Source organism: Ruditapes philippinarum, unplaced genomic scaffold, assembly GCF_026571515.1.
Source record: "Ruditapes philippinarum isolate M1 unplaced genomic scaffold, ASM2657151v2 ctg8789_1_1_1_1, whole genome shotgun sequence".
NCBI classification, from domain to species: Eukaryota; Metazoa; Mollusca; class Bivalvia; order Venerida; family Veneridae; genus Ruditapes; species Ruditapes philippinarum.
Window position 1 is genome coordinate 1 of NW_026855382.1, and position 55,453 is coordinate 55,453.

At 32.3% G+C, this 55,453-nt stretch overlaps 4 protein-coding genes and 1 long non-coding RNA gene across 5 annotated transcripts; 1 reads left to right on the plus strand and 4 right to left on the minus strand.

Annotated features, from left to right (window-relative positions):
• Positions 1 to 11,630: 11,630 nt before the first annotated feature.
• On the minus strand, positions 11,631 to 17,030 carry LOC132743138 (uncharacterized). Its single transcript, XR_009627529.1, has 2 exons — positions 16,300 to 17,030; positions 11,631 to 12,073 (listed from the first exon to the last, which is right to left on the minus strand). It is a non-coding gene; the product is annotated as an uncharacterized LOC132743138 (long non-coding RNA).
• Positions 17,031 to 18,704: 1,674 nt separating this feature from the next.
• On the minus strand, positions 18,705 to 22,464 carry LOC132743139 (uncharacterized). Its single transcript, XM_060731666.1, has 4 exons — positions 22,444 to 22,464; positions 21,926 to 22,096; positions 19,224 to 19,380; positions 18,705 to 19,056 (listed from the first exon to the last, which is right to left on the minus strand). The coding sequence occupies exons 1-4, from the start codon at positions 22,462 to 22,464 to the stop codon at positions 18,875 to 18,877; spliced, it is 531 nt and encodes a 176-aa protein (XP_060587649.1). The 3' UTR covers positions 18,705 to 18,874.
• LOC132743136 (uncharacterized) lies at positions 21,948 to 26,557 on the minus strand. Its single transcript, XM_060731664.1, has 3 exons — positions 26,485 to 26,557; positions 22,412 to 23,236; positions 21,948 to 22,096 (listed from the first exon to the last, which is right to left on the minus strand). The coding sequence occupies exons 1-2, from the start codon at positions 26,555 to 26,557 to the stop codon at positions 22,680 to 22,682; spliced, it is 630 nt and encodes a 209-aa protein (XP_060587647.1). The 3' UTR covers positions 21,948 to 22,096; positions 22,412 to 22,679.
• A 1,992-nt stretch (positions 26,558 to 28,549) lies between these two features.
• Positions 28,550 to 31,338, plus strand: LOC132743135 (uncharacterized). Its single transcript, XM_060731663.1, has 2 exons — positions 28,550 to 29,670; positions 30,416 to 31,338. Exon 2 carries the CDS (start codon positions 30,521 to 30,523, stop codon positions 31,265 to 31,267), a length of 747 nt encoding a protein of 248 aa, XP_060587646.1. The 5' UTR covers positions 28,550 to 29,670; positions 30,416 to 30,520; the 3' UTR covers positions 31,268 to 31,338.
• A 1,750-nt stretch (positions 31,339 to 33,088) lies between these two features.
• On the minus strand, positions 33,089 to 41,831 carry LOC132743137 (uncharacterized). The gene is made up of 3 exons (XM_060731665.1): positions 41,577 to 41,831; positions 37,942 to 38,261; positions 33,089 to 34,802 (listed from the first exon to the last, which is right to left on the minus strand). Exons 1-3 carry the CDS (start codon positions 41,829 to 41,831, stop codon positions 34,373 to 34,375), a joined length of 1,005 nt encoding a protein of 334 aa, XP_060587648.1. The 3' UTR covers positions 33,089 to 34,372.
• Positions 41,832 to 55,453: the final 13,622 nt, after the last annotated feature.

Genomic DNA, 55,453 nt, shown 5'->3' on the forward strand with positions numbered 1-55,453 from the left:
CGACGGAATACTATTGAAATTCCGCCCGGAATTTTTTTTAAAATACAATTTTTGATAAGAAAAAAATTAAAAATAGCTTTAAATGAGTCAATATTAATAATTACATTAAATCTATCGGATGAAAGATAGTGTGTAGCGGCAAGTATAAATGGTAGTTGAAGTTTGCCACTATCCCCCGGTGGTGCAAAGCATTTTCCTCTCGGTGGCTGTTTTTACTTGATGCATCATGACATATCAATATTACAAATACATATATTTGAGATGTAACTCAACTTTCAATTCGCATCTTTATGTATCATCTTCGTCACTGAGATGGACTGCACTTGTATAATTAACATTGCTAGTTGCAACTTTATATAATCAGAGGATACATTATTCTTAGATTAAAGTTAGGAAAGAAAAAATAATTACAAAACATAGATCTTTACTTAAAAAATCATTTAAAGTTGCCGTGAAAACGCCCCCACGTCTTTTGATTATTTACACTTTTTTCCAGACGCATGCCGCTGACGTTAATCAGCGTATCCATTGGCGCTTTTATTAAATGGTGTCCGATGTCTTTTGCAATATATATCATATTAAATTTTTAAATAATTACCTTTAAACTGCGTATGACGACCATATAAAGGTTTTTATGGTAATATAACTTTAGCCAATCTACTGAAGCACAGGTTACTATTACGATTTCAGAATAATTAGAAGACGCTGCAATTATTTATTGTCGACCACATGGCTTGTGAAAAATCAATACATAGAATCATGCTCTATTTTATTAGTACTACCTCTGATGTTCCTGATTTCCATAGCTAAGCGATTCACTGATTAGAGTGTGAGAGAAATTTTTGTTTTGCACCATTTATTGTCAATCTTGTTTAGTCCAAATACTGAAATGCAGGACGGAGAATTAATGTAAACAATGTTTATTGTAACACGAGCCTGGTTAAGGTTACAGTATGCAGGAAGTCTAAAGTTCGAAGAACAGTAGATACTTAGTTTCTTAAAGCCACATATTTCGTTTCCATAGCCTTACTATGCTGTTACGAAAACTTAAATTATAACGATTACTTAAATGCCTTTATAATGTTAAATGGGAAATGCTTTGAAGTGTATCAATTGTGAAAATACCTTAGGATTTGTACACGGATCAATACATAACAAACCAGAACAACAGTCAGTAACATATGAACTTTCGTTATTTTAATTTGTCTATCAAAACTTTTATTCAGTAGTTGTATCCAAATGTATTTATCTTACACTTTTTTGTATTCGTCTTTTAATTTTCTACCTTAATTGATCAATCAAAAGAGATATCAAACACAGCTTACCTTTTAAAGCCTTAATGTTTTTCTTTATATTAGTGCATTTATATGTTACTTGAGACTTTATAAACATTCTTACAAAATGTACATTTACCATGAAAGCGGTACTTGTTTAAAATAAAGTTTTCTTGTGGGGTTGAAATACCTTGTGTTAACTGGATATTTGCGTGTCTATATGCATTACTGCTTTCTTATTACATATTATATATGTTGTTTACAAGTATTGTAAATAGTGCATGTGATCTTTCTTTTAAATTTGTCCAAATAAATCTTATGTTTTTTTTTCATTCACACTTTTATACATGAACCATGAACCTTGTAATAATAGAAACGAACGTACTAATTAGATGACAACTTATTTTGCCGAATGTGACTGTTTTCAATATTGATCTAATTTTTAAATAATGTTCTTTTCTTGATAGTGTCATGGGGGTTAGCCGTCTTCATTAATCCCACATCGGACTTCTGGGTTTATATGATTCATTTCATTGTGTTTCTAAGAGCAATTTACGTTGACAGTAAGACAGTCTAACGAACTTTACTAGGCAATTTACTTCGAATATTATATTGTAAAACAGTTTCACATAATGGGATTCAACACTTTGAGCCCAATAAGCGCTACTCACAATTTTTGAAATGTATCTAAAATATAATATAAGCCAAAATGTAAGTTACTAATGCAATGCGTTTAGATTTTATTAAAATATAGCAATTTGATAACGTTCAATTTCTGTAACGGTTTAAGTGTAGCGTATTTACAGAGTTAAATGGTATTTGTTCGATATTTAGGGCAAACTTACCCGTAGTTTTCGCCTGTCAATACTCTAGGAGCATGTAAGTATGTTAAATACGGGTATTTATCCTTAATATATAAAGTATATCTTTGAACGCCACGGGCCTAATTATAAAAATAACAAATAATGCTTCAAACAGTACATATTGACCTAAACAAAGTTGTATATAGAAAATTAACATTCCTGATTGAGAACGGTGTTTTATTTTAGGAAACAAAAATAAACGTCTCACTTGCTTACTTTCGATTTCAATTTTCGACAACCTACAAGAATAAAAATTGCTCATATTTTATTTAAACCGAAATCAATAAACTTAGACTCCTTTTGAAACGTGTATAATTTGGGTTTTGGTTCTAAGAATATCAATTAAAATATCTAAATAGAACACAATTATTAACATTACCACGATATCAATTAGATGAAGAGTAACGTACCGTTCGAACTTACATTCCAATATTTACCAAAATTCAATCAGGGTACTTCTCTTCTATATAACTATGTTAGAAGTGACTGGTTAGAAATATATACAGATCGATATTTTTCAATTATTAATCTTCTATATAATGCATGCATTAATCACTAGACAAATAAGATAGATAAGAAGATAAGCAATACACAAAATGTAAGTATTTTCATTCATCAATTTCTATCAGTTTACTGCATTACACAGATATTGTTTACCATATGGAAATTCACAAAGCTATTGAAGGATAATAATTAAATACCAGAACTATTTCTGTTCAAAGCTAAACCTGTTATTCTTTTTTTTTGTATTTTGCAGCAAATGTCATTAATTATAATATGTGTAAATCATGTTGTTTACTCTGACATAAATACTTAAATATTTCTTCACTACCATGGTGTACTGACTTAACAGTATATAAAAAACTCAATGTTACGCGTGCGTTGACAACATCTGCTACTTACTCTTTGTTTAAAAGCTTGAATCCATTTTCATGTTGACAAAAGTATAACCTTTCCTTTTATTTGTTGTTTAAAAAAGTCTTTCTATTTGAGCCCCACTTTGGCTATAACATTAATGTGCAATGTACGTGTCTGCTACCTTAACACCAGTTGACCTTACAAATGTTCTAAACAAAACTTATAAAACTGATCTATACCAAGTCTATTTATATATAGTATTGTGTATACGACAGGAACCGCCCATCCCCCCCGCCCCCCCCCCCCCCCCCCCCCCCCCCCCATATTCAACCGTTCAGCTGGAGATCGATGATCACATATTGAATTTTATTATATGAATCTAAACTATATCTCTGCAAGTCTCCATTTGGCCATCAGACAGTTAGTCACTCAGAACTTTCTTTATAAAAATCCATATATCATCTTACTGGGTGTAGGTATCATATCACTGGGCTGATTTGGATTTCCCAGTCTAAAAATAGATTGAGACTTCATATTCAATGATCCAAACACCGGTAGCCTGTAAAATACGCGTGTTTCTTAAAATATAGTTTTGTTGCTTTGTTCTTTTATGACATTTATTTCTCGATTAAAATATCAATAACTCATTTACCATTTTTACTTAAAGGCTACACCGCAATGTTTGAGTTATAAACTTGAATTACTTTGTATGCGCAGCGTTTCGCGAAGTCGTTTGCACGCCAAAACACGTGCGTCTTTTTTCCCGCGCTTCAACGAGGGCAAAATGTGTACATGTTGTAAGGTTGTGCTTTTTTTTTTATTTTTCTTAGCCTATTCATATAATAAAACAATTATGACTAGTGAGCCATTGAATTATGATGTTATATTGACCGGCAGAAAGTCATATTGACCTTGGCTATCGCCTCGGTCAATATGTCATCTGCCGGTGAATATCACATCATATTCAATGGCTCACTAGTCAATAATTGTATAGTATATTCTAAATGTTTATCTGTTAATAAATTTTCCTTTCCTTTATAAATTATTCATCTATTCTTAAATTAAAGTCAGATTAATTCCATCTGTCATCTTGTTTGATTTATATTGTACAATGTTCTTATTAGAAGATAATGTATTCTTTGCTTATGCAATGACACTTGTTTTCTTTTCGTACTAACATGTTATTTTTTGTTGTTCTTCTTGCAGAAAAAACAAAGAATAAAGATCAACAAGGTAAAGGCAGCCGTTCACAGGACGTAGCCTCGACATATCCAAGTAGGGCACCTAGAAGACTAAGGTTTTTTTTCTAAAACGAAAATCATAGTAGCATGCTATCTTGATTACTTACATACGTATTAATTTAAATAATTTTTGGCGATAACACATTGAAATGGCCTTACGAGAAAGAAGATGACAATTTCTCTTTGATTTAAACAGCTGATAAAGACTGAACAGTTTTAAACGAACGACAATATGCTTAATAATTGCAATAATTTCATGAAAACGTATTAACATCACTTATCAAGCTAATCTGGTAAGGTTGTTCTTGGATTTACAAGACAGATCCCGGTGTAAATTATGCAGTGGTTTTTACAAGAAGAATAGTATTTCTGATACGCATGAATGTCAGTACGCGAGTGGAAAACTATTATGTTGTATACAAGACTTTGTAGATAGTTCATTGAAAATGTACAAATATGTTCTCCATCTGGAATATCCAATGATTGTACTCTTAAAGTTTAATTTGGTGTAGAGTTTCGTGTTTACGTCTTTTGGTAGATCCTGCGGAAAAGCAAATGCAAACTATATGACATTGTTTTATGTTTACAATTAAACTTTTCATGCAATAGCGACTAAAATTGCTTACGAGTAAAAAGTACGTATATATACATGTATATACTTATTGTTTGTTTCATCTTTGAACATAATATAGATCCCTGTGTAACACTGCATTCATCTATATTTCCTGGTAGCGTTTAAGAATTAAATAGTCTATGTAACTGTAAACATGATTAAAAAACATTACTTACATTTTACAACACATAAACTTGAGAGCTTTTTTCAAAATGCTATTTCTTCCGATATTTCAATGTGTCTTTTTCACCTTTTTTCAACGCACTACTAACGGTGTATAGCTTCCTTTATATTTTTACACGCACATTCTGTAGAAAGTAAGTGCCTTAGGTAAAGTTGTGTAAGTTAGTAAGAAATAATTATGATATTTTCTTGAACATAAACACACATCTAGAAGCGTTGCTTAAAATGACCTTATGCAATAAAATACCCTCCTGTTTCCTTTCCTTAACAACATTCGAGTGCAGTGCATCTGTTACGTGCGTGTAGCATGACAAACTTTGTATAAATTATTTAATAGTGGTAAAAGATTTATAGCCATTCTGAAAAGGATATACATACATCTTTTGGAAATAATATTAGTGCACCGGAGTGGTTTTTATTTGTTTGGGTCGTCAGACCAAACAAATAATGGTAGCGAAATTTCAGAGTCTAATGTTGCTAATTGCAAATGCCGAAAGTAGTCCAATTTTTTGGAGCGGTTACTTCCCTTTTGTATGTACACTAAAGCCGAAAAATTCAGGGGAGATCACTGCGTAAAGATGGTCAAAGACAGGCGCATCAATTTTCAAGCAAAGTAATTCCCGAATGGTCAAAGATTTCTAATATTGTTTTATTGTATTTTCTGATCGAAAATAAACTAAATACAAAGCGGACATTCAATCTCTGACACAGAAGTTTACTACAAACCTAACAACAAGTAGTTCTCAAAACAGCTAAAAACTAGCGATTTAAAAGAAAGAAATATTTTTATTTTGTTACAAGTATCCAACAAATTACAACGCATTTAAAGTTAAAAACAATAGCGTTGGCTTATAGAATTGTCAATAAATGCACAATCACAAATTACGCGGATGAATATTGATTTTATCAATGAAAATACTATTTTTAGCCATGTTGATTACCGAATACTACACAAACCGAGTAGTGGAATATATAGATTCTAACATGCCGGACCGTTTGGGCGAGAGGATTTTTGCTAAAATATCTACTTCAATTATTAAACAACAGGTTTAGCCTAAACAAAATACCTCGAAATTAATAAGGATTACAAACCCGAACTGCAATGGAAAGTTCCAAATTTAGAATGATTTGAATATTATTCAGACACACTGTGTATAACTTTTCCGTGGTACAAGGGTAACGCGCTCGCCTCGTGAGTGAGAGTCTCGAGTTCGTATCCCAGTCGAGAAAACTTTTTTTTTTGTTAAATTTCTTTTTTTAAGTGTTTTTTGTTAAGGAAGTAGCCATGATATACAAAGATAAAGTGTGGCTGTCGTAAAAAAAAGGACATAAATGATTTTTTGATGCAACTCTAGTTATGCAGAATTACGGATGTATCAAACTCTGGTGCCTTACAAAAGGAATTATAATACATAAAAATAAACTTATACAGGAAAATGCATACAGATATACAGTACGATTGCAAAGATCAGAAAATACCACAGAACTTGCAGCCGTTTGATTCTTTATAAATATACATGCTTATAGTAAGCTCCAGGATTATTTACATCTGTGTTAAACAACAGTTAAAGTCGTTACAAGCCCTAATTTAGAATAATATGGTTTTCTTCAGGCCGTTCACATATAAATTCACCGTGGCTGAAGGGTTTTCGGGCTCGCTTAGGAAGCGAGAGGTCTGGGGCCGTATTCATAAAGGATCTTAAGTTTTAAGGGAAACATTTCCTTATCTTCAAGAAAACTCCCTAAGGTAAAATTTTCCCTTAACTTAGAGGTCAAAAATCCCTTAAGTGAATTCCTTAGGCAAGAAATTCCTTAACTTAAATTTTATCCTAAGGCGAAAATTTCGTTTAATAGCAGTTTTTCTATTTGTAACTACCGACTGGAGAGCACTGACTATGCTAAAAATAGTAACAAAAACAAGATGGCTGACCTAGAGCAGGAAATGCGCGACGTTTCAGACCTTTCATGGATATTTGTTGTATTTCATGGAATTATTCGGACAATCATCATAGGACGAAGGCAGAGGAAAACGATTGTGGGTTTAACACTAGTGACATGGTTTGAGACTGACGTTTTTAAACAATATCAGTTTCATTCGCATGTCGTTCTTGTTTACCTAACTCGCTTCGAAATTTTCCGAAATTACAAAGTGAAAGTAGGGTAAGTGTTTACTATTTTACTGATAAATTAGGCCGATATGATTAAACATACGTAATAGCATGTTTATACAAGAACCATTGTTTCACTCCTAATTGATTTCTTGACGATACATTTGACTATTTTCTGAATTTCGAGTCAATAACTCAAATTATTCGTCCCCTGGTTACTTCGTGCACATTTTGCCTTTTTGGTAAATTGTTGGAAGTTGATATTTTTTTCTGAAAAAAAAAACCCATCTTTGTAACAAATTAAAAAGCCGTGTTGCAAGGGGGTTATTGGACAATTGCCAAATTTTATTAATTTTAAACACTATCAAGTCCAAGGTATATACATCATACATGTACATGTAGCCCTCCATGTTTAATATTATCTTGTTTCTTAATTTTGTTTACAATAATTTACTTATTTTTATTTGCATAGTTCATATTTACAAGATCAAAAAGTTAAATATACATACCGTATATAGAAAAATAAGTAAATAGTGTTTTAACAAATACAATATCATTAATTAATGTTTTTATCATTCATGCAATTATAATACTAATAGATACTGATATGGACTTCAGTATGTTAGCTTATTTTATTTAAACATTTAAGACATAGGTTACTATCATTTATTGCATGGTTTACTGCCCTAGAGAATAAAAACTCAAACAAAAAAGAAATTCCTTAAAATCATAGACTCATAACCTCTGATCCCCTTTCGAAATTCCATTTTATTTAGTTCCTCCCATTGTTTTCTCGTTTGGGGCACACGCATTTTTTTACTTGGGGATCATATGCCGCTTTTCATGGAATGGCACTTACGTGTCACATTGAAGGTTCCATGATGACGGCCATATGAACACATCTGCGGATGTTTCAAAATTCAAAGTTGTACCAGTTCATGTTAAATGTTGAATTCTGCTTAAGCCAAGGGGGCGTGGACAGTGGTTTGCACTTGACAGTACCGTCCATGAACAGGCACAATCAAACCAAGCATGCAACATTTTCAATTGTGCCATGTTGGGCTTTCTTTAGGGATTCTTATTTTCTCTATTTTGTTGCTGTTATGTCTGCTTTTAATTTATTATATATGACATAAACAAGCTCATATCAGCTTTGTCTGATAAAATTGATATCAAAAATACAATAGTATGTTATTCTCTATTGCAAATTTAAGTAATTGATGTTCTTTCATTTGGTATTTGATTAAATGAAGATCATTGACACAAGGGAATAAAATAAATGATAAAGAACAATTGTTTCAGTATGACTGGTCTTAGTTAAATTAACTGAAGGAAAAGGACATGAACATTTTAAAAAATAATTGACAAGAACAATGACAATGTTTGAACTCATAATATAAGGCCTTCAATTATTTTGAATTTATCAAAGAGTAACTTCATTGTAAGAGTATATTTACAAGAAAATAATATATATTAAAATAAAGGTTCATTAAAGTTGTTTTGACATGTTAACATATTCACTATGTGTTATGTAATTTTGGTAAAAAAGTGGTTGTTTTCATGTGTTTTTATTCAAGAAAGGCTTTTTAATTATATTTTTCCTCTACATAATCAACTAATCAGTAATGAAATTTACAATGGAAAAAAATAAAAGGATTTCATCAACAGTTTGTAAATGATTGTGAAAAAAATTCTTGTCGAATATTTTTATTCAACTATGGCAAATCATTATTACTATGTGGTGTATCCTTACATTACATGCATTATTAACCAGCATGAATCTGAAGGATCAAAACAATTTTATTTATTTGTTTGCAAGCAACATAACTGTAGTAATGTACTATGATAAATTAAACAGTATAATTACAACAAACAGTTTTGTCTCATTGATAGAACACAATCTTTATGAAATATCTTAAATACATATAATATGTATTTAAGTATATAAATATGCCATTGGCACTATGACATGGCTTATGGACACATAAAATTTGTAGTTTTCATGTGTAAATTGAACTGAATATTACATTGCAGATTTTTTCTCAAAGCTTCATTTGTAGTTTTGGGCTAAAGTAGATACTACTTTACAGTAATCTATAATTTATTTAGCTTTCATTTTATATTGAGAGCACCTGAATTACTGTGCATACCAGCCTTTACACATGATACTGTATAAACCTGTCACTTTAGTAGTCAGTAAGGGAACTGAGCAAAAATAACCACCATAGTAAAATGATTAAAAGAATAATTGTGGCTTGCATATGGTTATTATAATCAGATTCCTGTGCTATAACTTTCTTATTTGATTCAATAACAAATATCTTTGAAGCCATGAAAACAAATCTGTCAATGTATCACAGTGATTTTTTTTTCCAATTTTAAAAACAACCTGTGGCTTTCTGAAGGGGAAAATATAGTGTGATTTACCAGAAAACAGGGAAATCTAGTGACATCAAATTCACATTTGATAAAATTTTCACTTTTCAATTCAATTTAACATGCATGGTACATAGCAGAGGCTATTTATAGGGAGAGGTTATTGATATAAGTCAGCCAGGCTATCTATAGGGACAGCTGTCAGATATAAGTGAGATGCTGTTAAGTCATGGTTTTGGTAAAAAAGTGCACAGGGCATTTAAGGGGAAAATATTATTAACACTTTTAGGGGAAAATATACTTATTTTGGGCTAGGGGAAACAGCCTTTTTGGCTGTAAAATGTAGGGGGGAAAATCATTGTATTAGCAATCCTTATGTTTAATTTATGTCAAAGTAATGACTTCAGCTGTGTTCACACAATATATTTTTAATAATTTTTTAATAGCTGTCATTCAAGTATGCCAGATTCCTTTCACTAAGAACAAATTGACAAAAAGTAGTAAATTAAGTATGCAAGTAAGCCAAGTACATAGACTCTTATAAGGATCTTACACCGGATACCTATAGTATACTGACTGGAAATTCTTGCATAGCAGACTGGAATTTTTGTTCATTTTACCCATGCCGGACTACTTCTCAAAAACTACTGGTGCAATTTCTTTCTAAATTTACAGGAATGATCAGTACCAAGTCTTGTGTGCATATCATCAGCTTTTATGGTTCAATAAATTTTGTTGGATTTATGGCCCTTAAATTATATATTTTTTTAAAGTTTGTCCGGACAGTATTTGAGAAGTGTTTCTAATTTCTTTTCTGGTTTGTAAAGTTTCTAAGCTTATAATTCTCCAGACGATGACGCCTTATATGTCTCCCAACTTCTCCCTAAAGTCTCCTCACTTCTCCCTAAATCAGCTGGAGGGAGAAGTCACTTCTCCCTAAAAATTTGACCTAGCTCAAGCCCTGGGACTACTCCTATTATACCACTAATGCAATTTCCAAGAAACTTTCAGGATTGATTGATAGGTCAAGTACTTGCACAAGCACAAATTACTCGAGTTTCCCGCTTGAATGATTTTTGGCCATGTTATGGCCCTTGAATGAAAAGGATGTTAATAAAGTTTGTCAGGACTACTCCTCTTATACAATTACTGCAATTTCAATGAAACTTTACAGGATTGATTGGTAGGTCAAGTACTTGTGCATAAATTGATAATACACAAACTTTTCACTTGAATGATTTTCAGCTGAGTTATTGCCCTTGAATAAAAAAGTGTTTTGCCCAGTTAATGATTTTTGGGTCTCTTGGTAGCTGCAACATGTGACTGGCAATCATGAGGCGACACATGTTATCACTGTCAGATGGCCCTTGTTATTAGCTTAGGAATATTCCACATAAAAAAAACGACCAAAGTGGCTACTGCTTTAGTGTTAATGAATGAATTTCATATATGGAATAACATTCTCTGGATTGTTCTTTTAAGATGACCAGACTAACCCTGACCTTGAGTCACAAATGACCTTGAGCTTTAAGGTCAAATAACTGAATTTTGCTCTCTTTTTTTCTGTAACTGACTACAAATTTTGTATTAATGAATTGTCTCATAATTAGACTGAATAACCTTTAGGACAAGACATTCATGAAGATCAAATTATCTTTGACCTTGACTTTTAAATGACCTTGGCCTTCAAGATGCAATTACTGAATTTGTTAATTGTTTTTGCTTGGAATGGCGATTAAACTTTGCAATGAGTATATGGAAATTATTAAAATTACAATGCATCTTTATCTGTGTGTCAAGTTTCATAACTCTGACTATTTGTCTTTTTTAACTTAGAAAATATCACAAAAATGTACCAAAGTGGCTAAAGCTTAATCATTCATGAATGAATTGTCCTTGTGGATACATTGTAGACCTTCAAGATGATGAAACTTACATTGATCTTAAGTCATAAATGACCTTGACTTTCAAGGTCAAATAATTGATTTTTTTGTGATGTAACAGACCGTCCCCATCTCAGGAACCAGTAGCAATATTTAATTGAACTTGAAATATCCTTGCAATATCACAAAGAAACCTTTATCTTTAATGGTGGATAACAATATAAATCAGTGTGAGAGTTTATAACTTTATTTTACAAAAAATATTGAATTCAGGATGAAAGTTTATTTCATGAAGAATGAGTTCATGTACAATAAGTCATAAAAACATCATAAAGAGTCTTCCAAGATTATCACTGATGTAATAAGTAATCACACTTCCAAAGATTATTACTTAGTTATGTTGTCACCTACATTGTAGTTTTTACACTTTTCAAGATCTTCAATAGATCACTTTTGTCAGTAATTGCAATCACACTTTTTCAATATTGCAAGGATATCAATACCATATGTTAGTATATTGTATTTTTTTTCAAATTGTCAACAAAAGTCATTGATTTCACATTTATAATGAGTATGACATTTCATTTACTTAGTCACTGGCCAATAAAAAATTCTGTTTTGTTGTTTATTCCTTCTGTAGGGTTTCCAAACCAATCTTCAATATCTTGAGTATGCTGGAAAAAAAAACAAATGTATTTTAATACTTAATTAATATTAATTTAAACAAAGAAGCTTAAAAACAGAAACTGAAACAAGACTGAAGTTGTGACATAAAATGCAAATGACTTGTTTTGTGCTGAATCTAAATAAAAACAAAAGTAGTTTTATTTAAATTATCATTTGCAAGTACATACCACCTGACAATGATCAACCAAAGGCAAATATTTCAGAATAAGAAACAGAACACAATTATCACTTATAAATGTTAGAATATATAGGTATTAGTGTAAATATCTAGGTGGCTCAAAATCAACCAAGTCTCTTTCCTATCCTAATCAGTTCCCCTCTAGCTAAATATTTCTGTCTGAACTAGGGCTGTCATTGATGGAAAATTTTGTATTGATATATCAAGAGACAAATATCGACTTTGAAAGTAGATAAATGAAAACATTAAAATATGCATTATGAATTGGAATCATGGTGTTATGCATGCTTGTATTAGACACTACAAATACTACAAACTAACAGAAAGTTTTTTCTGTTATTTTTGTCACTGACATTTGAAAAAATAGTTTAAAGTTCATTATAAGACAAAGTTAGCCAAGAAAACTTGAAAAAAGTGACTTCTCTTATTAGGCAAAATAGAGAGGTATATACCGGTAAATAAATTTTAGCTTTTATTGATATTTGAAAGTGTGTATCGATATTGTATTGGATGATATAGCGATATTAAATGACAGCCGTAGTCTGTACTGGTAGCCCATGAAAGATTTTTATATTAAAAAGGGGCTACTTTTATACATGTACATTTACACCATGAATAGCTGTGATAAATTCTACATTTAATCATTCACTTAAATTTAAATAGAACAGAGAATTTGGATACACTTACACTGTACTTTTCTGTCTTGATTAAAAATATTAAAGATTTTTGACAAGTATTTTACTCATACAATTTACAGATGCTTCACCCCCGACACTTCACCCTAGACCCTTTTTTGCAGACACTTCAGCCCTCGGACAGTTCACCCCTCATTTTAAGAAATTTGATTGAGACACTTCAGTCCCCATTTTTTTTCTTTTGTGTTTAACAATTATTTCTGTAGAAAATGTTAAATGTATTCAATAGTGATTGAGTATCTTTATTGTTTTAACCAAGACGTTAAGATATATATGTCATAACATATTTTATTATTATTCTATCATGTAATTGACCAAAGACATAGAGGATATTCAAGTTTTTTCTATAGATACATGATTGATTTTCATCGAGTGGTATGAAAATAAAATTTATTTTCATACCACTCGATGAAAATAAATCATGTATCTATAGAAAAAACTTGAATATCCTCTATGTCTTTGGTCAGTTACATAAATATTTCATCAGTGGCGGTAGCCACGAGTGAAATATGGTAATTTTCATGCCACAAGATGAAATAAATCATGTATTTATAGAAAAAACATGAATTTTTTGTTTATTAATATTATATACATTTTACTCTTTTTTTGCGATAAAAATGAAGGACTTTCCCTTAAAATTTGTGTACTGGCAGAATTTTAAAAGAAAGTAGTCCGGCAAGACACCAGTGAAAATACGGAAAATATGTTTCACTGCAGTGAAAAATAAATTTTTACAGTGAAAATACGGAAAATGAAAATACGCATTTTATTTCATCAATATTTCTCAATATTTCATTTATAAGACGTATATAATAAAATGGATATATTGTTGCTTTTGCCCTACAAAAAAGGCTCATATCACAGTTAATGGAAAATTTTTTAGCTCACCTGTCACAAAGTGACATGGTGTGCTTTTGTGATCGCTTTTCGTCCGTCCGTCATCCGTCCGTAAACTTTAACTTTAAATGACATCTCCTCATAAACCACTAAGCCAATTTCATCCAAACTTCACAGAAATGTTCCTTTGGTAGTCAACTTTAAAAATTATTCAAAGAATTAAATTCCAAGCAGAACTCTGGTAACCATGGCAACAAAAAGAAAAAACTTAAAATATCTTCTTTTAGAAAACCGTAAGAGCTAGAGCTTAAATATTTGGCATGAAACATCATCTAGTCAGTGTCTACCAAGTTTGTTCAAATAAATGCCCTGGGGTCAAAATTGGCCCCGCCAGGGGGGGGGGTGTCATTGATTTTCCTTATTTGTATATAGTAAAAACTTAAAAAATCTACTTTTAAAAAACCCAAATAGCTAGAGCTTAGCTATTAAGCATGAAACATCTTCTAGTGGGTGTCTACAAAGTTTGTTCAAATAAAAGCCCTGGGGTCAAAATTGGCCCCACCCCAGGGGGTCGTTCTTTTTCCCTTTATGTTTATAGCAAAAACTTAAAAAATCTTCTTTTAAAAAACCTTTAGAGCTAGAGCTAAGATATTTAGCATCAACATCTTCTAATAGGTGTCTACCATTTTTGTTCAAATAAGGGCCCTTGGGTTAAAATTGGCCCCACCCCAGGGATCATTGATTTTCCTTAAATGTATATATACCATAAAGCAATGTTAACCTTTTCCCTCATATAAGCGTGTTTCGACGGCTTTTCGCCCCCCCCCCCCTCCCTTTTTAAGGCCTCAAACATTGAAAAAATGCTCTATTTAGGCCCCAAACACTGGTTTTCGTTTGAGAAATGTTGTTAAAAAAAGTGACCACTTTTTCGGCGCGGTCCCCCATCCAAATGTTACATCAGGGGGTTGCCAGAAGGGGGATATGTCCCCTTCTGGTTGGGGGGTTTGAAGGAGGGCAGAGTCCCCCTCATCGCCAAGAAAATTTTGGACATGTGACCAGCTTAAAATGGCCTCAGGTCGATCTTAGGGTAACTAGTAACCGACGCTGAAAAGCCTTTTACTCTATCTCTATTCATTGAGAAGTTGCAGCACTTTGAAATCAGTTTTGATGGAAAAAAACAATGCAAAATAGTGATTTTTGGCAATTTGAGACGTCCCCCCCTTGCCATGGTAACAGGAAATTTACGATTGAGCATGCTGTTAAAGAGGCTATGGTGTAGTCAACATTTGTGCCAAGTTTCATCAGTATTGAAGCATTTTTCATAGTTTCATAGCAGTTTGAACTTGTTACAGGAGGCTTTTCAATGAAAACGGCCATTTTTCGCAATATGCTCATGGGGTAAAAGGTTAAGATGGTTTTATCAGACAAACAGAACTTCCCAACCTTTTCCGTGTCGTCTGCAAAAATATTTTCCGAAGTATTGATTTACCTAAAATGGGGTTAAGTTATTGCGCATGGATATTCAAACTAGAATTCCCCATGTGTTGCTTATTTTAGAAAGTCGCAAGTTCTCTTATGTAACTTTAAATAACAGGAAAAACTTCAAAACAAATAAATCATTGTACTATTTTAAATGCTGTTTAGCATAGAAAACAAATATCTCACTGATTGATGAAGTAATGTGGATGCCTTACTGGTAAAAATAGACTGTACTGGACGAAAATGATAAACGGCCAGAAAACTGCTAGGGGACGGAAATTGATAGTAAACCAGTATATTTTTATCTTTCATACAATATTATTTATTTTACATTCAATATTATTTAGTCCTTTAATTAAAAAGTTATTAATCAAATAATATTAAGAATAATTTAAATAAATAAAAAATTTGATGAGGGGTGAAGTGTCTTGACGGGTGAAGTGTCTGCCGTCTGGGGGTGAAGTGTCTTCCTACCATTCAGACAATAAAGCTCTATATAAAACAGTTGTTTAAGAAATAATATATCCCAAACAGTGATTCTATCGCTCAATAACATCACTGTTTGGAGTTCGGATGCGAGGAATTATATCACGAGGGCTTAGCCCGAGTGATATAATGATGCGCATCCGAACGACAAACAGTGATGTTATCAAGCGATAAAATCACTGATTTGGATATATTATTTCGATTCTAACACAACATCAACAAATAAATGTTGCCGTACTTGATAGTTAAGCAAATTTGCGCCTGATTTGTTTCCGTACTTATTTTCAGCGCGTCGGATTTTTGGTGGTTACGTCACGTGTATAATGATTACGTCACATGCATAATAACAAACACTTTCTGTTCTTCTATGTTCAATAGGAAAAAAATGCGGGTCTTGTTAGAATTGGAAATTTAACCCTAGTCTCTAGTTGCATGTCACATTTCTACTTTTAAATTAAAATTTTTATAATATTATGCTTAAAGTTCCTTTTATCTGAGTGTAAGCTAAAGAAATACATATCAACGTACATCTACTTACCAAAAGTTTTTAGCAAATTAAGTCCTGAATCCAGGTCGGCAGGTGAATGATTTGTACATCTTTTTCTCGAGTGTATATTTGTAAAATGGAGGTTTTTTTTAACATTTTTGAAACCTCATCAAGAGTGTATTGAATATAAATCTTCAATTTTCTTCCATATTCTCTTATTATAACTTGATTGCATTCATTATAATGTTGACTTTTGTAGATGTCAAACCGTATCCGAAATATCAGTCCGAACACTATTATACTTATAGCTCTCCGATTTATCGCACGTTCCCAACATCATGTAAGGATTTGGCTATCCAGGAAACATACTGTTTCTTTTTTTAAGACAATAAAAAGTCAGTTCTGCATTCGTAAAATACGTTCTTCATACAATAAAACATTCATTTAAAATGTTAAAATATTCAGAAAATTGCCTCCGCTGGAACGGAGATTTCCGGTTAGCTGCGTTGTTTGGCTAATATACGAACGAATTATTTTCATCGGATATTATTATGATCAAATCTCCGTCGATTCCAAAATGGATAGTAGCTGGATTTGTTATTTGAGAAAGGGAATGAACAAATCGTCTGCTAATCGGCCATTTTTTTTTTCTTCATTTTTATCCCTTAACTTTTTTCCTTAAAAGATAAGGGAGCATATGGGCTACCTTAATATTTAAGGGAAAAATCGGCCAAAATTAAGGAATTTTTGTCTCTAAGGAGTTTTATGAATAGCAACTAAGGAAATTCTTAAAAAGTAAGGGAAATTCTTAAAAAGTAAGGGAAATCTTACGTTTTTTAAGGGAAATCTTAGAATCTAAGGGAATTTTTTCCCTTAGGAGCTTTATGCAATTAGTCTAATAGCCAATTTACTACAATTAAAACTCTGGAAAGCATTGGTGGCATATAAACATATAATCTCACAACCTGCACCTTTCTTACATTCTGAGACCCAAACAAATTCAGCGCCTTCTGTGCTTTGATTGGTTGTGTTGTGACATTTTGTTTCGAACCGTAACTTAACCAAAACCGATATCACAAACTAAAATTTTTGTTGTCAAGAATAATGAAATGACAATCTACTGTAAAGATTTATGAATGAAAATTTAGTCAATACCCTGGAGCATGTTGGCACGTTATTTGTTTCAATACATATCAAAGGCTGTTAACACTGAATCATGCAGATTTGTGTTTGAGTTTGTTTCAAATGTATCATAAATTTTATTATAAACAAATAAAATGATACGTTTACCAATATCTTCTTCTGTTCACAATGCATGCAAATATCCATTGAAAGAAATATTTGAGAAAACTGGTTGATAAAAATAACTAATATCGAGTGAATATGTGCGAATAAAAATTGTTTTTGAAAACAATTTTTCTCACGCACTATTTGAAATCAATATAAATTGATGTATTCACATCACTATATAAATGTGTTTCTTTACAAAATTGAAAGCAATAAATTTTAATAAAGCTGGAATTGTTTTACACTTAATCACTTAAGAAATTGCAGTTTCAGCCATGTTTCAGAAGTGAATGAATGTGTATTCTCGTGAGTTTGAATGGTTAAAATTCTAGTGAAAGAAAAACATGTATAAACAACAATGTTCTACAGAATGTTTAAAATGAAGACAGCATGGTTGTTTACTTTACTAAAAAGTTGTTTATCATATTTTAGACATGATGAAGAACAGACAAACAAGTAATTCATACACAAACTTACTCTAAACAATAATTCTTGAACTGAACTCGGAGAATATTATTTATATTTTATGCTAACATATTAATATGATTTATCGAGACGATTTTAAAAATATTTGAAATTGATTAATTCGAGATATCACCATTTGGTATGCTATTCTGTTTGAATGATGATAATGTTAAACATCCTTTACTCTGTTTGTATAATAAAATGATAATGTCCTTTACAAAATACATGTAAAGACTTGTATGATTCAATAAGAAAATCAACACTTACAAAAAAACATGTCTGAAATGCAATCGAATTAAAAAAAAATATGTTATGTGCTGATGAATTCATGTGGCCGAAACGTTTGTATTATATAATTGCTAAATATTCACGTTTGTGGGCTTTGTTTATGAATACTCTATTTTCTCAATATTACATCAGACATGTTTGGGAAGGACCGTTTATGAAGACATTTTCAAAAGATATAAGTTCCATTGTAATTGGAATGTAACATGTAACTGTTGCACATATGTAAACGAATTCCGTTTTTAATTAAACATATGCAACATGTGGCCTTGGTACTAGCAAAGAACACTTGATCTAATAAAAAAGTAACAAGATTTGCTAAATCAGGGCCTTCCCCAGAAATTTCTGTAAGCGAAACTTGGAGGGGGTGGGTGTGGGAGGGTGGTATACCCCCCTCCCGCATGTCGAAAAAATTTTGAAACCTTACAAAGGAATGGTGTATTTTGGTGCATATCTAATGAGAGTTAAGTCAAGCAAAAGGTGTTCAGTATTAACATATTTTATTGTCTTTTCAAATAACTTTAACAGAAAAATATATATCGCACAAAAAATTTAAAACAATAATATTATATCAATTAATTATGACTGCCTAGAGCTGGCTACGCCTTGGTTTCTCCTTGTGCCAAATTTTCACCATGGAGTTGATATCGACCTTTTCTATTTGTGCTCCTAACATCCCAACAGGAAGGATGGGGTTGAGAACAGGTGGGCTCAAAGATGCCCTGTGTGTTGTTTTTACCCTCTTGAGGGTGGAAAATCCACGCTCACAGTCTGTAAAAAAATTCTTTCATGAATCAAAATAAAAACAAAAAAAGTAATGTTGTTTACATTGCAAAAAGTAAGTAATTGTTTTAATTTTGTTTTGTTTAATATTTGAAATTTTGTGACTGAATAGTTTGTATGATTTGATTTATATTTGTAGTTTTTATTATTCTCACCTGATGTTGATGTTGGGATCAACAGCCCCACAGCAGCAAGTTTGAAGAGGTTGGTGTGGCTGACGTTCAAATTTGTGGTAACCCACTCCATGGCCTTGTCTGCTGCAAGCACACTGTCAGCAATGGATTCCCTAACTTGGCACCACTCATGAAGGGTCTTGTCAACCACAAAATAGATAAATACAGAATCCCTAAAGAAAGCCCAACACGGCAAAATTGAAAATGTTGCAGGCTCGGTTTGATTGAGCCTGTTCATGGACGGTACTGGAAAGTGCATGTTACCGTCCACGCCCCCTAGCTGCGGCTTAAGCAGAATTCAACATTTAACATGAACAGTCCAAAGTGCTCAGCCAGCATCTTTAATACAATTTTTATCTTGTAAATGAAGTTACAAATAACTAAAATATGATAAACAAGATCAACAAGGAAAGGCGGCGTTCAATGAACGCAACCCCCATATGTACCAGCAACAAGAACCAATGGCAAGGAGCCCAGGCGGACCCCAAACATAAAAAGGACAGGGCAACGACACGTTAATCATTAAACGATAAATAATTAGTAACTGATTAGGAATTCAAAGAAAAAATAATAATAGGCCCACAAAGGGGAAGGGGACAGGACACCGGGGGAAAGGGGGGGGGGTTAATCAAAGAAATAAAAACTAGAGGCAATGGGGAAGTTACTTACCGTAGACGAGAAAACAACAAGGGACACAAGCAAAAGTGTCACCAAAACAGTATGAAACAACAAGTTGTAGTTCATGCGGATAAATGTCAGACACCATTTGATCAAAATAAGGATTATCTAAATTAAAAATATCATCAAGGTATCTGGAAGTATTATTAAATGCGACTATAACATCTTGTTGTTTATCTTCAGAGAGACTCAACATAAAGTCTCTTTCATAGCAGTACAAAAACAAATCGGCGACCAGGGGTGCACAATTAGTACCCATAGGAATTCCTATGATCTGTTTAAATAGGGTATTACCAAACCTAACATAAATGTTGTCTAAAAGAAAAGAGAGTGCTCTACAAACTTCGTCATAGGTCCACATAGTATAATGTTTTACAATACCGTTAGTAAAAAAAGCTTTGTTAGAATTACATGCTAGAAAGGTAACTTTGTCCCGTGCAAAAGTTTTCTGAATTAGGGAAATTAGTTTATCATTGATTAATTTATGTGGCAAAGTTGTATAAAGTGTAGGAAAATCGTATATACTGACAGTTGAAGCTTGAAAGTTCTTAATTTTGAATTTATCCAATATGATAAACAAGATCAACAAGGAAATAGATAAATACAGAATCCCTAAAGAAAGCCCAACACGGCACAATTGAAAATGTTGCAGGCTCGGTTTGATTGAGCCTGTTCATGGACGGTACTGGAAAGTGCAAGTTACCGTCCACGCCCCCTAGCACCGGCTTAAGCAGAACTCAACATTTAAACATGAAATAGTAAAATTTTGAATTTAGAAACATCCGCAGATGTGTTCATACGGCGGTTATCATGGAACCTTCAATGTGACACTTCCGTGCCATTCCATGAAAATCGGCATATGGTCCCCAAGTAATAAAAAGCGTGTGCCCCAAACGAGAAAACAATGGGCGGAACTAAATAAAATGGAATTTTGAAAGGGGATCAGAGGTTATGAAGCCTGCGTATCACAGATAAGACGTCAAAAGACAAATTTAAAAAGCAGGCAACATATCCTAGGGGTGATTCAACATTATTCAAGTAGGAATGTTGGAACCACCCAACTAGAAAATGCCGAAAAGCTGTATATAAAGGATCTGTTTGAATAACTATATTATCTGCCTCCGCGTCTAAGATTTTCAGAGATGATAATGAAAGGGAAGTAAGACGTGATAACATTGCATGTTTACCACAGTTTTTTAAGATAATATTTAAGTCGGTGACAGACAGGTTAATTTTAGATTTACGTTTGATGTTGCCATTTCTACGTACTCCGTGAGATCGGGATTTATGTTTACGAATATTCAGAATAGAAAATACATTGTATATCAATGTTTGGATCTTTAGAGATGTTACCTTGTTGAAAAATATTGTCATTTAGGCCAAGTGGGAAAGTCGTTTGTAAGTTCTTTATCCATTTTAATTCTGCTAAGTGTCTAACTTTAACTTTAAAACTAGCAGAAGCATCAGAATCATAAATTATTTGTTCCACTGGTTGAATGGAAATACTTTTAAATGAATGACCATCTTTACGAAAATGTTGATATAGAAAAGTTGTAAATTTTGTGCGATTTCTCATTTTATAAAAATGTTCACGGAATCGAATTTTAAGAGAACGTCCTGTCTGACCAACATGCTGTATGCCACACCCAAAACCACACAAATCTTAAACGTGTTGTGTTAACATTGCTGGTAAAATGCCCCTGTATGAAAATGTTAGAAGTTAAGTGTTTTCGCACAATAAAGCAGGATTTATCATATATCATATTTTAGGGCTATTAACGGTATCGGATAATACATTCACTTTTCTCGAAACAAGCACAGCTATTAGAATGATGTGAATATGTACATCATACCGTAAACATCTGGAAACAAAGTGATCCCTCGGAAGCATTAATCACAATAAAATTACAAGAGAATTGCAGACTTGGTTTGATTAAGTCTGTACATGAGGGATAATGAATGTGTGCTGTACATGAGGGATAATGAATGTGTGCAACATCCCTCACGCCCCCTAGCACCGCCCCACCACCAAGCAATCTTTCAACGACTTGACTTGGTGGGAGAAAGTGACCACCGCAGTGCTCATGGTTAGGACAGCTTCCTGGTCTTTTGTCCCCATCAGGCACCGGGAAAGGCAGGTAGGTGAGAGGTGGTCCACCAGGAAACCACAGCATACACTAAAAAGCAGGCACTATTGTAAGAAATTCAAGTATAATGCAATCATCAAAACAATGCGGCAATCATCAATGATAAGCATAAACAAAGTCCTTATAATTCCGTGCAGTGCAATGTAACTTTTAAATTGTTTGCATGACTGTCGCTTCAGTCGGTGAGTTTTTCAAGAAAACTTGCCAACAGTAGCGAATGTCTGGATGAAGTTATTTCGCTATATTCAAAGTGTTTTTTGCGTTCATTGAACGCCGCCTTTCCTTGTTGATCTTGTTTATCATATTTTAGCCTCTTAAAATAATAAAATAATAAAACTGGATAACCATGTCATTGTCATCTGGTTTGCCTCGCCTACACAATGGGTGGATGCAGCCATCTTGATAGTAGTATACTACATTTTCTTGGACCATGACTCTGTAGATGTCTACTTCTCAAATCCCATAATATGACCTCATCTAGAAGCTCCTTATTTTCCACCTTTTGCCTCTCCTTTTCAGCTATTGTTCCATTTTTCTACTTTTTAAAGACATGTCTTATTCTTTGTTCCATTGAACTATCCGGTCCTTTGAAAAACTGAATTGTTGTTTTTGCTCAAGGAGCATTATTGTAAAGATCTATAGCACAATTTAGATTTTTTGTCAACATTTCATTGTCTATCATTCCAGTTGATGTATCCATATAAGATCCATGCAGTGTTGATGGAATAAACAAGCCACTTCTGGCACGCCCTTCCATTCCATTCTGCAGTTCCACTCGATTCAAAGTGCTATTTCCCCTGTCCCGACTAGTAATCAACGGCATGCGTGTTGGTTTTTCTAGATGTCTGTTTGTCCAGAATAGCTGCACTTCTTCATGACCGGGCCCTTCATCCACACCTCCACCAACTCTTACACATTCTACTGATCCTTTCAATGCATGAGAAACAGATACATTGTCCACTGTCTCCAGGAAGCACACGTCTGCATAGTGTTGTGCAGGATTTTTGGAATGTACAGGTTGTGCTTTAACTATTCCAGCACATCCTTCATTAGTTGTTTCAGACCCTGTAAAGTTGTAAGATGTCTGAAGGTTTGAGGGGTACTTGTTACAGTCATGAAAGCTCGGACAGGTAAAAGATTTGTAACTACATACCTGACAGCTATTTAAGTCTTTAAAGGTATTAGAAAAACTTTATACAGCCATGTTTATATTGCTGTAAATGTCCCTGAATAAAATGTGTGATGTGTGATTCAATCTGTCCGGAAGTTGGTACAATGACTTATTCTTTGGTATATATCATAGTTTAAAAACACTGATTCTACGCAGCTGCAATCTCAACAACTGTCAAAATCTGTGTCCTAGAGTGGGAACTATGTCTTGAAATTCAACAGGAGGAGACAGGAATCAAACTTCATAATTTGAAATTACTTGGCACAAATGTTTATTATAATAAGACGATGTGTCATGCGCAACAACCAGACCCCTACCTCCAGGGTCAAGGTGGCACTTGCTCATTTAAGGTCAACATTGTCTATTTGAGGGTTTATGTCGTGTCCGGTCCATAACTTTCTTATCTATGAAGGGATTTTGTAAATACTTGCCATAATTGGTCACAATAATCAGACGATGTGTCATGCGCAAAAAACAGTCACCTACCTTTAAGGTCAAGGTCACACTTGGAGGTCAAATATTTACATAGTCCGATACAGGGTATATTTCGTGTCCGGTCCATAACTTTTTCATAGATCAAAGGATTTTGAAAATATTTTGCACAAATAGTCACTATAATCAGAGGATGTGTCATGCGCAACAACTGCATCCCTACCTCCAAGGTCAAGGTCACACTTAGAGGTCAAAAATTAACTGTTATAGGGTATATTTTGTGTGGGATCTAGAACTTCTTCATAGTTCAAGGGATTTTGAAATAACTTGGCACGAATAGTCACAATAATAAGACGATATGTCAAGTACAACACCTGCACCCCTACCTCGAAGGTCAAGGTCACACTTAGAGGTCAAAGGTTAACAGAGTCTGTTATTTGGTATATTTTGTATCCCGTCCATTACTTCTTCATAGATTAAGGGATTTTGTAAATACTTGGCACAAATAGCCACAATGATTAGATGATATGTCATGGGTAACATCTGTGTCCCTACCTTCAAGGCCAAGGTCACACTTAGAGGTCAAATATTTACATAGTTTGTAATACGGTATATTTTGTGCCCAATCTTTAACTTCTTCATAGTTCAAGGGATTTTAAAAATACTTTGCACAAATAGTCTCAATATTAAGACGCTATGTCATGCACAACACCTGCTCCCCTACCTCCAAGGTCAAGGTCACACTTAGAGGTCAAAGCTTAACATGATAGATTTTTAAATTCCGTGTTTCATTTTATTTTATTTTTACCAAATTTATTGTTGCATTTGCAGATCTAGCATTTATCATAATTTTGGACTGAATGTCCTGAGATCCATTATAACCTCAATCTTTTGAAATAGCACAATTTTATGCTTCATATAAAACTTCCCGAGGCGGGGGACGTTGGTAACTCTGTTAAAAATTCTTGTTCAGTTTAAATATAAGTTCAAATTTATTTTGTTATGGTTATCGTTTTTACTGGATAGAAAGTGGTTACAGGAGATAACCTGTTTTAACGTATAATGATATAATGTTAGGATAATCAACAGGCTCCTTGCAAATAATTAAAGTAGCTACGTGTAAGACAACAGTGTTTGTTTAATTACATAGTAATTATATGAAAGTGTTTCTTTAATAGAAGAAGAGGAAAGCCATGATTTTATTTATTGATGAACAGGACTAATGTTAATATACGACTCTGTCCTTTTCTCAAGGTTTATTTTGATTGGCTATCACTACGGTTATTTAATCAATTCTTGCCATCTCAGACAGGTTTACAGTTTTCGTAAAAGTTTTATAGTAAAATGTCTGGTGCAAGACAGCAATAAAAAATTTGATGCTGCATAAAGATTTAAATATATGCAACATAGAATGTTGGTTCTTTTCAACAAGGTAAACAACACACCTTACTTAGGATTGTTTTCTTTATGTAAACGGATGCAAGTTCATATTTAATAGAATACAACATACTTACAATATGAAAAACAAGATCAACAAGGAAAGGCGGCGTTCAATGAACGCAACCCCCATATGACCCAGCAACAAGAACCAATGGCAAGGAGCCCAGGCGGACCCCAAACATAAAAAGGACAGGGCAACGACACGTTAATCATTAAATGATAAATAATTTGTAACTGATTAGGAATTCAAAGAAAATAATAATAGGCCCACAAAGGGGAAGGGGACAGGAGACCGGGGGAAGGGGGGGGGGTTAATCAAAGAAATAAAAACTAGAGGCAATGGGGAAGATACTTACCGTAGACGAGAAAACAACAAGGGACACAAGCAAAAGTGTCACCAAAACAGTATGAAACAACATAGACATACATCTGAGGAACACAGTGGGGCGCCGCCTTGGAACGGTCAGCAGCATAATAATGACTGCTGGGGAGTTTAAACCGGTTAATGGTGCACCAAACCTCGCTCTTAGCCCCACCATGTTCCTATAAACGAGACAGTGTAAATAAAATGAATCTTCAAGTCGAAGGATTTCAAATGATAAATGTGCATTTTCCTTTTCAACCATGAAATCTTATTATTTTGCATTGACCTTTTACTTTTCTTTATTGAAGTTTATGACAGTTATCAGCCTATATAGCCGTATGTTCAAACTTTAAAAAAGCTCTATGCACCCCGTTACCCCCATACCCTAGCTTATGATAGAAAACAAATAAAAAGGTAAGAAAATGTTTCCTTTAAAACTTCATATCATACAAAGGACATTTGATCGGATAAGCGTTATTAATCTGCATACAATGCAGTTTATTTGTGCAAAAATGGTTTATAATTCTAGTTACGGGTAATTTATTTAAAATGCATTAATGTTAACTGAGATTTTTAAGATTGATTATAGACGCATGACAACAAATACTCATTAAATTTAAAATTGGAAATTTGATAAATGTGTACTTTCAGCCTAAAACAGGTACATACAAAGCATCTAACATTATAGTGGCTACATATTATCATGTTGATAAACGATTAAAGGTAATTATACACTAAGGAAATTATGGAATGCCGGTAGGGACATGCCAATTTGCTTATTTGCCAACAACTTAATTGCTTATTTGCTAATTGCTGATTTGCCAATTCGCTTATTTGCCAACAACTTATTTGCTAATTGCTGATTTGCCAGTTTGCTTATTTGCCAACAACTGAATTGTATATTTGCTAATTGCTGATTTGCTGATTTGCCAATTTGTTTATTTGCTAAGTACTAAATTGATTATTTTCTAAATGCTAATTGCTGATTTGCTTACTTGCCAATTTGCTTACTTGTCAATTGCTGCCTTGCGAATGCTGGCAACAAAACCGTATAACTAAACAATTTGGTTTCTGTAATAGCCATTTTTGATGCGCCCAGATTAAGTAGATAATCAAAATCTGACATGTTTTGTATCCTTTGAATGTTATATAATACATATTATATACTGTAGAGCATAATTATTTCATGTATCCCATCGTACGCAAGTTACATCCATGTAAATCAAACCAAGTCTTAATTGTAGTCATACGTGGCCAAAGGTCATTTTTTTTCTCTTTCCTGTTTGTGGTTTTTGCTCCAAAGTTTGATAGTAATGCATAACAATATTATTTTTTTATTATCCACTGTCCCTAAACAAGTGTCTATTTGCCTTGGACAGCATGACAAATTTTTGCCATGGACAGCATGACAAATTTATTGGCCGCACATCAAATTTTTGCATATTTTAATGTGTTAGGATTCTTAACATGTTTTAAAGATGATGATTTAATCAAGCATTATTTCCATCAGGGATTTAGAATTAAAGATATTTCTGCCGCTCTTTATCATAGACATTGCATTAGAAAATCGTAAGTATAGCACTTAGCCATACTTGCCAAGTGGGAGATGTGGTTGGTGTTGGTAGTTTTCACTCCGGATCACGGCAGTAAGCCACATTGAATTCACCAGAGCACAGTTCAACCACCGATCCGTTCCTGGGCAGACTGTCAAGCTGTTTACCAGTACTAGTTGCCTTCACTTTCGCACGGAACTGCTAACTTCTTCACATGCCAGAAGCCCAGAACAGAGGTACAGACTGCGAATGACCGTAGAAAGGAGTTTATTATCACAACGATAGTGACCTGCGCCTTCCGTGAATGGAACACGGGACGCCCGATTCACACTATTGAGCTAACCGGAAGGCTATTGTCGTAGTAAAATGTCGAAATAAATTAATTTTATACATGGGTAGGATTTTCTTAATAATAGTTAGGGTTTATTTTATCACAGGATAAAACATGGTTGCTAATCTAGTTCTCATTTCTAATCTTTTTAAAGTAAGGAAGTTTGGTTTTAGAGGGCTGATCATTACTTATGACAGAATTTTAAGTGTTTTACATGTCAGCTTGTTTTTTAGATAAATTTTAGATAAATTTTATGTTTGGCTTAGCAACTGTTTCCTATTAATTTTTAGCTGCCTAACTATATAGAAAATATTGATGTCTGGTTTATGTACAGTCATGGTATGGGTGGAGCAACGAAGTGTCATCATAAGGTTAACACTTCGGTGTTCCACAAATGCTGCTTACTGCTTAGTGTATATACATGTATAGTGTTCATTAATTGTATATGCAGTGGAGTTCCACTAATAAGACCACCTTGAATGTTTCAAAATCATGCAAATTTCGGCAATATAAAGAGCCAGAGTTTAAGTTATGGAGCTGAAGTGGCTCGCTGATATGGGACCTTTCCGCTGTTGGGGCCATCATTTTGTGTGGTTTTTTTTGGTGGAACTTTACTGTATATGTAAACATATAGTCTCAGATAATTCTTTTTAGAATGACCATATTGTAATTGTAATATGTCTTTTAAAATTGTTAAATATGGATAAGACTCAAATAAAATAAAATATATATGTCGAGTGGGAGAGGCACGCATTTCATGTTTGAATCACTCTAATGCCAAGACGCAATTTCAAAACTTTCGAATAAATAATCAAAACTGAATAAAATCAGACTAATGGTATGGTTTTCAAAAGTTTTGTATACTTCAGTGTTTTTATATAAGGAACAAGTGTTAATAAACATATATTTCATAGTTACATATGTTATAGACATAATACATATTTAAGAATGTACTTTGGCATGGGACATTGCTAACCTGTGCTGGATAGATTTTTATCAAGTGTGTAATAGGGCTAAATGCTTGGCAATTATGTTTTTGTTGATACGCTGATGGGCAATCAGCTAAATTGACAAATAACTCCAATTTAGTTTTTGAATGTCTTGTAATCAACACAAATATAAATAACAAATACATAACAAGCTCCTTTAAAAGTAAATCTTGACATCAAAATTAATGTCCAAAATATTTTTCCATATTGAGGTTACTTTCTACAAATCACAGGTAATCCTGGCATAAATTTATTAAATATTTTCTAAGTTCTTAGTTTGAAGTCCTAATTCTTCTGTCTTTCATTTTTTCATTGAATACCATTATTGTATTGGCAATGGAACACAATGCCCTGGACAAATATTAAGCATGAATAGACTCTTACAGTGAGAGTCGTTTTAGATAAAATTCATTTATACAACAGTGAATCATACATAGTCATTATACATGTACCAATGAAAAATAACCATGTTTTAACCCAATAAAATTTTATAGTAAAATCTAAGACAAATTAAGTCCAGGTTAAAACATGACTGTAACTTAAATAGAAAGGAAAGAGGATATTTAGTAATAGAAAGAGCCCCGAAGCACGAGGTTATCTGATTTGTACGAAGGGGCGTAGCCCCCGAGTATTATAATCATACTGCTGAGTGTTTTTGGTGTTCTTTCTCTTTTGTATCATAGTCAAACATAAAAACACGTTCCCTGTCGTCACAATATAAAACCCCGGCAAAAATGAACCAATGAACGAGCATCTGAATATGATATTTCTGTCGCTTTCCCTTTCTCTGCCGTCACAATATGTAAACCCAAGCAAAAATGAGCCAATCAATGGGCATGCTCTGGAGTGCGGGTAACTTATACCCGCACTCCAGTTAACGCACTGTGCATGTATATGTATACGATTTAACCCTGACACATTTGCAACAGAAAGGTCTCCAAACTATGATACAATAATAGTTTATACAAAGTGTAATGTTCTGAAAATATAGGTTTCAATAAAATATTTTCAAGTAAATCTAAAAACAAGTAATAATTTCTGTATTGAACTTTTGAGAGAAATATTGTCACAGAAGACTTTGTGACAATTGTGAGAGAAAAAATCTGGTTTCATGCAAAATTATCGATTGATCTTTCCACACTTTCAGTGACCGCCAAATCAAGAGGCGGATGAAGGTTCTAAATCTGAGGCGGCGCAGGGCGGAAAGTCCGGTAGAAGATATAATTTCTGCTCTTCATACAGAAGTTGAGAAGAGTGGTCATTCAGCTGGCATTGATATGTTAAGGAGACGATTATTTCTAAATTTCAAGATAATTGCTAAAAGGTTAACAATTAAAATGGTTCAATTTAGTTACTGTTTTTGTTCAGAAATGTCAAATTTAAGAGAATTTAATTCAAAGCAAGTGAGGACCTTTCTAACTCATCTGATTTTTTTTTGAGCTACATGAAAACTGATCTAATTCAAAAACCATCATATGATCATCTTTATGCTATTGACATGATTGAGATATTTGAAATTTTTTACACGATTGAGATATTTGAAAGTAACTGACGTCAAAATTCTTTAAAAAGCCTTTGTCTCTTAAGTACATGAAATTTTACATGACTCGATATGCGCATGCATTAGTGTGTAGTCTTAATATCAATGACTGGATCTGAAGTTTTCATTATCTTCACTTTGATACTAAGATATTTCAAACTGTACATTCATTATTTGATTCAAAAAAACTAGTGCAAGATAGATACTTTCGGCACCTGGACACTCAGTATAAGGAACAGGTTCACTGAATCATTGCAAAATTTAGTAAGATTTCTTACAGATAACATATACATGGTCTCCCGAAGAAAACAAGTGAAACAAAGTTTACGTTTACTCAATAAATCAATGATAATTTACAGTATTCACATTCGACACAATCATTGCCATTGAATTATATGAAAATCTTCAAAGCTTCTCCATTAATTTGAATTTTATACGTCTGCTTTGTTAATCATTTGGTACAGTTTAAAAGAATGACCTTGTTGACTCTGATTGTTAGTGATCACACAGCAGTCCTAAATATTTTCAGGTCAACAGTCAGAGATGTAATTGATCTACTGGTACCAGGGTCACTTGCAAACCGAAGAAAGGGGCGTTTAATGAGAAGGATCAAAACCCAGGACCCAATTATTTGATGCATGTCGATCAGTACGATAAACATGCTAAATATGGCTTCTTTATCCATGGTGCCATTGATGGTTTTAGTAGAAAGATTATGTGGTTGCATTTGGGAAATACTAACAGAGATGGTGCAACAGTCCTGCATTTTTACTTGAAGTGTGCTCTGTCTATTGGAGGTATACCAAAATTTGTGCGGGTCGATGGTGGGACAGAAAATAGACTGATGCTTCAAGTCCATTCAATTCTCAGGAAAACTGAACCTGATCATAAACCATATTTCGTTGGACGTTCTGTTCACAATCAGAGAATTGAAAGGTGGTGGCAATTCCTAAGAACACATTTTACACAGTTCTGGATGGAGGTTTTCACAGAGATGGTAAACCTACAAATTTATGATTCATCTAATGAATTACATTATCAGCTGTTGCAGTTCTGTTTTACTCCTGTCTTAAGGAACAACATAAAAGATATTGTTGAATACTGGAATGGTCATAAAGTTAGGAAAGTTTCCAATTCCCAATGTCCTGCTGGTGTTCCAGAAATACTTTTCACTGTGCCGGAAGTATATGGCAAATCTGATTACAGACAACCAGTTGAGTCAGATCTGTTACTTTTCACTAACAGTATTCTTGGAAAACCACTGAATGAATATAGTTGCAGTGATGCCTATGCAGATATATGTTTACATTTGATGGCTGACATGTCATTGAGAATGCCCTATAATGTGTTTGAAGCTGTAGATCTTTTTGTGCAGCTTTAGTCAGTGATTGGTGCTTAAATAAACAGTTGATTAGTGAGTTATTGCATAAAGATTGAAAAATAAAAAAACTTGAAAAAGAAAATCTTATTTTATGGCTTATAAAATGAGTATAAAAGAATTGTTATTCTTAGCAGATTTGTAATGGAAGACCTCATTTTAGAGAACCAAACAAATAGTATCAGGAATGATCCACTTACTTCTAGCTAAACACTGGTGTGTCTTTGCACTTAGGCAATAGGCTTCGTTTTTAAATCTGTGAGATTTTGAGATCACTTATGTCTGTGTGTGTCTTTGTATGCATGCTACCCAATGTTTATGCAAAGTTGCAGGAAGATATGTCATAAAAAACAAAAGTAACCTAGAAAACCGTAGTGGTGCTAAAACTGAAACTCAAGGTAATTAAGAAAAACAACTGTTTTTTGAAACTGAATTTATTTTTTGAAATTGAATAAAAAGGATCCATCTGAAATGGAGTTACGACCGCTTAATTATTATAATACAATCATATACAATAATATTCTCCTCTGCAGATTCTACATACCTAGGGAAAAGTGTTAAACACTAAAACTAGAAATGTAATTTTGTCACAGCTTTTACAAAATTCGTTTTGCAGATTTAACATAAATCTAACATATGCAAAATATGCAAAGCAAAGAAAGACACTGCTGTAAGATCAAACTATTTTTCAAACTAGAAATGTGTCATCATGCCACTGATGCCCCTGCATGCAGCCAAAAATTTAGATGTTATAATATTTAGTTCCAAATTTGTTTGCACAAATTATTTTTTTCATTTTAAGTTCAAAGCCCTTAAAACTATTCAATGTTAACACAAACCATTTTTATACAATGTTAAAGGCATTAAAATTTTTCAGTCTTAACCTTTTGTAAATTGCATATTGCATATTTGTAGCCAAAAATTATGGCCACATACATTTCCAAAAAAGTACTGAAACTTAAAATTTCTGATTTTTTTTCCAAGTTCAAGAGGGATAACTCTGTCAGCTATCATCAAACCATGACCAAATTCGAAATTGACCAATGCATTCTTATGACATATCCATATCTTTAATTAGAGTTGAATATGTGAGGGAGATAATGAATGGGAACTGAAAATTTCCTTTTTTCAAAGTGAAAGGGACATAACTCTGCAAAAAATCGTTGAACCATGACAATATTCATACTTGACCTGTGCATTTCTTTGATGTATCCATATGTCAAATTTGTGTTGAATGTGTAATACCCTAGAGGAGATAATGAACAGAAACTGAAAAATTCATATTATTTTCAAAGTAAAAGGGGAATAACTCTGCCAAAAATCATCGAACCATGACCAAACTATGTATGGTAGCTCATGTGAAGTTTCATTAAAATCCCACCATTAGTTTGTCCAGTGACAGCTGGAGAAGGTTTTTCTATTCATAGCTCTGATGGCCATTTTGTCCACTAAAGCGAAACGACAAAGGAAGGTACTGATCACTCCTGTAAAGTTTGGTTGAAATACTATTAGTTTGACCTGTGAAGGGCGGACAAGCTTAATGCGGACAGACGGAGAAAGCAAAAACAATACACATAAGCGTAATAGTATGTCAATGATTGGCTAAATAAACAAGATATAGTGTAACAGAAAATACAAGAAAATATACCTCATGTATGGGTTCAAACTAATGATGAATAACATGAACGTCATTCTACATAAGCGTGATGCTATGTCAATGATTGGCTAAATAAACAAGATATAGTGTAACAGAAAAAAACAAGAAAATATAACTCATGTATGGGTTAAACTAATAAAGAATAACATGAAAATGATTCTATGCTATGTCAATGATTGGCTAAATAAACAAGATATAGATGAGATATGACTAGAAGCAATGGTGATCACACACAAGTTCTGTCTAATGCATAATCATTCTTCAGTCTTTCAAACAATGCAAAACCAGAAAAATCATTTAATACTACTTTTGACTTCACTATACCAAACTTTAAAACTATCACTGACCGTTTCATCAAGTTTAATGATATTTGGCATAACAGACTCTAATTTGATAGTGTTAAATTTTGATTTTTTCAAAAAATACAGCAAAGGAATGTCCACATAGTAGGTATATTGAAATTCATGGGTTAAAACTAATGATGAATAACATGAACGTCATTCTACATAAGCGTAATGCTATATCAATGATTGGCTAAATAAAACAAGATATAGTGTATCAGAGAAAAAACAAGAAAATATAACTCATGTATGGGTTAAACTAATGAAGAATAACATGAACGTCATTCTACATAAGCGTAATGCTATGTCAATGATTGGCTAAATAAACAAGATATAGTGTACCAGAAGAAAAAAACAAGAAAATACAACTCATGTATGGGTTAAACTAATGAAGAATAACATGAAAATGATTCTACATAAGCGCAATGCTATGTCAATGATTGGCTAAATAAACAAGATATAGATGAGATATGACTAGAAGCAATGGTGATCACACACAAGTTCTGTCTAATGCATAATTATTCTCCAGTCTTTCAAACAATGCAAAACCTGAAAAATCATTTAATACTACTTTTGACTTTACTATACCAAACTTTAAAACTATCACTGACCGTTTCATCAAGTTTAATGATATTTGGCAAAACAGACTCTAATTTGATAGTGTTAAATTTTGAATTTTTCAAAAAATACAGCAAAGGTATGTCCACATAGTAGGTATGTTGAAAATCAATAGAGTTTCTCATTTCAAAAAATTCATCTAAAAGTTCATCCGAGACCAGAACAAACTGACCCCAATGACTGTCAACAATATCAAGATCTACACCACTCTGAAACTTCTTGTCAACAAAATATCTAACCTTAACATTATTGAAATAAAGAGGTGTATAACCCGGTTTTGATAAAGATGATTCTTCTTTATTATCACTTCTCTTATCTGTTACAGATTTCTGTATAATGTTCTGAGCTCTAACCATTGTTAGGTCATCTTGGCTGAGAGATGATAATGATAAGGTACAAGTGCTGGCTTTCACTATTTGTAGCTCATTCTTGTGTGTTTCTGTTTCGGCAATGGCAAGTAATCCCCCACTTTCGTAACCAGTACTGCTGTCATCAACTCTCTTGGTGTTTGTCCTGTTTTATTGTTTCATGCAACACTAATCCCCCACTTTTATAACCAGTACTGCTGTCATCAACACTTCTTGGTGTTTCTCCTGTTTTTATTATTTCATGCAACACTAATCCCCCACTTTCATAACCAGTACTGCTGTCATCAACACTTCTTGGTGTTTCTCCTGTTTTTATTGTTTCATGCAACACTAATCCCCCACTTTCGTAACCAGTACTGCTGTCATCAACACTTCTTGGTGTTCCTCCTGTTTTTATTGTTTCATGCAACACTAATTCCCCACTTTCGTAACCAGTACTGCTGTCATCAACACTTCTTGGTGTTTCTCCTGTTTTTATTGTTTCATGCAACATTTCCACATCCTTTTGAGGAGTTAAATTTGGCGGCAGAAGGTCAAATAAATCATCTGAAGAACTGCAAAGAAAACAGACATCAAATATGTATCTTGAAATTTACAATGTCAGATATAACAAGAGCCACTGCCAGGCGGGGGCAATGCTCAACTTAATTACTTTTTCTAAAAGCAAACCCAAAAAAAACTGTTAAAAAATCAAAGAAAAAAGTTTTCCTTTTTTCTTAAACTTTAATAGGTCTGACTAGTCACATGTAATGTTTTATCCAAGTATGAATTCTTTCCATAAGTAAAGGACAATGTTAAGAAACAAGATATGTTTGTAAAACATGTATGCCCCCTATCGGCAGCCAATTTGTCATGTGATCAGGTTATTATGCATGACTTCTGACCCAGTGAACAAGCGATTAATAAGGGTTATCTAGTATCTACTGGTCATTTCTACTCACAAGGTAATAATTATTGTGACCCCATAGGTTGTGTGCAGCAATTAAAGTTATTAAAAATCTTACCAAATAATATATACATAAATTTTATGAATCACATAGGCCTCATTAATGACCAATCATCATACCAAGTTTGAAATTCCTAGGCCTAAGCGTTCTTTAGCTATTGATCAGAAACCGTTTTTACCTACAAGGTCAATGTGACCTTGACCTTTGACCCCTTGACCCCAAAATCAATAGGGGTCATCTGATGGTCATGACCAATCATCATACCAAGTTTGAAGTACCTAGGCCTAAGCGTTCTTTAGTTATTGATCGGAAACGGTATTCACTTTAAAGGCCAATGTGACCTTGACCTTTTACCCCTTGACCCCAAAATCAATAGGGGTCATCTGCTGGTCATGACCAATCACCATATCAAGTTTAAAGTTCCTAGGCCTAAGGGCTCTTAAGTTATTGATCGGAAAGCATTTTTACCTACAAGGTCAATGTGACCCTGACCTTTGACCCCAAAATCAAAAGGGGTCATCTGCTGGTCATGACCAATCACCATATCAAGTTTGAAGTTTCTAGGCCTAAGCGTGCTTTAGTTATTGATCGGAAACCGTTTTAACATACAAGGTCAATGTGACCTGGACCTTTGACCCCTTGACCCCAAAATCAATAGGGGTCAACTACTGGTCATGACCAATCACCATACCAAGTTTGAAGATCCTAGGCCTAAGGGTTCTTTAGTTATCACTCGGAAACCATTTGGTCTACAGACCGACAAGTGCAAAGCAATATACCCCCTCTTCTTCGAAGTAAATATAATAAAAAAACAACCATTAACGGTCAAGGACATTTACAGGTCAAAGTCATATCTCAATTATTCCACATGTCTGTTTCGTCACAAGTATTGTTTCTTCAACATATGACGAAAATCATACATACATAACATAATTATGACAACCAAAGTGCAAGGTTGTTTTGTCCAAGAATGAAAAAAAATCCATTGATTAATTACAAAGTTACAGCCAATTATAGCAGTATTCAGTGAAAATTACACAAACTGACCTTTAAGATCAAGTTCATACACGAGTCAAGGTCAATTTGAGTTTGATATTCATGAAGATCATGACCTTAAAGATTGATCAACATGAAGTTAATCCATTGATATATGAAAGTTATAGCCAATAACAAAAAAGAAGATAATTTCATTAAAACTAACTTGACAGTCAAGGTAAATTTAAAGTCTTGACCTTAATCCATACATAAGTATCGAAATGATGACAACTGATTGAACCAAATTCAATAATTTGACCTTGATGGCTAAGGTAATTTTAAGGTCAAGGTCAGTCCAACCTTATAGAAGGCCTTGTTCAAATTTATGTTTTGTCAAAGTATAGGGATACTCCATTGATAAATTATCAACTAAGTCAATTATAGCAAAAATCAGTGAAAATTCAATGAGTTAACCTTCAAGGTCAAGGTCATTAAAGAGCCAAGGTCAATTTTAATTTTATATACATGAACGTCTTAACCTAAAGGTTCTATTACAATATGAAGACAATCCATTCAATAATAACAAAATTATAGCAAGTCATAGCAAAAATAAGCTAAAAACAAGCAAAATTCAGACATTTAACCTTGACTGTTTGTTTGTTTGTTTCATTTTACGCCTTTTCCCAACAGTATTTCAGTCATATAGGCGGGTAGTTTCCTAACCATCGTTCCTGGAGAGTTAAACCAGTACTTGACTACCTTCCTCTGCGCTAAACATTTAACCTTGAAGCTCAAGATAATTTTTGGATGAAGGTCAATGTTAGTTTGCTTTACTAAAAGGTATTCCCAAGGGTTGTTGGGGCCAAGTATGAAGACAATACACCAAGAACTTAAAAAGTTATGATCAACATACAAGTTTGCGGGCGGCAAAGTCGACATGAATAACAATACCTCTACTTTTTTTAAAAAAAAGTCTAGCTAAAAAGGCATGTACCAGTAAAAAAGATTTCTTTTTGAATTCCCATGTGTATTAAATTCATATAATCTTTATAGGCAACTAGTAACTGTTCATCATGAAAGCCTAAGATCACTCACATAAGATTTTTGTTAATGTTTAAAATGCAAATATTTTTTCTAAAATTTTTAACCTGTGACTAGAGCTGTCATTGATTCAGTGTAAAACATATTGATGATATACCGGTATCAGATGACAAACATCAGCGATACACCAGTATATTGATAAATACTCCGAACTCCATGTATATAATTCTTTTTCATACCTGTTTAAATTATTTAAGTAAAATGAATGTTCTGTTCATGCAAATATGTTGTAGCCCTTTTCTAAATGACCTTTGCAACATTTTTTTCTGACCATATTTTGTAATGACTGCTATGAAATGTGTCCATTATGTAACAACAGATTAGTGTTAGACATGGCTACCTGCTTTTGTATAATTATGTTCTTAGTGAATTCTAATAATTTGTAGGCATTTAAAATAATATCAAAATAATCATTTTTTCTCAAATATGTATAGATTAATGATCGACAGAAAAATGTAAACAATACATCAATATCATCTCTATCGATGACAGCTCTGCCTGTGACATAATCGTTTACCAAAATACTATTCTATGAAAATACAGCTAAACATGTGACTTTACTAATGATAGACAAGGTTTATTCGCAATTTGATTGTGCATCTTACTTTTGAACCAAAGGTGACAATTAAAACATAGGCAATTATGATTTTAAGCACCCAACACTGCTTACCTTGACGTTTCAAATGTTTCTACAGCCAAATATAACCTTGTTGCTCCAAGATAAGCATATGATTTTACAAATGTTCCAACAGTAAATCCATCTGGATCAATTTTATGGTTTGAGTTGTCAATCAGAAACATCTCAATAGTTTTTGAGAGTTGAAATGCCTCACAGATATCATCAATACATTTTTCATAAGATGCATTCCTGTCTATGTGCAGCTTCTGGATGCCTCCTCCATATTTTCTGTGTACTAATGTGTATGAGTTGATACTGTCTTTGTACTTGACCCCTGCATGGATTACGAGATCTTTCTTCCCAATTTTGGGCTGCAAACAAGAAAATAATGCCTTTTGAAAAATTCTAATTCAGATTTGAACAGATGCAAGTTACTCATAATAGCAATAAAAGTTTGCTAAAGGTCTCTTGATGATAACAAATACCAAACTGTTTTCAGATGTTGTGGGTCATATATCCTTTGAAGAAATTGCTGAAACAGAATGGAAAAAGACATTCATCAGTAACAGTAGCTCACCATGAGCACTTCATGAGGCTAGGCTTACATCAGGCTAAGCAGTTCTAAGTTGCAACAATTGCAGAAACTTGAAAGAGAAAAATGAGACTTTTTAGTCCACATACATGTTATAGTTTCCACTAGGCCTACCTTTTTACAGACAAAATTATATCAAAAGTATAATTATAAATGTATAAATATCTCCTACATGCTAAAACTTTATCCTCATTTTAACATACCTTCTTCCCAGAGGCATCTGTTGTCATCTCTCTTTTTTTTACATTTTCCTTGTAATGATAATAGCCTTTCTTTTACATTGAACAGCAGTGTCTGAAACATATAAGCTGAAGTTAAAGGTAACAGTGAAAAACAGTGGTTAGCCTAAAATAAAATTTGAAATTCTTTCATATTAAATCTTTAATAAATCAACTGGTTCACTTAAATTTGAAAAACAAGCAATAGATGATATAAACATTAAAAAAATATTTTTGGGAAACGGATTGAGCGAATTATCTGAAATTTTGTACACAAATTATTGGTCCAGACTTATATGTACATCTAGTTGTAACTAGAAATGCGTCAATAGGACCGGGGTGCCCCACACGACACTGTTCTGTCAATATTATGACTCTAGGTCAAATATTTTTTGGACTACATGAGCCACAAGTTGAAAACTTAAAATCCCTTTCTTAGTAAGGGCAAGAACTTTACAAATACTGATAAAATCCACAAGCAAACCAGTACACATGCTGACCAATATTCTTGTAAACTTTCAGGCCTACAAGTCAAATACTTTTTGAGCTATGCATGAACAAGTTGAAATTCTGTAAGTCAAGGGCAATAACTCTAACAAAACTGAAAAAAAAACACATGCCAAGTCCCAGGTGCATAGCTTCAGTGCTGTTGATCATTATTCCTTTAAAGTTGGTTGATTCTAAACTCCAGCACTCAAGGAACAAATAACACAACATAATGAAACAGTTTTTATTTAGTCAAAGGCAATAATTTTACAAATACTGGATAAATCCACAAGCGAAACCCAACCTGCATATCTACATATGTTGAGCAACATCCTTTTTGAGTTACATGTGACACAAATTGAAAATTGCAATTTTTACCAAGTCAAGGGAAATAACTCTAAAAATACTAAATAAATCCACATCAAAATACCCAGGTGCACAATTGCACATGCTGATCAACATTCCTGTTAAGTACTTTTTGAGTTACGTGCAACACAAAAGAGAACTGACGGACGGACGGAAGTTCTCACAGGACAGTAATTATGTGGCTACTCTATTGTTCTCTCTATTGTTCTTTTTAGCCACACAAAAGAAAATAGCCACAAAAAAGCATTACGGATTGGATGACATCGAAGAGAAAGAACCGTTACCTATTGTCCCTCTAGCCACATAATTGCTCTCCTGTCAGTGTGGATGGACGGACGGGCAAGGGTAAATCTAAATCCCCCCCCCCCCCCCAAAGTGGGGACACAAAAATATGTTCTGTCCAGGGCTTTCAAGTGACATGGGTATCCCAGTTTTGACTCGATGCACACATTTGACTCCTGACAAAATCTGCACAAGAGTCAATTTGCCTCATGCGAATTTTTTAGCTATGCATCAATTATTACCTTCAATCCGCTCCTTATCACCTATCAAATCCTACATATGTTCAAATCACACTCATTTAAAGTGTCAGCTCTACACACACTGTTTATTGCATGTGCACTGGAGCGTGACTTCAGTTTACCATGCAATTTGACAGCGCTAAAAATAGCTCTACTGTGAACATCTGATAAGAATTAAATACGGAGGTGTCAATTATTGATTACTTTACAAAGAGTTTCTGAATATTGGTTATTTCTTTTTTATTTATTAAAATACCTTTTTAATTGTTTTACTATTATTTTTTATTATAATTTGTTATTTATAATGTTTTAACTTTCAGATCTGTTATATGTATAGTAAATATGTTTTATGTCTTTAATTTTTGTTATTGTCAGTGTTTTTTTTTCTTTATATAACTACTACCCTAAAACGGTACTGTTCCCAGTAGAAAATAGACATTAAAATTCCCAATTTCCAATGTTAAAATTCCCAAAATGGCTGTTCAAAATTCCAACAAGGCCAAGTAATTTCTCTGAAATCATTTAAATCCAACATATTCATATAAATCACCACTCAGTAGTTCTACTTGGACAGTGGAAGCTGTTAGCTATCTTTATTCAATCTTATTTGTAGCTGAAAAAATGCATTAAAAAATATTCCCTATGTAAGTCAAAATAACGCATTTTTTTAGATAGAGTATAGTTGTGAATGTGTGAAGACGTATAAAATGTCACTCTTGGAAAAATTCTATATTTTGTTGGATATATATGTTGGATACTTATAAATTTATATGGATCTACAGATAAGTTAATACTATTTCATTTGCTGACAATGACAGTTTAAAAAAATATTAATTATGAACTTATAAGCTAAAACAGAAACATCCTTTGTTCTCAATAAAAAAACGCTCACCATTGTATACATTTGAAAGCTACAATCCTCCCCGAGGGGCAATGGCGGATAGTGGATTACAAACGGAATCAGAACCTGTATTGTTAAATAATAATACCGAGGTGAAAAAACCTGTAACTAACACATGCAATGGACAAACTATTATAGTTTCTCCCGCTTGCACTCAAAGTATGAACCTTGTATGTTATGGAGATTCAGTAGCCAGTATAAAACATATCAGATTCAATGTGTCTATGCATTCAGACTTCTTTCTAAATTTTTCTCAGGAAGCTATAAAGTAACGTGTTATTAATAAATGTGAATTACCTACTGACTGTATTGTGTTACATCTTATTTTCTTCTGTGAGAAAATGGAGAGTATCAGATCTACATTATGGTCTAACCTGTCACATATGTTAGGCATACAACAGTTCCTTTTCACCAGCATCACAACGCTTATTACCTAATGTTTCTTGTAATATGTAAACCGACTTTTAAAACATAATGTTTCTTGTATCTTGTAAAGGCGATTTCCGCATTGATGTCAGCCATGTTTTGGTCCAAAGTTAAAGTAGGTCAAAATTCATACAGAAAAATGAACTGTATTTCAGTTTTTGTAAAGGTATACATACCTGCCTGTCTGCCGGCTCCGTCCGCTGCGGCTGGGACAGAAGATCTTCTGTCCCAAGCTGTGGGGAACTCTGTAGATCTGTAGATCTTTTGTCAGTCTGTTGTAAACCACATGTGGGGCAAAAATTATACTCGTACGTAATTGTCTGCCCGCATCTACATTTCTGAGTGGTTTTGCTGCCACAGTGGAAGCAAAAGTTATACTTTATATCTAAGACTTTGCCGCAATTTCGGCACGGTTTGCAATTTCCCGCCATTTCTTACGGTGGCCGTAAGTGGAATGTGTCATGAAAATCATAAAACGGTGTAACATAAGCAAATAAGCAATTTGGCAAATAAGCAAATCAGCAATTAGCAAATAAGCAATTCAGTTGTTGGCAAATAAGCAAACTGGCAAATCAGCAAATAAGCAATTCAGTTGTTGGCAAAAAAGCAAATTGGCAATTAGCAAATAAGCAATTAATTCGTTGGCAAATAGGCAAACTGGCAAATCAGCAATTAGCAAATAAGCAAGTCAGTTGTTGGCAAATAAGCAAATTGACAAATCAGCAAATCAGCAATTAGCAAATAAGCAATTAAGTTGTTGGCAAATAAGCAAATTGGCATGTCCCTACCGGCATTCCATAGGAAATAGTAAGTTTTGATAGTTTTAAATTACCAGTCACATGTCAAACAACGAGAACTACAATTTGATAACATTTTTGTTATCTCAGGTTTGTATGTATTTTCTTAAATGTATGAATGAATTGTTTTAGAGCCTGTCTGACTGTCTACTGTATTGTTTTGTTCCAAGTTTAAATGTCAACTTCACATGATACGGTTTTAATCAGTGATATGGAATATTGTATAAAATCATGTCATGATATAAAGATTTGATTAAACAAACATTAAATGCATTGAAAAACGTTCAAGTGTTTCTTTGTTTTTTTTGTTATTGTTTATTGTTTGAAATTTGTTTGTAAAATAAAACATTTGGGAACAAGCAATTATTTCAAAATAATTAATATATTTGCTCGTTGTTACGTACATATTCATGGATTCAATGTATTTATTCATTAGCCTCATCTGATTAATATTTTACATACAAAGGGTAAACATAATCAGGTTGGGTTTTTGAAAGACAGAGAAACAACATTTAATAGAATTTATACATAACATACATTTCCGTCACAGTTTTGCACCGCGGATATTATACACTTCTTTTCTAAAATAAATACCATCTAGATTTCACGTGGATTAAAGTACACTATCTGAACAACTTTTTTTATTCAAAAGGTTTTTCTTTTCATTCCTTCATAATTCATTTTCGTTTGTTTGGAAGAAATGCATGTGTGAAATAGGCTCTAGGATTGATTTTAATTTTATTTGTCTCGAGAGGTAATCATATCGCTTTGCCTTTATCATATGCTTTAAAAACACCACTAAACTGAGTATTAACATTTAAAATTAGCTATTTCAATTTTAAAGAAATATTATAAAGCTATAAGTTGATAAACACATGTAGTTCAGTTAGACAAAATCAATTGTTTCAGTTATTAGATTCTAATAACTTGTAAAATGAATGAAGAATTAATGTCAGTACATCTATGATGATTTCCATATCCACATGAAAAGATGAGCGTATAATTCAGAGATATCATGAAATCACGAATAATCCCGTTCTGTGTGAGTGCTGATCCTCTTTCTGTCTTAGTGCATTACAGTATATTATATGTCTTATACAAAGGAGTTTTAATTCTGAATTGTTTAACTCTGATTTAGAACGAAAAGTTCCACTTATACAATTTCTGTTTCTTCTGATATTTAAACTGTGCAGATAAAATTCTTTATATTTGTATACATTGAATCAAGAATAATGCAATGCAGGGTAGGTTATTTTTAACAAGGTCTGTAAGCATTTTCTAAATAATGTTAGTATAATAATATTGCAATTTAAATAAAAAAAAACTATCATAATTAAAGATGTAATTTTTTCTTCAAAAGAAAGCACATTTCACCAAACATCAAAGGAAAAAAACGAGTCTTCATTATCAGATTAAAAAGGAAGATTACTATTTAAAACAAATGTGAACATTTAATAGACGTAAATACATGTTTCATGCTGCTTTTTGCATAAGTGATGATCGTTTCTTGCATACTGTTACATAAACATGTAACTAAATGTACTAGTATAATAACTATAACTACATATACTAATGCGCTGAAATTTTGAAATCTAGTTTAAAATGTTAACAATCAAAAGATTAAATAGAGAAATCATAATTATTAAGCCTAGGTAATTATTGAATATTGGTGCTTATTATACTGCTCATTTGTGTAATATTCGACTTGACAGCGTGCTAAATATAAAAGAAAAGTTAACACATTACATTGTAAATAACTTGTGTTTATGATAAAACAACCGAGACAACTTAAGGGTATAACATATCCTCATGTGTCCTCAACGTTGTATAATAACTTTGTGTGAATTCATTTTTTTAATAATTGATGTGACTATATTACGTAATGTTTATTCACTGGTTGCATTGAAATTATAGCTTTGCTAAAAACGGAATAAATACCTCTCTTGGGAATTTATATATATCTTAGTTTAGTTCACGGTGAATCGGGTAGTTACATAAAAGCTATACAAGGTTCCGGCGGAATAATCGAGAAAATATGGTTTAGCCGCAGATTATAGTTATATCAACACGGGTATATTCTTCCGTCTATGCGGTCAGCAACCTGGAATAAAGTAATTTTATTGGCGTCATGTTCATGAGACAATTCAGCACTTCACATTAGGATTAATAACAAAAAGGCGTGGGATAAGGCGCACTTCAATAAGATGATGGTCGGGGGTGCCTTAATCTGCATCAGCGTTGATAAGAGAAAAGAATTTACTCAATTGAGTTAAAGTACTAACAGAAAGCGAATTTAAATAAATACAAAAACAAAAACAAAAAAAAACATTCTTTATTTAGAAACTGATGTTTTTCAAACAAATCCTTTTGATGCCTTATCTGAAACGTTTTTGTTTTCTGGTTTATCTAGATAGAAAATCAACGGAATTTCGATCTTTTTAACTTGATGTTAAGTCGTTGTTAAATGCTTAAAGACAAAATAAAAAGTCGATTACCTCATTCCAGAAATCAATAATAAGTTATACACACATTTTTCTTTGCTTTGCTCTTTATTAGTATGAATATTAAAGTCTTGTGTTATAATGCAGACGTTAATACTGTACTCCATATGCTTTCTTGAACGACAATCTTCTTACTTATCTTCACCAGAGAAATCACATAAAAATATACCTTGGAGCATATTTTACAAATGTAGTTGCAAGGAATCGTAAAAGAGACCATGCATGTTTTAAAGGAAAACTTTTTGTAAAATAGAAAGGATGTAAAGGTGTTTAGATAGTGTCTTTCAATCAACGGCAAATCTAAATTCTATGTATTGCGATATATAATTTCCGGTTAGCATTTTCTATTTCATGTTCCCTCTCGGTATAAGGAAAATACCATACTTTGTAACCGCTTTATATGGAAATACATTTAAAGATTTAAAAAAAAACTCATCATCAAGCCTCTTTTCGGAAGGTTTAAAACTGAGAATAATTTCATTTCCAAATCCTAGTAAAGTAAAAAATTATGTTGTTTTAAACAAAACGATTTATCATTCAAAATGATTTAACTTGAAGGTATATGTACATTAAGATTTTTTTCATAAAATATTACTTTGCATCCACAAACCTAATGACAAATATGGTTTGTATGTATGGTTGTTGACCTTGTTGTAAAGAACTACAGACTGAGGCGCATAAAAAATCGTTATGTAATATTAAATATTAAATCACCATACAAATGCGTATATTTATGTCAGGCACCAGACATTTTACTATAAAATTAGAACTAAGAATGTTAACCTGTCTGAGATGTCTTGGCAAGCTATGTTTACGGAATTTTTTACGAGATAGTGTAGTGACAACAAATCAATAGGCGATCTGGCTAAAGGTCACACCTATTTAAGTCATTTCTTACATGCAGATCTGATTACCATTGTAATTGTGTCGCCTTAATTGTGATTTGTATTTCCCCCAATAGCTATTAAGCCATGCATTGTCTGAAATATGTAAACTAAATCCTAAAACACCATAACACCAAACATTGCATTGCTGATATGACCATGTAAACAATACCGTTATACCCAGAAAATCTTTTCTATTCCTTCATGGGTACTGACATATATCTATCTATAAAACAAGTTCTGTTGACTGTCAACTTTTTAAGAGGAATCGGTTTTAAAATTATGCCAATAGTGTTTCGATCACAGAACAAATCTTATGCTACCATATCCGACTGATAACCAAACTACAAGACATTTGTTACTACCATTAAGATTGGCTGGAAATAACAAGAAGGAAATAAATAATAACCGTCTGTCATAATTGCCGTTATTGTAAACAACTATGTACTGAGTCAAATTCATAAGTATTGTGCTTAAATGTAAAACTAAATTGAATTTATTCATTAATTGCCTGGTCAATAGTGTGGCTTTAGTTTCAGATCCATTCACTGAAAAGGAAACTTGTTTCTGTCTATTTTAGAAGACAAATAGTTTGAGAAAAGGTCTAAAGTCGAATTACTTTTTACTTGGCATCTAAATTGGCATACTCGTCTCTTATTACAAGAATGATATGTGGCGGAGTGTTGCAGTTCCGGTCCATGTCATTTCAATGCATTTAAAAAAGGGTGTCAGTTACTGCTTTTAACATAATTGGTTTCTTGTACACTTTTATTGGATACAAATTTTATTGATGATGAAAGCAGCAAAGGAGAATGAGCCAAAGAGAAATCAAAAGGAACAATATTAACAAGAATCTCATTAAATTCAATCAAAGCAAAAATGTTAAATCGACCTTATGGAAATACGTAAATTTAAAAGATACTCGAATCTTTTGCTTAGAAAATTATTGAACTATGCAATAAACCTCTTGAAACATTTCCTGCTTGAACTTACAGTAATTAACATTTGGCGTTTACAACCGAGTCATAAAGAAATAAATATGCAATTAAGTAATCTTCTACTATTCATTTATAGATCGTATAACAATTACTTATTTTACATACAATAGGACATACGCTATGGTAACAATAAACTACTTTCTTGTCTGCAAATCAATGTATTTTGTTTGGCAAATAATTTGATACGAAATCGTTTACACCTGTCACAAACAAATAATGTCATTCAGTGCATCAATTAATACTTGTCAAATAATAATAGCTGGACCTAAAAACGTCCAGTGAGAATGACAAACCTTTTACCCCTGCATATGCATCGCTAATTGCATTTATCAATGGACATAAATCATTGTAATTTAATTTTTTTAAAAAATTTTTTAATTGAAATTGATTAAATTCCTTTATTTTGATTAATTGGTAAATTCTTTTATAAAAAATACCAATTCGCAACCCCAACAGTTAATAAATTTTGAAAATTTTAATATTTAATATTAACAAATTTAAATTTGCGATGAATTTAAAGAAAATAATTTTTGAATGTAAAATAATAGATTAAGAAAAATGTTTACAGTTATTTGCCAATGCCTTGTCATAAACTAAATGAGACACATGAACATATATATTCTAACTTATATTTTTAAAACATTAAACAATTAATTCTTTGACCTGTTTTAATAGCTATGGAAACATTGTTGAAAGTTGTTCAGCATAATATACATGATATCAATTTCCAAACTGCGATGTTTGTTTATAAGATGTTTTCAAAAGTGGTCTTAAAAACAGGATTTTGATGGTTAACTGATAAATGCTTCTTTGTAAAACGTTTCTTTTAATACCATCGATGTTTTGTACGGCGATTGTGTAGTAAAGTCAGTCGTATATCCATTGTTTTATAAATTGCCACAAAAACTCGGATATAATAACAAAGTATTGATATTAGATGTATACATACACGTTGAGCTTATTTGTGTACGACATTTTTTCTAAGATTGATAACATCTATTATAATAGAGCAATGCAAAATAAACAATTCACTGAGGATGATAAATATACTTTTTACAAACATCAACAAAATTAATGTACCTATGTAAGAGGCATGCTATCATTAAAACTTTTACCTAAACAGTGACATAATTACACTGACAAAATTTTCAATTTAGAAAAAGAATGCTTAAGTTCTTGCGAGCAATATATTTATTACAATAAATTGATTTGTACATAGTTTTTGTCTTAGCAGAAAATCAAAGTCTCTTGAGAGATGAGGACATTATTTTCTTGCTGGATCAATTATTGTATATGGTGCTAAATGTGGTGAACAATCTTCTAAGACATTATTGTGAATATAGCTATTTATCGTTATTCTCGCGTTTCCTATGTGCGGTAACATTAATTGCCAAGAGAATAACATAATGTCATTAAGCATTATGATACTGAGATGGAGATCTATTTTATTTCTACAATTTTACAACATCAGTAGCCGTAAAAAAACTGTCATTTATTTGTTTTGTTTATTTCATTCTTAGTAGTTTTATCTAATTTTAATTTGGCATAATGTGTTAGCGAGTACAAACAATAAAAACATCAACATTTACATGTATAAGGAAACGTATACTGCCATTTAATTATTATCTGTTGGATTCTTATAATAACCATAAAAGGCCTAGGCATAACTCTAGCAGCCACACAGGACAATCACCGGCATGTAAAGCAACAGGGCAACGAAGAGAAATTCGGGGAGGTTATACACATAAGCTTTAAATAAATAAAACATCATCTCTGATAGTCCTGACGCTTCGTAGAAAATAGCTGTACTATAGTAATTCAGTAAATAACATCTCATTTGGAAGTTATATGGCGACTTATTTTAGTTAATTTAATTGATTTTAAATTATCTCTATTTGGTGGTACTGCCGTTTTACTCAGTTTTTTGTATCTGTCGTTTGTAATCTTAAACAAAATGTGATATTTCCACAACAGTGAAAACATAACAACTCGGTTAAACTATAGTACATCTGAAAGCTGGACTTTAATTAAAATCGTCCGTTTGATTTGTGGACAAGGTAAATATCAGTTATTCATGAGTACATACGTGCTTGGTTACATGCAGCATGCATGTGTGCGTTTTTTGTTTGTTTGTTTGTTTTTTTTTTATGTTGCTGTAATAAAAACATACTAAAATTAATCCAGTAAATATGTGTGGTTTATCGTTATAATGATAAGAAAATCATAGTCAGTTTCGTGCTTTAATGATTTAAGCGCTGAATAATGTACAAAAGTACGAACGTTTGTGTATTTAAACGGCTTATAACTGTTTATGTATCTTGTTTGTGAATGTTAAATACATTGTGCAATACTATATATTTATATTTAATAAATTTGTGAATAACAACATATTGCTATAAATCATATAAATGCTAATACCAAATTACTCACAACTATTTCAACAATTGACATCAGGAACCTTTTTAAATAACAATATTCAAAAATACAGTTCCCTTCTTTTTATCAATAGTTGATACACTTTTGGAAAATGTGACAAATATAAACCAGTCCACTTTAATATGTTTTCTCTTGTCTCTTTTCGACTTTTTAGATAAAACCAGTCGAAAGGCGGAAATCTCCAACACTTGTGTTAATGTCATTATTCATTTCGTGTATGTATTTTTCTTTTCTTATATTTCTTGAGAAAATAGAAGGGAATTACATTTATAATTGAGTCTATGTCCTCGAGGAAAATTTGATCGGTCATTAAACGCGTGTCAAGAAAAACGAATGCATTCAAAAGAAAAGAGACTAGAAAATATACCCCAAGGTAATTATTATACATTAAGTGAAACACGCACGCGTTGAATAAAAAATATCTTATGTCACCTAGTGCAAAAAGCAACATACCACAGTCGCTAAAACAGCTAATACTTCGAAATCCCGCTTTTACTGCTTTCCTTGTCTTTGAACTAAATTTAAAAAGAAAGAGAAAAGCACAAAACACGTAAAAGGAAACACCATAACACGTTACATGATACAAATTAACTTGCAATTACAAAACATTAAAACCACGAACAGTTTGCAATCAATTAAGATCAAAGCAGTTTGTTTAATTTTACGAATTTTGGTAATAGTTCCCAAATATAAAAATCAATTATCTTGAATATGTTATCATGTTATATTAAATCAACGGAAATATTAATTGAAATTTTTATCATGTTAACAAATGTCTTGTAAACGATATATTCCATTTAATCAAAGTCTTGTATGTCTGATAAGCCAAATAAATGAAATGAATTAAACAAGGTTTTAAAATGTTTCGATCAAGCTTATATTTGCAGATTTCAGACGACTTGAACTTCATTTCGATGAACACATCTGCGGATGTTTCTAAATTTAAAATTTTACTATCTCATGTTTAAATGTTGAATTCTGTTTAAGCCGGTGCTAGGGGGTGTGGACGGTAACTTGCACTTTCCAGTACCGTCCATGAACAGGCTCAATCAAACCGAGCCTGTAACATTTTCAATTTTGCCGTGTTGGGCTTTCTTTAGGGATTCTGTATTTATCTATTTTTTGAGCTGTAAAATGAATGTTTTAAAATCATCCAAATACAATAAATAAAGACATTGATTGATATATCAGGCTATAATTGTTGCACTATGATATAATTTAGCCAAAATTAGTTCTGGCCGTAATATTAATTTCTCGTGAGTATCAATAGATTATTTAAACTTAAAAAAGAAAAGAAAAGGAAAGTTACATGTTTGAAGTAATAGTTTCTATAAGAATGACTAATGCATTTGATAGAAGACTAGAATGATAATCAAATTATAAAGAAGTTTGTCAACAATATTTTATCAACTCAGTTTAAGTGTCGTACTCGTTAATCATAATTATAATATTGAACAGTGTACAATTGCCTTTTCAAAATATTACATACTTTCTGTTTACTAACCGTTTTGTACAAAATGAAATAATATAAGTGTTGTCATTTCCCTTATTTGAATCATCTATCGTTAATACTTTTTTTTCAAGTATTTATTTTTTATTTTCTCTTTTATGAAATTAAATCATTATACTGAACAAACTGGAAAGTAATTGCGTTAACATTATTATAACGTTTATACTTAAATAGAAGTACCGAAGAGATAAATGTTTAAATCTCGAAGGTGATTTTTTTATTTTGTTCTGCTTTGCTAACAGAGTATAACTAATTGCTAATGGCACTTAAGTTGTAAATTGTTTATAAATATTGTTATTTGTTCTGATATTAGGAACAGAATGTGTTGTGTACGTTTACGTCAAGTATATACATGTTTCTTTTTTAAGGATTGGGCCTAGTGGCTAAATTTTTGTAACTGAATATAATCCCATGGTTAAATGGCTTTCCTACTTCATTTATCGATATTTATAGAGTTAAGAAATGAAAAAGGAATTGCCTCATTCAAGGTGGCATTATCCCTATCATAGTGTAAAAGGTTAGTTGTCGAGATATCTCTATAACTTTATGTTTTATCCTTAACACCATGTCTTACTGGTTAATCACCATACCATTAATAAATTCTGTGAAATATGCATGTACTGGTAATTCTGTTGGTAGAATATATAAATATAAAATAGATGGTACCTTTTTTTCCTCTATCTTTATATAAAATCTTTGGACATTGTAACAGCACGGAATACCTTTTAAACGTTTGAACACAAGGCTAAAGATGTGGATAACTATCATCTACTTCACAAAAGAAAAGTTAAAAGTCAATATAAAGCAGTGTGTTAACTACAATATGAAAGGGAAACAAGGGAGAGCGGCATTATTAAAACACATTTTACCTGAGCCAGTGCATATCAACAACACGTTGATTTTTGTAGTCTGTGTGGAAATTTCAGTTTTAAAAAAATCATCTGGTAAATTGAACTAAATTAGGTATATATTTCAAAATTGCTCTTACGGTAATAATTATATATACTATAAACTATCACTTTGCACCCATTTACATTCAGATTTTATTATATGTTTCGATCAGATTTTATTATATGTTTCGATCATTGTTGACCTTGTTTGAACAAAACAACAACAAAAATGTTTGACCGAAATGCATAAATAAAAATTCATGATGTCACATCAAAAAGACAAGGCACTAATGGTTGTCATGCACCAGACATTTTATTATAAAACTAGTTCAAAGACTGTAAATCTGTCTGATATTTCTTTGCAAGCAATATTTAAATAATTGTTTCCGAGATAATGTGGTGATAACAAATGAGATTGCGGTCGTATAAGAAATGATTTTTTTCCAAGGAGAAACCCTCTTACAGGTACATAGTGAACAAAATATTCGAACGTAAAACAAGAAACATATATACTAGTACACAGAAATAAGATTTTATCACGCAATGACTTACTTCGAATAAATTTATTTGTTAACCGATATCCAAAACAAACAAAAAAATCCATTTTATTGTACTTGCATATAGAAATTACTATTTTTCATTTATAAATTCAAGATCTGCCTTTTATGAATTTACGATTTCATCTTCACGAATTCACGATTTCAACGTCATGAATTCAGGTTTTACACTACACGAGTTAAACGCCGGATATTCTCGATTTCATATTCTTGGAAATTAGATCTTAAATTCGTTAAGTTGAAGTCTTGAAGTATAAAACATAAATTCGCGAAGATGAATTCATAAAGTTAAAACTGGGAATTTGTGAAGTTGGAAATTGTTTATAAATGAATTTGAAATCGTTAAATCATGAATTTCTATGATACAAACGCGTTTCACGAAATTAAAATTGTGAATTCAGGAAGATGAAATCGTGAATTCATTAGAGTTTATGTCCCAAACGGTATTTCGTAGTGACCTGACTTAGGGTAAGAATCGTTTGACATTATTTCCATAAATAAACACAATTTTATTGTGAGTCAGCGATAGCAAATGTAAACTATTGAGCTCACAAATCGAAGAATGATGAATTTAAATTAAAAAATGTTTGTATGGCCAAAAGCCTCATCTTAGTTTCAATAAAGTTTTTCATTAAAGAAATGAGGCAAATAGAAGATAAACTTTTTACAGGTAATGCGTTTTATCATTCAATACATATTCATTCTAACAGTTACAACTTTCTTACATTTTTAATCGGTTTTATTTTAATATTTGAAATATTATGAACACTTTTTCAGAAAACAAGCGCATCATGTCTGTTTACGTTTGAAATATATCTGTAGAAAACTTTGTTTACGTTGATTCGTTTCTTTGACGAATAGTTTTCAATCATTCAAACTGATCAGAATGCACATGCATGCAGTAATTTAAGATTGTGGAAAATGCAATTACGTCCGTGATTTAGTGTGAAGACAGCCCAACTTTATTCAAATTTATTACTTTTAATTATATAAAGACACAATTTTGCATGGATGTAAATACATCATTTTATATTTATTCCAATTTTGCGTGAGATATATCGCTTTCAAAACATTCCGTTCTTACTCAGTCGATCTTAGTTATAAAGATTATTTTTCTCACAACTTGCGTCCAAATATTTTAATGATTTGCGAGCGTTGGTTTTTCATGTAGAGTAAAAACAATCAGGTTTATCGATATCACTTACAATTTTAATAAAATAATGAAAAAATAAATGATACGAATCATTTCATTGTAATCGTATAGGACCGCTGTTATGGCTTTGACGCATAATTTTTGCAAGTTAAAACATGCATTAATAGTAATTAAAGTTTTAATAATATTATAAATTATGACTCGATTTAACAGTTACTGTATTGATATAATATTTAAATATCTTATAGATAAGAACTAAATGGTACAACCATTGACTTGTTCATATATTTAAGAAGGAATGGATAAACATTTTCTAATAGCGAAACTTACTGATTCCTTATTAATGTGTTGTTAAATTTATTGAATTCAAGTAAATACTGCATTTTTTTTAATTTCTTTAATAAAAAAGATAAACTATTGCATCAGAGATCTTCTTTACTTTCTTATTTATTATAAAATATGTTGTGTAGGATGTTTCATTACACTACTATAAATGGTGTCATGTGATAAATAAAGTAGCATGCATAGTTGCAGCAAAATGTTCAATACGTTATAGATTCTTATTGGTTACAGAATTGATATTCTGCATATTTCTATAATATGATTTACAATGAAGTTAAATATATTTCACATTATCTTATAAACGTCGTTTCGAAGTAATCACAGTTTTATTTTTTCTGTGTCTGAAACCTGTAAATTTGACAGCATTGATCGTGTGCTTATTTTTGTCTTTCTTGTACAACGGTTTGAAATGAAAAACAATTTCTGCTTTAAAATCTCTGCAGGGTCTTTGAGTAAGTAAGGACATAATTTTACTGCCACTAGACACTCAGCAATACTGGTTACATAGAATTATAAGTAAAATTAATACTAAAAACTGATTTCATTATACAACAACATGCAGTATTTAAAGTGACTATCTATTACCCATGCTGTATCCTTTTGCAAACAATGCCATCTTGTCAGTATATATTCGATACAACATGATTTTTGAGGCAAGACTTATAGTTATGGAAATACATTTAATGAAGAGCGTTATCGCAAACGGTCGCAATAATAATGTTGGAATACAATCTTGTACATCTGTAAAACCTGGTAAATGTGAAATGTTAGTTCAAATAACTCGATATCACATGCATTTACATTGGGTTTAGTAACAGTTTGAAACAAACTTTCACAACTAAATCTATGTTCTTTAAACTTGTAATTAAACGGTTGCGATTCACTGCCTATTATAAATTCACTAGTGTTTTGAAATTGCAAGTAGTCATGTATGTTAAAATACACAAAATACAACACAATTAGTTTGTTTCCTAGTGATAATTGACAACCGTAAATACAACGTATTAGTTTTTTTCTTCCTGTTTACTAATATAAATTCCCAATAGATGTATTTATACCCCTTTTTAGCAAGACTATAAATCTTCTACCACGTGAATAATTTATACCTCATTTGTCATGCTACAGTTACGTCAATAAGGGAACGAAATGAGACTATTCTAAGATGATTGCACGCAATGCATGTACAACGGTAAAGGGATGTTGTTTGATGAAAAGTAAACAAAATACCATTTTTATAAAATTATTCTTAATTTTTAAGCGACATTCCTTTACTTTATAGTTTAGGTGATAGTCATACAAGAATAGGAAATTTGTTCTTTGAAGGGGAGGGGTATCGATTATATATCTGCAAACTCTCAAACGAGAGGGCACTCTCTTATTATTTTACTGTTCATTAAATAACTTAATATTAAGAAACTATTTAAAAAATCAATAATAACCTTAAATAATAAACGTGCCATTTTGATCTGTTCAAATGTCTATAAATTTTATTGAAATGTCAGTCTTGTTTTAAAAATAGAGTCGTCAACTTTTGTGTATATTTAATTGTGTGTTTTTTGTTTGTATTTCTTTTTTACAAACGTCCAATGTTCCTTTTATTACATTTATCCTAACCTTGAAACAATTTAAGCGATAATTAGAACGCTTAGGAAAAGACAACAGCCAACAAAAGGAGAGACAAACGTGTTGTAACTAACTGTTTTAAAAGTTAACCATGTTATACAATGATACACTATATTATACAATATTAACTTAATATGTGTAATAGGACAATAATTCTCCCAAACAAAATATTTGTGCTAAAGTCATTTTTAGGCAGAAATATTAGCACCAAAATATTTTCATTAACATCAATAGTAATCAATGTTTGCGTAAGAAAACTATTTCACACATACTTCTATTTTAAAGATTCCATTACATAGCACAGTTAAAAAAGTAAATGTATTTTTGTCTAGGAAAATTTGCATTAACAGGGTTCTGATGTA

Bases quoted from the DNA above. Each gene is read 5' to 3' on its own strand.
- LOC132743139 (XM_060731666.1), bottom strand. From the start codon at position 22,464: ATGGCTGCATCCACCCATTGT. The intron at 19,381-21,925 runs GTGAGGGATGTT...GTGGTTGACAAG, and splicing joins GTGGGGCGGTGCTAGGGGGC to ACCCTTCATGAGTGGTGCCA. The intron at 19,057-19,223 runs GTGAGAATAATA...ATTTTTTTACAG, and splicing joins GATCCCAACATCAACATCAG to ACTGTGAGCGTGGATTTTCC.
- LOC132743136 (XM_060731664.1), bottom strand. From the start codon at position 26,557: ATGGCTATTACAGAAACCAAATTGTTTAGTTATACGGTTTTGTTGCCA. The intron at 23,237-26,484 runs GTAAGCAAATTG...ATACCTTTAAAG, and splicing joins CGCAAGGCAGCAATTGACAA to ACTTAAATAGCTGTCAGGTA.
- LOC132743135 (XM_060731663.1), top strand. From the start codon at position 30,521: ATGCATGTCGATCAGTACGATAAACATGCTAAATATGGCTTCTTTATC.
- LOC132743137 (XM_060731665.1), bottom strand. From the start codon at position 41,831: ATGGCGGGAAATTGCAAACCGTGCCGAAATTGCGGCAAAGTCTTAGAT. The intron at 38,262-41,576 runs GTATGTATACCT...TCTTGTTTGCAG, and splicing joins CGGAGCCGGCAGACAGGCAG to CCCAAAATTGGGAAGAAAGA. The intron at 34,803-37,941 runs GTAAGCAGTGTT...TTTTCTTTGCAG, and splicing joins GAAACATTTGAAACGTCAAG to TTCTTCAGATGATTTATTTG.